The sequence below is a fragment of the Dendrobates tinctorius genome, unplaced genomic scaffold (genome assembly GCF_039654945.1).
Source record: "Dendrobates tinctorius isolate UK_male_01 unplaced genomic scaffold, ASM3965494v1 ptg000028l, whole genome shotgun sequence".
In the NCBI taxonomy this organism is placed as follows: Eukaryota; Metazoa; Chordata; class Amphibia; order Anura; family Dendrobatidae; genus Dendrobates; species Dendrobates tinctorius.
In genome coordinates, this window is record NW_027361696.1 from 85899179 (window position 1) to 85971267 (window position 72089).

The window sequence follows — 72089 nt, forward strand, 5'->3', positions numbered from 1 at the left end:
GGAGTTCCTGGCAGCTCAGGGGAGCTCTGGTGTAATAGCTTTAGGCGGAAGCTGAATTCAGGTGACGAGCTTCAGGGGTGAAGCTGAACTTTGGTGTCGTACTCTGTTGCTGGGAGCAATAGTAACAGAGCTAAGCTAAGTGGTGTTTTTCCCTGTTTGTTACTTTCCTTGTGTATTATTGCAGTGGTGGTGGGATTAGTTTCTGCACCGTCCAATTCACTAGAAAGGGATAGGTGCAGGGCGAGCTAGGGATTTGAGGTATCCAGCTCATCGGCAGGTGCGGAACCTGCCTAGGGTTCGTCAGGAGTGTAGGGACACTGATTCAGGGGAGTGCAGAAGGTCTCCACATCCCCGTTCCCTATTGCAGGGCCCTCCATTGTAACAGTTTCCCCGGTGTTTCCCTTAACTCTGTTTAAATTCGCCCTGCTGGAGGCGGTGTATCCAGGTTCACGGGTGTTATAGAAATTCGCCCTGCCAGAGGCGGTGTATCCAGTCACACGTGACATTACAGTCTTATTGATTTAAGCTCTCCTTGTAGTTAATTCTGCGGTGCATGAGGAATGAATGGGGGTTTTCCCTCTTAGTTGCCCATACTTAAGATGGTAGTCATGCCGGCTGCTGTGCACACTTGACATCTGACAGGAAGTGACCAGTGTGCATGTCTCCTATGGCCGGACTGCCGTTAGTGACGTGTGCGGGTAAATGATGTCATCGGTGAATTCCCTGTGACCCGCACAGCCACAGGTGGCCAGAAGTGATGTAACAACACATGGTGTCACCTGTGCACACATTTATTGGAAAGTCTATTTAAGACCAGCTGGGACATACCATTAAACATGGCCCCCTGAATAAGCCAACACGAAACGTGCGTTGGGGCTGCTATCGTAGTGTCTCTCTGGGGAACTCTGTGCAACGGCATTATTTGACCTATGGATATGTATGGCATGTGGTGCATTTTTATCACATAATGTATTGACTTCTATTGGCAGGTGTTACATTGCTAAATCTGAATCTATAAATGCCCACGTTATTATTAGAACTAGCATTTTTGAGCGTATTCGAATACATATAACTTATGATTGCTCCTCCCCACCCCTCGATATGTTATAGACAGAGACATTATTCTGTTTTCCCATCCCTCTCTATGCTGCATGTCTTGAAACAATTTTTTAACATCATGTTAATGTACCTTTATATTTAATAAAATTATTATGTTTACATGAAGTTATTAGACCGTACTCCATGTTTTTTTGTATTCAAATGTATGGAGCAATACATGGAGCTCATAATTGTGTATGAAGCACTATGTGATGCCCATAATACTGTATGGAGCAATATATGGGGCTCACTACTCTGTATGGAGCACTAAGAGGTGCCCATAATACTGTATGGAGGACTGAATGGGGCTCATTATTCTAAATGGAGCACTATGTGGCAACCATAATATTGTATAGAGCAATATATGGGGCTCATTATTCTGTAACTGCCACTATGTGATGTCATTAATAATGCATAGAGCAAAATATGAGGCACATTATTCTGTATGGAGCACTATGTGGTGCCGATAATACTGTATGAAGCAATATTTGGGGCTTATTTTTCTGCATTTAGCACTATGTGGTGCCTATAAAACTGTATGGAGCAAAATATGGGGCTAATTATTCTGTATCTACCACTATGTGGTGTCCATAATACTGTATGGAGCACTATGTGGTACCGATAATACTGCATGGCGCACTATGTGGTGCCCATAATACTGTATGGAGCAATATATAGGGCTTCTAATTGTGTATGAAGCACTATGTGGTGCTGATAATACTGTATGGAGCAATAAATGGGAGACATTATTCTATATCTAGCACTAAGAGATGCCCATAAAACTGTATGAAGCAATATGTGGGGCTCATTTTTCTGTATGGAGCACTATGTGGTGACCATAATACTCTATGGAGCAATATATGGGGCTTATTTTGTGCATCTAGCACTTTGTGGTGACCATAATACTGTATGGAGCAATGTATGGGTCTTATTCTGTATATCGCACTATATGGTGCCCATACTGTATAGAGCCAAATATGGGGTTCATTTTTCTGCAAGGAGCACTTTGTGGTTCCCATAATACTGTATGGAGCACTATGTGGTGCCCATAATACTGTATGGAGCAATATATGGGGCTCATTATCCTGTATGGAGCAGTATGTGGTGGCCATAATACTGTATGGCGCAATATATGGGGCTTGTTATTCTGTATGGAACACTGTGCGGAGCAAATAATGCTGTATGGAGCAATACATGGGGCTCATAATTGTGTACGGAGTACTGTGTGGTTCCCATAATCCTGTATGGAGCATTATATGGGGCTCATTATACTGTATGGAGCAATATATGGGGCTCATTATACTGTATGGAGCACTATGTGGTGCCCATAATACTGTATGGAGCAATACATGGGGCTCATTATTCTATATGGAGGACTATGTGGTGACCATAATAATGTATGGAGCAATATATGGGGGTCAATATTCTGTATCTGGCACTATGTGGTACCCATAATACTGTATAGAGCAAAATATTGGGCTCATTATTTTATATGGAGCTCTATGTGGTGCCTATAATACTGCATGGAGGAATATATGTGGCTCGTTATTCGGTATCTAGCACTGTGTTGCCCCTAAGACTGTATGGAGCACTATGTGGTACCTAAAATACTGTATGGAGCAATATTTGGGCTCATTTTTCTGTATCTAGCACTATGTGGTGGCTATAATACTGTATGGAGCAAAATATGGGGCTAATTATTCTGTATCTAGTACTATGTGGTACCCATAATACTGTATGGAGGACTTTTATGACTGGTTTCTGAGCTATTGTAGAATTTACAATAGATATCACTCATGTAATGTAAGAAGTGACATCTTTGGTATTGTACTATACCTATATTTCTCTGCTGTAATCTGTTCATCATGAGTCGTAATATCTGTTAAAGTGGCCCACTGAGACTCTTTCACTCAGGGGCCCACGAAATCTTGGCGCCGGCAATGATTTCAAGGGTGCAAATACTGTGAATGTGACACAAATGCACAAAGATGCATTAATAACGGGGTCATTTTCATTTATGGGGGTTTTAATTGTTTTGTTTGTGCTATGTATAAATAAAGCGACATTATAAAGAGGAAGATTTTGGTGACCCCAGAGATGAGAACTAATAAGGTATAAAGTGCAGCAGTGACCCGTCCTTCCCTAGGGTTGTGGTGGGATTACTGTATATCACATGTGATCGGTTATTGGTAACGGTACAACCTGTACTATATATAACACTGATGTCTTTATTATACACTGCCCTAATATCACCATATTCCTGTCTTCATACATAGTGTATATTCTATATCAGGGCACATATAACAACCTTCAGCCTTAGTACACATGTAATAATACTAGCCACTGTGGCTACATAACATCACCATCTACAGCCGGCCACACGCTCATTACGTGGTATAAATGGCAGAACAGCACCAACCCAAGTGCCTCATACCAGTGCCAGTCAGGACCTCTGTATAAGTGACTGTGCCATCACGTGTCCCCCGCACACAGTGACCACTCACACAGTACAACAGCGCTATAACATCTCCATTCACACTGTACATATAACTGCCAAAGACACCTGTCCGGTCTGGTGTATGGCTGATTTGGTAAAGTATATTATCCCCTCTCCCATTCTCTATTGGGCACCATGACTGGCACTGATATGGGACAATCTTACAGATAATGGTAAGAGGCAAGAATTGGTAGAAAGTGTTTGTTATACAGGGAATATAAAAGCTCGGGAAGAGTTTACAGCTCAGTGCATTCTGTACATGGGACACAGTAGTGCCGGCTGGGTGGCACTGGGGGTGAAAGGTGAGCACCACTTTTATAGAATAGACACTTGGGAGAATTGATAAAAAGAAACGTGACATGGAGAAAATACGTGATAAAAACAGAAAAACAAATAAAAATACTAACTTTACAATACAAAAAAATGTAAGTTATAAAATGGAACGATGATGAAACACAAAGAGGGATTAATAATGTAATAAAAACCACTAGAAGCCGCCATGAAGCTCTGTGCTGTTCCTCTGGACTCTAAACTGTCACCCATGAAGCCCAGATCACAGTGTATAGGGCAGAGCAGGGCCAGGAGCCACTGCCTGGCAGGTGCCACCTGAGGGTTCCGTCAGCTCTGGTCACCTGCACACGACCATCTGCCGTTTACTTTCAACTGTCGGCTGAAGTGATTGGACTGAGGTCTACAGACGGGAAGATATTACTGAGCATGGCGACTACTGGACGCAGAGAAGGGAGCGAGGCGAAGAGAGAAGAGGACAACGTGACCGGAATCAAGAAGATCGTGAAGAAGAGGAGACGAGTCAACAACGGATTGGAGGAGCCAACACCTGGATCATCCAGACCCTATGCCAGGCTTAACATCAGCCACTTCAACATCCACCAGGTCTTGGGTAGGGGTGCCTTTGGCAAAGTAAGGTCTGCATAATTTTTTTATTTATTCGAAACCTGAAATTTGTATTATATCCCCATGTATTGCTCTCTGTTATCAGCCATGTCTTGCTTTGCTATTGCTCATTGTACTGTTCTGTGAGATGACACATAAAACACCACCATAGTTAGGTCTAGTGCTGCAATAATATGGTGCTGTTCGATACTGGAGGGTTCATCTCAGGGGTCACAGCTTTAGGGGGCAGGGGACATTGGTTTTTTCCATGTCATTGTCACAGTGTTTTTATTAAATCTATATCGACAAGGACATTTGGACCACGCTAATGCCAATTTAAAGATTGACAGTCGGTGCTGATAGTACTCTATGTATAGGGTAGGGAAGTTAAATGCAGAACTCCTCCCCCTCCCTCATACCTCTTACATAGAATATTATCAGCACCAACTGTCATCTCCTCTTAGTAATGTAGCAATCTGTCTTCATCAAATGCAGATTTTACCCAGAAACAGAGAATTTTTAAAATTGAAAATCAGTTCTGTCAGAGAAAGAAGCAGATTTCTCTAGTAAGATTTATTTTAAAAAATTGCTTATTTTCGTGTGTATTATCAGATAAAAGTGATGAATATTCATGAACACCTCTCCATAGCCCATTGATGGAGCAGGCAGTGCATTGTGCTGATAGATAGATCTGCTCCTCTCCATGGTCCTGATCACCAGCAGACGGAGCGCCCACTCAGTTTTCTCATGTACCTTGTGCATTATAAAATCCAGGTCATTCCACCCCCTGCAGACACCTTCTAAGCAATATACATTTGTATTTTTCAGGTGGTCCTGGCTTCAGTCCCCGGCCGTAACATCAATGTGGCCGTCAAAATGATCACCAACAAAGAGGACAATGAGGACACCATCATGAGAGAGTGGCGGATACTCCCGGCTGCCAGAGACTGCCCATTCCTATGTCACCTCTATGCCGCACACCAGTCTCAGCACAGGGCATATTTCATCACGGAGTATCTCTCCGGTGGCAGCCTGGAGGATTTGATCAGGATGTGCGGCTGCCTGAACATCAGCAATGTGAGGTGAGAAATCGGAGAATGGACCTAAAACAGAAATAAGAAGATGGAAAAAACCTGAGGTCATGGAGCAGCTAGGGGAGCACTTGCAGAGCATATATTTAGGGTGCTGGATGCAGGAGGGGGGTGCTATGGTATCTGGGGATTTCTAGAGAAGGGTTTGATGACATTCATACTACTCTGTTCTCTCCATCAGATTCTACACCGCAGAGATGGTATGTGGCCTCCAGTTCCTCCACGGACACATCATCCACCGGTAAGCAGAGCTTTCCTCCTCTTTGTCCCCTTTACATGCTAGAGATATGGCCCACGACTTCCCTGGTGTCCTGCCGCCTATTCTAGCTGGTCTTGTAGTGACCCATCTTTCATCTCTTGACAGATTTCCTATTTTGTTTTCTTCTTTCATTGCAGAGACATAAAGCCAGATAACAATCATGCTGGATGCAAATGGTCACATCCGTATTATCGACCTTGAGCTCGCCCAAGACTGCGTTTCTTCCTACAAAAACCTCTCTGGAGTGACGGGCACTTTCCATTACATGGCCCCTGAGGTGCATCGTAGAAAGCGATACGGCGCAGCAGTGGACTGGTGGAGCCTGGGGATTGTGGTGTCCAGGATGGCAGCAGGACGATCCCCATTTTACAACGGCCCCGTCAAGCAAATGGCTTTCAAAGCCATCATCAAAGAGAAGCCAAAATTTCCATCTTGGCTTGATACTGACGTAAAACATCTCAAGAAGCTGCTGCGCAAAGACCCTCAGACACGCCTGGGTGTGAGCGGGAACATTCGAGAGCATCCATTCTTTACCACCATCGGCTGGGAGGATCTGGAGGAGAAGAGAGCAGAGCCTCCATTTACACCACTCAGGCCAGTTCTGGAAAACCACCATCTGCAGTGGCCAGAGCATATAGTCCTTCACCCCGTGGCCAGATTTATGTATGTGTCACCTAGCTGGGCCCGGTAAGTATCTCTGGGGATAACACTCATCAGGTGCTGTTCTCACATTGTGATAATCATCATCCACATTGCCTTTTTTCACTTTTTCTGCCAAAGACATTATGTTTGTTTTTCTTAGGTGGACTATGAAAGAATCCACGACCATCTGGTGAGTGACCGCTGTACACACAGGACACCTATTATATCAGTACATTGTATCTGATGTTATATAGCGGTTGGTTCATTATAAAGACCATTCCCCTAATGTAACAGAAGATCCGGTAGATAGAAGATTTTATGTCTTCCTCTTATGTCTTGCAGGATCAGCCCGTGCCAACTGCCCAGAACTTCATGCCTCCTGCCCCATACCTCACGTCTCTGCTGCTGTATGACACCTCGGCTGCCCTTCAACATCATCTCTCTCCATACCATCTTCATGCCGGACCACTGCCATTGCTGCCCCAGACCCTTGACCTTAACTCCTCCAAACCTGGGCTGGTATCTAACATCCCTCCAGCCCAAAGATCTCCTACCCCAGGAGCGGCCTGTGCTAAGTTTCCATCTGGTGAGTTCAGGAACAATAGTCGCATCTTTCATTCCTGGGGCTGCGTAGCTACAGAATGTAAGGAGCGGCCATTTTCCCTGAACTCACCTTAGCACAGGCCTGGTAAGTATCCCACCCATCACACAACACCCACACTACATCATCAGTACAGGCACACTTATAGCACACAGTACATTTCAGCACATATAGTACATAGATCGGCTTTTGATCCTGGGATTTAATCTGATCGCCATATTTGGGGTCGGGAAGGAATTTTTCCCTTAATATGAGGACAATTGGCCCACTCCTCATAGAGGGTTTTCGCCTTCCTCTGGATCTACACGGCCTTAAATAGGTTTAGTATCATAGATTAATAAGTAGAATCACACACTAGTAGCAAAAGAAAAAGTTATAATAAAATAAAAATACCTTATTTTAAAATAAAATTTAGATCCAATGAATATAATCAATCATTAGACTAAGTAAATAAAAATATATTGTTTTACTTGACAGCTACATTACACAGGTCAGGTACATTGCACAGGTTAGGTGCATAACAAACTTTAGGTATCAGCCTTTGATCTTGGGATTCATTCTGATCGCCATATTTGGGGTCAGAAGGAATTTTCCCCCTGACATGAGGACAATTGGCTTATTCCTCACGGGGGGGTTTTCGCCTTCCTCTGGATCAACACGGCCCATAACTACATTTAGTGCGATAGGTTAATAAGTAAGTACCCACTTTCAGAGCATAAAAAGGAACAAAATAAAAAAAAAATTAAATTAAAATATTTAGTTTACTTTTTTTTTAGTTAAGCAAATATAAACATAAATTAGTCTAAACACATAAAAGTTTTTTTCATTTGCATTTATACTTTATTACATTGGTGTCATATATACATGCACTAAATCAGATAAAAAATAATTATATACTATTTTTTTACTTTAATCTCATCTGTTCAGTATCAGCCCTTGATCCTGGGATTCAATCTGACCGCCATACTTTATTTGGGGTAAGGAAGGAATTTTTTGCCCCGATATGAGGATAATTGGCCGATTCCTCACAGGGGGATTTCCCCTTCCTCTGGACCAACATAGCCCATAAATAGGTTTAGTCTGATGGATGAATAATTTACACATATACATGATATATAATAACCCCATCTATAAATAAAATATTCTTTTGACCCCTATATCTGTGTTGTCTTTACTCCATTGCTCGTCCATGTAGTCATTATTATACTGCCCCCTATGTCTTGTGAGCGCATACAGCAGTGTCCCCCACACTCCAGTCCTCATGGCCCCAACACATCATGGTGTCAGGATTTCCATCTTCTCACAGGAGAACCTGCGGCAGCTTCCGAGGGCTCGATAATAATTCCATCCCTGATGCAAAACGAAGGGAATCCTGACACCAAGATGTGTTGGGGCCGTGAGGAATGGAGTTTGGGGATCACTGTCACACATGAGATATAGCTGGATGACCCCCGATATCGTTATATCCTATGGTGATAAATCAGCTAATTGCTCTGATTCCTGGGAGTGTCGGGTCCGGAGCAGCAGACGCTGGGGCCTTTCTCCATTTCTGGTAATAAATGCGAACACTGAGCCGCTCCGTCCTCTGTTACCTGAGAATTTCCTACATGAACAGAGAAGAATAGGCTTCCTAAAAAAAAGACAATTGTCATACAATAGAGGAGAGGGTTTGTTACAGTGTGTCAATGTAGCTGGGAACTATTCAGCTCACAGAGCATTGCCTGGACTGGATACAGTGGAGGATGATGGATCAGCTACACCGCTGCCTCCTGCAGTCAGGACCCCCATATCATGGACGCCCCATGATCAGATCCTCCAGAGAACATTTATGAAGAAGGCGAATCCCCTGTAGAGAGGCGTCCACAGTGAGATGTGATAGGAGAAGTTATTGTGTCATTTCCTAGTGATTTGTATCTGGGAATACAAAATGGCAACCAATATGGCCACCATTACTGCTCTTACAGGGAGCGTCACTGAACTGAAGGAAAAAAAAACGCATAAATTGAAAAGTCAACATATAGAGAACAGTCTATTCTTCCTGGCTTGCTGAAAATAGATGTCTGGTTAATGAAGATATAATGCTGTCTTTCACATTGCTCAATCTTAATTAGCCAGACAAGACAGGAATCCTACCATGTCTCCACTTATCTGGGACAGTCCACAGCATGTATTTTAGCACAGTCATGAATGTAAGAGGTGTCACCTTAATGACAAAACTTTGCATCATCCAGTTTCCTCAGGGCTTATTTCATGTCTTCCTTGCTAATAAACTCCACAAGTAATTAAAGAGAAATGACGCATAGCCATTGTGTCCACACATGGCGTCCACTGCATTCCATAGTTCCTGAATTAAATCTCATTCAATCCGTCAAAGTTGGCACAGCTCATGTAGTTGTAGTTTCTTGTTGAGGTTATCCATCCACTCTGGTCCTCTTCTCAAGGCAGAGTTGGTGGGGTTGGACATAGCATCCGAAACCTGCTGTGCATGGCTCATGAATGGTCTGTGTATAAAGGCACTGATCGTTCCGTAATATTAGTGTTGTGGTTTTTATTAACAGTCAGTAATGTAGTACTTGGTCACAATGTGGTGGTAATTTGTGGCCTGGTCACTGTGTATCGGTATTTTGCACGCATTTGGTCTGTGGCTGCTGAAGCCAGAAATTAGGGGCACGAGAGAGTTGAGGTAACAGATGGACAGGTTGTTCTTTTCAATTTGAGCAGGTTCCTTTAGTACTAGTCTTAAGAATGAGTAAAAAATAAAAAAAATAAAAAATCCCTAAAATACTACACGCATTAAGAAGTGACTAAAAGTGACTGAAAACTGTACATGACAGGAGGTAATGAGAGTATAATTGAAGGCACAGGTGACGTAAGAAGCGTAAAGAGCCTTTACATTTAATTACAGTGTTACTTGTATTTTGTGGCTGATAAGGGCATGGCTAGCAAAATGGGTGCAGCATTCCCATAGGTGTGGTTTCCCAACAAACCAGGAAAAGGTTAAAAAATTGAATCCCATCCCGGTGAAGTCATATGTACAGATCTGACTTCTCCGGTCTACATCCACTTCTATGGATTACACCCGACCGGCATAAGGTGACATGCGGAGCATGAGCTGTATATACTGTACACATCCATATACTGTAGGCTGTAGTGAGGCACCCCAGGGGTAATGAGGGGATGTATAAAGTGTCTCATGCCCCGCTTATATAGAACACACCCTATCCTACAGTGTCCTGAGGGGAAGGGGCTCAGCTGCAAACACAGGCAGCTGCTGCTCATATTTGTGCTATCCAAACAGATACAGCTAAATACTGTAAAGGAGCAGGATCCTTTCCCCACTGCTCCACCACTTACTCTACTAAACCACAGCTCCCCCCCAACATTAAGAATTATCTCCAAGGAGAACAAGGAACCCTGATCTCTCCATCATCCAGTCTAAGATTACATCAAGAGACAGAAGGATTTGCACAAGCAACATCCACAGAAGACCTGTGGGTAGTAGAGATGGGCGAACCCAAACAATCAAGTGACGTGTCCATATCGAACACCTACTGTTCCGTCACGGACACAGCACCAGGAAGTCCGTGTTACTGTTTGGGTTCGGCTGCCCGAACACTGGGTGTTTGTCACGCTGTCATGTGCATGACAACGCAAACCCTGCTTCTGACCGGCGGTAAAGTCATCACCGGTCAGACAGCTGCATGTCCCTATCTGTCAAATGACAGCATGAGCCCACAGCTGTGATGAGAGGTAAAAAGTTTACCTCTGGACACTGGCACAGGCTGATGGGACTACTGCTCCAATCAGCCTATGCCTGCTGCCGCTAATAACAGCAAGAGCTGGGGCGGCTGATGTGACTATTCATCAGCCGGCACCTGCATTCTAAATAAATTAAAAAAAAAAAAAACGGCATGGGTTGCTCTGTATTTTGGATAACCAGCCAGGTAAAACATACAGCTGGGGGCTGCAATTTTTAGGCTGGGGTCATTATCCATGGCACCATTACCAGCCTGAAAATACCATCCCCCAGCTGCTGGTTTAGCAAGGCTGGTTGTCAAGAATGGGGGGGAATTGGGGAGACCCCACCCCGTTTTAAATTTAATTAAAAACCAGCGTGGGGACCCCTCTATTCTTGATAACTGGTCTTGCTAATGCTGACAGCTGAGGGTTGCCTCCCCCAGCTGTCAGTTTTTCCTGGCTATCAAAAATACACGGGTTCCCACGCTGTTATTTTATTTATTTAGAGCGCAGGCTGATGAATACTCTACTCCCATTATCTGCCGCCTGCTCTCATTATTATTAGCGGAAGCAGGCATAGTCTGATGGAAGCAGTAGTCCCATCAGCCTGCGCTAGTGACTGGAGGTAACCTTTATGCCTCCGATCACAGCTGTGGGCTTCACGCTGTCATTTGACAGTGTGGGAACTGCAGCTGTCCGATTTTACCACGGATCAGAAGCAGTGCCTGCCGTGCTGTCATGCACATGACTAGTCGTTCAAAGATGTTTGGCGCAACCTCCTGTCGAGTTCCTTCAAACCCTTCACCCCGTAAGCCTGGTTTCACCTTCGTGACCAGGCCAAATTTTACAATTCTGACCAGTGTCACTTTAAGAGGTAATAACTCTGGGATGCTAGTTAGTGGTAAATTTAGGTCAATATCTTCAAAAATGAGCAAAAATATTATTAATTTGGTGAAAATATAGCAATTTTTTATGTCCATAAATCAAAGAAAAATGTCACAAAATAGTTAATAAATAGCATTTCCCACATGCCTGCTTTACATCTGCGTCATTTAAAAAAAAAAAAAAAAAAAAAAAAAATTGTTAGGAAGTTAAGGGTTAAAAGTTTATCAGCAATTTTTTACTTTTCCAACAAAATTTACATGATTTTTTTTTTTTTTTTTTTAGGGACCACATCACACTTGAAGTGACTGTAAGAAGCCTATACTGCAGAAAACACCCAAACATCACACAGCTCTGATATCTACACCCCTCAAGGTGCTCAAACCCGCATTTAAGTTTATTAACCCTTAAGGTGCTTCACAGGCACTTAAGCAATGTGGAAGATCAAAATGAAAATTTTACTTTTTCCCCACAAAAACATGGCTTTAGCACCAGTTTTTTTTTTTTTTTTTCAAAAGGGTAACAGGAGAAACTGGACATTTTGTTGTGTAATTTCTCCTGGGTATGATGATACTCCATATGTGGTGGAAAACTAGTGTTTGGGCGCAGAGCAGGGAATGGAAGGAGCGCCATTAATCTTTCGGAGCACAAAATTGGCAAGAATGCGATCCATGTCACATTTGCAGAGCCCCTGATGTGCTGAATCAGTGGAAACGCCCAGTAAGTGACCACATTTTGTAAGCTACACCTTTAGAGGAATTTATCTAGAGATATAGTTTGTATTTTTAAGCTCTAAGGCCCCGTCTCACTAAGCAATCTCGGTAGCGAGATCGCTGCTGAGTCACTACTTTAGTGACGTAACAGCGATCTCACCAGCGAGATTGCTGTGTGTGACAGCGATCAGCCCCCCTGCCGGTATCGCTGATCGCTGCAAGAAATCTCTGGACATTTCTTTGGTCGCTGGTCTCCCGCTGGCCAGCACGCATCGCTGTGTGTGACAGCAGGAGACCAGCGATCAGGTGTAAAAAATAAAAAAAATAAAAAATATAGTTTTTCTCACCTTCCGACGTCCCGTTCAGCCATCCCGCCTCTCTCCACGCTCCGGTCCCAGTGATCCTTTGCACGAATGACCGCGAGACTTTGTTATCCCGCGAGACCGTGACATCTCGCGGTCATTCGTGCAAAGGATCACTGGGACCGGAGCATGGAGAGAGGTGGGATGGCTGAACGGGACGTCGGAAGGTGAGAATAACTATATTTTTTATTTTTATTCTATTTTCTACAGCGATAGCCAGCGATGCCGGGCGCTCGGCATCGCTGTGCTGATCGCTGGTGAAGCTGTCTGTGTGACAGCTCACCAGCGATCACATAGCGACTTACTAGCGATCCTGACACCTTGATATCGGTGTCGGGATCGCTGGTAAGTCGCTTAGTGAGACGGGGCCTTTAGGCGATTCACAGAATTGTGTAACATTAGACTGAGTAAATGAAAGGTAACATTTATTCCACTTAAATGTTGCTTTGGCTTTAACTTTTTAATTTTCAAAAGGACCAAGTAGAAACCAAAAAAGTACAATTTGTTGCGCAAATACACCCAGAGTACACCAACACCTCATATGTGGTTGAAAACTACGTTTTAGGCACAGTGCAGAGCTCAGAAGGGAAGCAGCGCCATATTATACTAGAGATTTTGCTGGTGCCATGTCACATTGGCAGAGCCCCTGAGATATCAAAGCAGCAGAACCCCCCATAATTTACCCTATTGTACAAACTACACCTCAATAAATTCATCTAGGGATGCAGTGACCATATTGACACCATGGGTGTCACTGAACTTTATACCATTTTTAACCCCTTAATGAACGGAACTTTTTTCAGTTTTGCGTTTTTCGCTCCCCTCCTTCCCAGAGCCATAACTTTATTCTTCCGTCAATATGGCCATGTGAGGGCTAATTTTTTGCGGGTCGAGTTGTATTTTTGAATGATACCATTGGTTTTACCATGTCAGGTAACAGAAAAAAAAATTCCAAGCGCGGTGAAATTGCAAAAAAGTGCAATCCCACACTTGGTTTTGGTTTCGCTTTTTTGCTAGGTTCACTAAATGCTAGAACTGACCTGTCACTATGATTCTCCAGGTCATTACAAGTTCATAGACACCAAACATGTCTATATTCTTTTTTAAATAAGTGGTGAAAAAAAAATTCCAAAATTGGCTAAAAAAAAATTGCTCCATTTTCCTATTTTTCGTGATCCTGGGATGGGTGAGGGCTTATTTTTTGCAAACTGTCGTTTCTAATGATACCATTTTGGTGCAGATGCGATCTTTTGATCGCCTGTTATTGCATTTTAATGCAGTGTCACGGCGACCAAACAAACGTAATTCTGGTGTTTTGACTTTCTCACTACGCCATTTAACGATCAGGTTAATCCTCCTTATTGATAGATCGGGCGATTCTGAATGCGGCGATACTATGTCTATGTTTGATTTTTTTCATCGTTTTATTTTGAATGGGGCGAATGGGGGGGGGTGATTTGAACTTGTTTTTTTTTTTAAATTTTGGCATGCTTCAGTAGCCTGCATGGGAGACTAGAAGCTGTCTCAACCTGATCAGCTCTGCTACATAGAGGCGATGATCAGATCACCTCTATGTAGAAGATTTACTGCATTGCTATGAGTGCCGTCCACAGGGTGGCGCTCATAGCAATCCGGCATCAACAACCACTGCCGACGAACAGATGGCCCCCGACCACATGACGGGGGGGGGGGGGGGGGTGTCACCGGTGAGCGCATTTCTGGCCGGATGCGCTTGTTAAATGCCGCTGTCAGAGTTTGACAGCGGCATTTAACTAGTTAATAGCTGCGGGCTGATCGCCATTCTGCCCACGGCTATTGCGGGCACATATCAGCTGTTCAAAACAGCTGACATGTCCTGGCTTTGAAGCGGGCTCACAGCCGGAGCCCACATCAAAGCAGGGGTGCTGAGATCAGAAGTACTATTCCGTCCAAAGGCAGAAAAGGGTTAAACAAAAAAAATGTTGCTTTAGCCCCAGATTTTACATTTTCACATGCTGAAAAGGCACCAAAATTTGTTAATCAATTTCTACTGAATGTGGCAATGTATGTGTCTGTACAGTACTGCTTAGCCATCTGGAGAGACCTGGGAGGGATGGAGCTCTATTTGCCTCCTGGTGAGCAGACTTTTCAAGAATAGTTTGCAGAATCCATACAGGGCCCCAAAGTGTAAGAGGAAAAGAATTCCCCCTCAAATGACCCCATTTTAAAAATTACACCCCTCTGCGAATATATCTACAGGTGGAGTCACGATTTTGTCTACATGGGTGTTATCCAGAAACAAGCAGCAGTGCATCTTGCCAAGTGAAAATTGCAAATCTGACATTGTAGCGCCCATTATGTTGTAGTGATCAGAACATTATGCCCAGCTCATGCTTCTAAAGACAAGCACTTGTCAATTAAAACGGAATCTGTCAGGTCATTTTTGAGCGACGGTAGACTTGTGAATATTATATACACACACACACTAAGGTTTTCAGTGCTTTCTTCTACATAGAATCATGTTCAAAGAAATCGGCAATGAAGCTTGTCAGACTGAAGAATGCTAGTTCGTAGAAAAGAGACATAAAGCAATATATTTTAAGGTCATATCTGATCCAAAAGACTTTATGAAAACACACGGTGTTTGTAAGCATCCAGCAATACAAGGTAGAAGACCGAAGGCAAAAGCCTTCTTTATAAATGTTGGGCATGTGGCCAAATCCCCAACTAGTTATAAGAATTATATAAAGACCACACCTATTTGTCAACTTTCAGTAAACCCACAGACGAGCGATCTGTTGTACCTGACCGTCGTGTCTTTTGCACCATTGATTGCTTTACAAGTTGCCAAGTTGTCCATGGTGATGGGTGGTGAACGGCCTCACACGCTGATGGTACGAAACACATTGAAACCAGACAAAGCTGTGCTGATGATGACCCCAGGGCACTGTGGATGCCAGTGTAACTCCTTAATGTCCTTTTCTCCTTGGTGAACAAACAGCAGTTGTGGTGGGATGGCTTGTAGAGTAGTATCTTCTGTGTCACCCTCTTGATCCTGATCTCTCTCCACTGCAAGATCCCACTGAGTTATCTGATCATCAGCACCAGCAGCGGCAAACACCCCACTGTCTGTAGGATGCCACTCAACAGAGGTGATCGGGGCCGTGTGCTGTTTAAACCGGGCCACACTGACTCCTTTCTGTGGGTAAAAAAAGAAAAACACCAGCTTGAGTCCAAAAAAATCTGGTAATATTTTTGTTCCATAAATTGAGCTATAACTTTTTTATTTTTCTGTCAATATGGCCATGTGAGGGCTTGTATTTTGCGGGACGAGTTGTACTTTTGAAAGACACCATTGGTTTTAACATGTCGTGTACTAGAAGATGGGAAAAAAATTCCAAGTGCGGTGAAACTGCAAAAAAAGTGCAATCCCACACTTGTTTTATGTTTGGCTTTTTTCCAGGTTCACTAAATGCCAAAACTGACCTGCCATTATGATTCTCCAGGTCAATACGAGTTCATAGACACCAAACATGTCTAGGTTCTTTTTCATCTAAGTGGTGAAAAAAAAATTTCTGTGAAAAAAAAAAAAAAATTGCGCCATTTTCCGATACCCGTAACGTCTCCATTTTTCGTGATCTCGGGTCGGGTGTGGGCTTATTTTTTGAGCGCCGAGCTGACGTTTTTAATGATACTATTTCGGTGCAGAAACGACCTTTTAGTCGCCCATTATTGCATTTTAATTCATTGTCGCGGCGACCAAAAAAAGTTTTGATTTTTATTGCTACGCCGTTTAGCAATCAGGCTAATCTTTTTTTATTAATAGATCGGGCAATCTTGAATATGGCGATACCAAATGTGTATGTTTGATTTTTTATTGTTTTAGTTTGAATAGAGCAAAAGGCGTGGGGGGGGGGTGATTTGAACTTTTGTAGTTAATGTTTTTAAACACTTTTTTTAAATTTTGGCATACTTCAATAGTCTCCATGGGAGGCTAGAAGCTGCCATAGCTCTATCAGCTCTGCTACGTAGAGGCAATGCTCAGTTTGCCTCTATGTAGTAGAATTGCAGACTTGGTATGAGCGCCGACCACCAGGTGACGCTCACAGCAATCCGGCATCAATAACCATATAGGTCTCAAGGAGACCTCTGTGGTTGTCATGCCGACACACCGATGGCCCGCGATTACGTGACACAGGTCACCGATATACGCATTTCTGGCGCGATTGCCGGAAATGCCATTTAAATGCCGTTTGACAGCGGCATTTAAGGGGTTAATAGCTGCGCAGTTCCACCCGCGGCTACAGCGAGCACATGTCAGCTGTTCAAAACTGCTGATATGTCCCGGCTTTGATGTGGGCTCATCGCCGGAACTCACATCAAAGGCAGAGATACTGACATTGGCGTACTATTACACACGATGTCACGATGTCAGTAAGGGGTTAAGTAAGGTGCATATGCCACTGTCACTGCCCTGAAGTTCGCTAGATCAGGCCACTTGCAGTCCCTCCATGCTTTCCCCATGCTGCAGAGGTAATGTTATCTCTGCTGGCAGCCTCAGAGCACAGTCTAGAGCAGTGGTCCCCAACCTTTCTGACCTTGAGTGCCACATTCAGCTTAGAGAGAGGGTCGCGAGCCACATTCAGCACAGAGAGGGGCGTGAGCCAGATCCAGCTCCCACCCACCTCAAAGTAGTGTCAACCAAAGCAGCCACCATTACAGGTATGATAAAGCTTTTCCACAAAAATCACTCCAAAGCAGTACATTGAGATCCAGGCGTTCCCACAATACCCCCATTCAGTATTCTCCCATCAAGCACTCCCAACCCACTGTCACATCCAGCTTTGAGCACCTCCTCTAAGAGGTAGTACTATCCTCCAGCGTACCATACCCAAAATATCTCTAAACTCCTAAGACCAGTATATGTGCATCCAGATCTTCACTTCTGTGCAGGGCTACTCACGTAAATCACTATTTTGTGATGTACTCTACATACCTGTTTGCTAGACCTGGACCTATTGCACCAAGCTGGCAGACAGTCGAAAGCCACAATTCATGGAACCACGAGCCACATGTGGATCCCAAGCTACAAGGTTGGGGACCCCAGGTCTAGAGCAACAGCACATCCAAACAAAAGCTCAAAACTTTCAAATCTTCACAAGAGAACCAACTCCAGCTACAAAAAAGCTTTTGCAGGGGAAATGTGTGCTTCTGCTCACAAATGATAGCTGAATAAGACCCAGTACACACTACGACGTGTGCAATTTGAAAATATATTGCATCTTGAAAAACTCCCAGCATATACTTTAATTCTTTTTCCCTTTCAGCAAAGTGGACCCAAACACTTGCAGGCATGAAAAATTAAAGAGGATTTTAATCCCCTCTCCACCACTGTCCCGGTCTCTGTTTTGGCTGCAGTGGCGACATCACGTCAACATCACGCATCACCAATGTGCCGATGGTAGATCACACGCGCACCAGTGATTGGCTACAACATGAAGTATGTGACATCACAGCTGCAGCAGAAAGTCAGAGACCAGGTTGTCGGCGGATGCTCTGGCCTGGCATGTATAGGAGATTCTCCTATAACAGTGTGAACGTACCCTTACTGAATGTCAGCAACGAGTATACAGCATTCACATTCACTTATTATACATGTACAATATGTACGATGTAATAAGCCAAACACCTACTGCCAGACACTGACCTGAAACTGGCGCAAGTCCCAAATCTTGAGGATACCATCATCTCCTCCACTGGCGATAAAAGGCTCATGTTGGTTCCAGCTGATCACGTTGACGTCACTCTCGTGGGCCGGGCTGGCGGTCAGCATGCACGCCTTGTTAGGAGCTGCTCTGATGTCCCAAATACGAATTGAAGCATCGACCGAGCAAGAGGCAAAAACCTGTTAAGTACATGATTAGGAACCGAAAATATTCACCTGGGGATGTCCATCATTTTAGATATCTTAAATATATAAATCAAGAAAAAGGTTAATTATTCTGGCAGGAAAACAAAATGAGACTTCTCACACAACAGAGAACGCGCTGCTATATGGGTATTTCAAGGAATAGCTCAATGTTAACGTAGTTGTCTGCTACTTACAAAAGCCTTCAAAATGTGCTTGTGATGAATATAGAAACACAAGACCTCACCTACCGACCCCCACCACTCTTCCATACTTTTACCAGTGTTGCCTGGTGGTCACTTCATTTTTTTTTTTCCCATTGGAGTGTTCGGTGATTGGCTAGGAGACCATGTTTTCTGGCCAAGATGCTGACTGACCACAGCGGTCTCCTGACTTCACTTTTTCCTTTTATTAGAGAAGGTCAGGAGACCGGGAAAGCACCCTAGCAGCAGTACGGAGAAGCGGCAAGAACTTATAGGCTTCCTTTTTTTGTTCAGCAATGGCATGGATTCATTTTAGATTATTTATAAGTCGCGGAGAACCCCTTTAAATCCTGACAAAACCAATGAGATGTCTCAATGTGAGGTTAACCATCAGAGCTTGGTGTGTCCTTTCATATCAAAAGTCTTGCTGACCTGAGACATTGACTGATATATTGCACCATTTACTGCCCAGATTACTGCTCTTTGTGCTACCACAGTTGAGCGTTCATAAAACATTGCTTTTTTTATACACATTTTTGAGAAATAAGATGCAATAATCGGAATACAATTACAATACTAAATACCTATAGTTATAAGATCGTACTAACAAGTCAGACAGAGCAGTAAGTGTGGATTTCTATTTACCGTGGCTTCAGTTGGTGACCACTGCAGATCCTCCACAGACTTCGTGTGGCCAGTGAAAGGCCTTTGGTCAACATGCCACGACCCTCCTTCTTTAGGATTCCACAAATGAATGTTCTTGTTACAATCACCAGTAATCAATCGGCCTGGAGAAAAAAAAAAAAGCACAAAAAGTGTGAAAATAGCAAAACTCCTAGAGTTAACGTTTGGTTACTGTAATGGATACGTTCGGTCAGGGCTCATTTCTATCTACGTCCATCTCTTACCTGCTACCTTTGGAGACCAGTCCATGGCAAATCCTTCAGTCATATGACCAGAGAAAGAAAAGACGGGCTTGATCTTTGCTTGCTCTTCTTTTAGGAAAGCCGCCAACATCTGTGAGTCAGACACTGCCGCCAGTTGCTTTTGGAGATCATAGATTTCAACTTGACCTTTTTCTGACCAAACAGCAGCAACCGGTGTATCCATAAGCATAGAGACCTGAGAACATATGAGAAGTGCTGGCGTCATAACCAGATCCAAGTTCTATCCTGTAGTGCGACTTGCCTGAGTGATGCCACAGTGGGAATATTATGAGCTCTTCTAAAAATAATCTTTCATGTAAGAAACGGGGGAAAAATAGGTATTAGACCTACCGGTAATGATGTTTCCAGGAGTCCATCCTGACAGCACCATGGAGGACGTCCTCCTCCTCCTTACAGGGAAAAGAAAGCACACGAGAGGTTAAAAGGTCATGTCCCACCCCCTCTCCCTCAGTGATTTAACAAGTACCACAAGGTGGATGATGCTAGTAACAGTTTAATGAAACAATTATATTACAGCATATGACATAACATAATACATTGTCGTATAACACAACCGGGAGGGAACTACCCGTGCCGTCAGGATGGACTCCTGGAAACATCATTACCAGTAGGTCTAATACCTATTTTCCAGGACGTCCACCTGACAGCACCATGGAGAGTACCAAAGCACCTCCTCAGGGTGGGATTACCGCCTGGAGAACCTTTCTCCCAAATGCGGTCTGTTGACCAGCTAACACATCACGCTTGTAGTGCTTGCAGAATGTATTAAGACTGGCCCAGGTTGCTGCTCTACAGATTTGCTCAACCGACGCCCCCGCCCGTTCGGCCCATGAGGCCGATACCGCCCTCGTAGAGTGGGCTTTTATGGAATTTGGCGGGTTGGCGCCTTCAGCTTGGTAGGCGTCCGACATTACTGAGGTAATCCAGCGCGCGATGGACGCCTTAGAGGCCCTCTTCCCCTTATTTCTACCCCCAAAAAGGATGAACAGGTTCGGGTCGATGCGCCAGCTATTGGTGGCCTCTAGGTAGTCTATAACTGCGCGCCTCACATCCAGCGAGTGAAGACGCTGCTCCTTTTTATTACGGGGATTATCACAGAAAGATGGTAACACTACCTCTTGGTTTAGATTTTTTGGAGAGGCTACCTTTGGGGTAAATGCCGGGTCTAACCTTAAGATTATACGGTCCTCTCTTATCTGGAGATATGGGTCCTTAGTGGACAGGGCCTGGATCTCCCCTATTCTTTTGGCCGTGGTAATGGCTACTAGGAAGGCTGTTTTACGAGTGAGAGCAGAGATGTTTATTTTCTCACCGCGAGCGTAGGGGTCTGCACAGAGAAACCGAAGTACCAGGCCCAGGTCCCAAGGCGGGGTGAGCTGCCTAATCGTGGGGCGCAGGCGCTGTGTGGCTCTTATAAATCTTATTACCCAGGGATGTGAAGCTAACTGGTAATCGAAGAAGGCGCTCAAGGCTGAAACCTGGACCTTTAGAGTGCTGGGCTTAAGGCCTTTATTAAAACCTGCCTGCAAAAAGCTTAGTATGTTAGGGAGGTCAGGGGCGCCTGCCACAAGATCGGACCTGCCACCCTCCAGACAGAATCTTTTCCATATTTTTCGATAGATTGCGGATGTCACCGGTTTCCTACTGGCCTGTAAGGTGGATATGACCTGATCCGACAGTCCCTTTGCCTTCAGGATGTCCCTCTCAGGATCCAAGCCAACAGGTATAGTCTTGCTGGGTCCGGGTGGTGGATCGGGCCCTGGTGGATGATGTCCTTCCACGGGGGTAGCGCGACTGGATTTTCTACTGCCATGGCTCCTAGAAGGGGAAACCAGCTTCTCAGCCAATATGGCACGATCAACATCACTCTTGCGTGGTCCTCGCGTATCTTCCTGAGCACTGCCGGTATGAGAGCCAGTGGTGGGAACGCATAAGAGAGGGATTCTCCCCAAGTCTGACTCAGGGCGTCTACGTCAACGTAGCCGACGTTGATCACCCAGTCAAGGAACTCCATTACGGTAGTTGCTCGGATCCTGTCTCGAATGAGCGCTTCTTTGGATCTTGCCACCAGTAGGAAGTCGTCCAGGTATGGAATGATCACAATACCCTGATCTCTTAGGTAGGCCACCACCTCTACCACCAATTTTGTAAAGATTCTGGGAGCTGAGGCCAACCCGAATGGAAGACACTGGAACTGAAAGTGGCAGGTCCGGGCTTGTAAACTGACCGCGAACCTTAGTAGGCTCTGGGATGAGGGATGGATGGGGACCTGGTAGTATGCCTTTTTTAGGTCTAGGGTGCACATAACGGCGTCCCTGTCTATTAGGGGGATTGCGGATCGGATCGATTCCATCCGGAATCTCTTGTATCTGACCCAGGCATTTAGTGGTTTCAGGTTTATGATGGTACGGGCCTCGCCGGATGGTTTTGTGATCGAAAACAGGGAAGAGTAGTGCCCTCTTCCTCTTTCCGTCGGGGGAACTGGTATTATGACCTTTGAGTTTACCATGTCCTGAAGATCCGTCCACATGGCGGAGTCCTCCAGGACGACAGTGGGGGCAATATATCTGTCGGGGGGAGGTGAATAGAGCTCTATACTGTAGCCTTCCGCGATGGTTCTGAGGACCCACCCATTGTGGGTGACTCGGGACCAGTTTGCTGCGAAGTGGCGAAGTCTCCCCCCAACACCTATGGCGTCATTGCCTCCTCGATCAAGATGTTGATGTGAATGAGGGACCCCTGTTCCTCCCGCCTTGGCTGAAGGAGCCCTTATAGGAGCTTCTATTGGACTTTGCCCGACCCCTGAATTCCGTCTGTCTCCTGAAGGAGCCGCCTCTCCGAAAGGACTGGGGTCGCCTAGGTTTTTCCTCTGGGAACCCTTTATTTTTATCGGACACTAGCTCTAGAATATTATCTAGGGCTGGACCAAATACCCTCAGGCCCGAGAAGGGCATGGCGCATAGCTTTGTTTTAGAAGCGTTATCCCCCGACCAGGATTTAAGCCAGACTGCTCTCCGGGCCGCATTAGAGAGGGAGCCGTTTCTGGCTGCAAACCTTACTGATTCAGCCGACGTATCCGACAGGAACACCGTGGCTGATTTCATGAGAGTAAGTGATGCTAGGATCTCTGATCTAGGGGTCTTGTTGGTTAGGTGTTCCTCCAACTGCCCCATCCACAAAAACATAGACCTGGCCACTGAGGTGGCTGCTATGTTGGCCCTAAATCAGAGCCGCCGACGTCTCCCATGTTCTCTTTAACAAGACGTCCGCCTTCCTATCCATCGGGTCTCAAAGACCTGATGAGTCCTCGAATGGGAAGGCCGTCTTTTTGATAACCTTGGCGACTGGGACATCTATTTTAGGGACTTCCTCCCATGCCCGTGTTTCCTCGGGATCAAAAGGCAGTCTATTTTTAAAGTCTCGGGAGAGTATCAACCGACGCTCTGCCTCTTTCCACTCCTCCTGGACCATTGTTTTGATGTGTTCACTTACGGGGAACACTACCTGTTTCCGGGCCACTAGTCCTCCAAACATTAAGTCCTGTCTGGACTGTGGTTTAGGGACTTCCTCTATCTGCATAGTATTTCTGACTGCCTGGACCAACTCGTCCGTGTCCTCCAGTTTGAACAGGTACTTCCTGCTCTGATCCGGTCTATCCCCCAGGATCTCGCCTTCTTCCTTCTGGTCTGAATCCCGGAAGTCGGACTCCTCGCTAGGGCTTGCTTCCGACACTGGGTCTGCTTCCCACCTTAGACGCTTGCGACTTGGCCCTGGGCTGGGGGACTGGCGCCGTGTGAGGCCGGCTGTAGAGGCCTGAACTTCCTCCCTTATCAGCATTCTCATTTCAGAAAGGAAGGATGGCTGTTCCTCGCCTATGACCCTTGAGGTACAGGGTCCGCATAGGGTCTTGCTATAGGTGTCTGGCAGCTTTACCCTGCATACGGGGCATCGGACCGATCTGGAGGTGGCTTTTGCCGGGTCCTTCACCCCCGAGGGGGATTCTGCCGGGATTCCCTTCTCCTAATAATACAGATGGGGCACCTACTCAGATCTGGGCTGTGAGGATGGGTGGGGGAGGGTGGTCTGCGCTATGCGCACTTACCCCTCCACCTGCTGGAGCGTTGCCTTCCATTCTGGCACGATTCTGCAGGGCGCTGTGGATCTCAGGAGCGCGCGCCCGGGATTCAAAGCCGGCGTCTGACGTCACCGGATGTGACGCACGACCTCTCCGCGATAGGCCGCCTCCTCCACTTCTCCCCCGGAGGCTGCTCAGCCCGCCGCTTGCAGGGAACCGCCCCCCGCCTGCTATGGCGGTCTGTTGGAGCCTTCCAGCGCTGCCTCGCCGCCGTTGGAGCCATCCTGCGTGTGCTCGGCCCGCCGCCTGCGGGGGCCCGACCTCCGCCTGTCGTGGCGCTGCTGCGCCCATCCTTCTGCCGGTGCCCGCTCGGCCAGCCGCCTGCGGGGAGCCGACCCTGTTATGGCGGTAAGTCCTGGAGCCGAGAGCCTCCCACAGGGAGGAACGGTTCCCTCCAGGAGCGTTGTCCTGCTCCTGGCCTTTGGAGCAGAGGGACTCCCACATCGGAGAGTTTCGGCCCCGGGACCTCTTGACAGGGGAAGGCTTGGACTGGCCGCACGATCCCCTGAGCTCCTCCGGTAAGTCTCTCGTGGGTCCCTCCTTGCAGGGACAGGAAAAACACTGAGGGAGAGGGGGTGGGACATGACCTTTTAACCTCTCATGTGCTTTCCTGTCCCTGTAAGGAGGAGGAGGACGTCCTCCATGGTGCTGTCAGGTGGACGTCCTGGAAAATAAAAATCTGCACAATACAAAGAATTCATCACAATCTTTCAATTTGGGAAACGTCCAGTAGACTATTCCAGAAATCTAAAACCTGGAATAAAATCGAAATTATTAAATACCTTGTGGTAAGCAAATAGTTTGTGGAAACATAGGGCACTTAGTTCACACTACTTTGATCAAAAGGAGTAAAACCAACCCACCGCAACAAGGTGCACCTAATCAGGATGATCCCATCTCTAGTATTAAACCTTAATAGTCGGGGAAGAGCACACAACGAAGGCCTGACTATATTGCTTTCCTGGGCAAGTGCAAAACAGACTAAATGTACAGCCCAAAAACCAAAGCAAAGCCAAAGAAATGAACCGGAACACGCTGGTATAAGCGCAATGTGTGGGTGCACTTTCACACTATGGCCATTTACAAACATAACATAGGATAAAAAACAAAATAAGCTTTCCATGGGCAGGTGCAAAACAGTCAGGCCTGGGTTCTGCTCTGCCCCATCTATTGAGCCGGTCTGGCACATAGAGAGGTTTAATACTAACGATAGAAACCATCCTCATTGGGTACACCTTGTCACGGTGGGATGGCTTTTACACTTTTGATTTATATCAAAATAGTGTCATCTAAGTCCCCCATATTATTCACGTTTTATTACTATTTGCTTACTGCAGGGTATTAGCGCATTTGCTTTTACAGGTTACGTTAAAGTTGTTCACTATTTGGAAAACTGCTTCTCATACCCATCTCCCTTGACCTCCATAAAAAAATAAAGCTAACACACTCCTCTCCTGTGCCGGCGCCGTTACCGCGGTGTCGGCACTCGGTCTCCTGCGATTTTGTTGTGGCGTCACTGTCCCATGTCGAATTGAGTAGGAAGAGGAAGTCCGAGATCAGATGCAGCCTGGACTTCCTGTTCAATTTGTCAGAAGGCAGGGGCAGTGACGCCAGCGCTGATTGGGCGCGAGCATCACGCGTCACAACACCGCACGAGAGTCCCGAGGAGAGCAAGTGCCGACACAGCAGGAACGGCGCCATCACGGGAGGTTAGTAAAGGCTTTATTCTTTTATGGGAGCCAAACATTTTGATCAATGAGGGGTTGTCCTCTTAGTGGCCAATCCCTTTAATTGGGAGTGTGAACATGCACCTACACAATGCACTTTTGGTTTTATTCCACAAATCCAGTGGCAGTTTCACAACTAGTGTAATGGAGAATTTAGTGCTTTTTTGTTTATTCTCTTTAGCTGTAGATTTGGTCTCTTTTGTTTGTTATGCTTTAAATAAAACTCCCGCACTTTTCTAACCTTCCTGCTTGCTCAATAACCTGGTTTTGACAGTCATGTGTCGATTACATGCTTTTATTTACCACAGTTCCTCCACGAAAAGCAATAAAAAAATATATAGGTTTTTCTTTTTTTATCTGCAGAATTTTCTCATGCCATTCAACTCTATGGGGAAAATCTGCAAATAAAAACACATTTACTGCAAGAGAAAATGACATGTTGAAATTGGATTTATGGACGTTCTATACAGTTTGCGGGAGCTGTAATATGCTGCATTTCAGCACAAAAAATATGGAGAGGGAAAACAGCACCAAATCTTCGTCGTAGGAACTTAGCCTGAAGAAGTGAAAATCTTACCGGCTGTAAAAAGGTAATAGGGATGTCCCATTCAGAGAAGCCCTTTTTTCCCACCACTTGACATTTCTTAAAGGGAATCGGTCACCTGAATCTGGCGGGCTATTTAAATTACTTCAGTCCGGTCCGACGGGCGGTGTGTTTTCTATCCATTCCTCCTCCCCATCCTTGGCCGCCGTCCGCAATATTTTCTGGAATTGGAGTAGGTGTCCGAAATAGTCCGCGCGTGCGCAATGCAATCTTGCCTCGCGCACAAGCAGTATGCTTTGCCCAACTGCAGGCAAAGCCTAAAAGCATTACTGCGCATGCGCCGGTTAACTATATCCCGAAACACAGTGAAATACTTCCGGGACAGTTAACCGGCGCATGCACAGTAATACTTTTAGGATTTGCCCGCAGTTGGGCAAAGCATACACGAGGCAAGATTGCATTGCGCACGCGCGGACTATGGCGGACATCTACTTCAATTCCAGAAAATATTGCGGACGGCGGCCAAGGATGGGGAGGAGGAATGGATAGGAAACACCGCCCATCGGACCGGACTGAAGTAATTTAAATAGCCCGCCAAATTCAGGTGACAGATTCCCTTTAAAGGGATTATCTAGGATTAGAGAAGCATAGCCTTTTATCTAGTATTGCAGCTCGGTTCCAATGAACTGAATGAAGCGGAGTTACAATAATATACACGGCTTGTGGACAGGATAGACGCGGTGACTGGAAGCAAAGAGCCTGTTTTTCTAATTCTGAACCACCCCTTTAAAGTAGGCTCATGATGAAAAAATATAAATAAATGAATGTGAAAAGAAATTAATTTACCCGAATTCTGTTAATCCCTCCATAGTGTGGAACCATAGCCAACTCTAACTGCGGCTTCCGTTCTTCTTCCTCCTCTTCATCTTCACTTTCGCTGCCTTCAGAATCGGACTCGCTCTTCTCTTTGCTGGTCGGGTGCAGGTTGTGCATCTTCATCACTAGTAACCTAAATAACACAGAAGAGCGCCGGAGTAAATTACTACTTTAGAGCAATCCCTCTAGTTATCATGGCTTCATGGCCTCTACACATGTCCAATTGTCAGGTCATCCCACTGATATCGATGAGATCTCTTGGACTGAAGAATTCTATAATGTTTCACACACACAATTGAATACTTTACCCCTGCCCTAAAAGTGAGGGCCCCTAGCTGCCAAAGTACTGACGCAATGAGGACTGCAGTCCTCTGCGCTCACAGAAACCATCGTGATTTATACAGTCTTCCCCATCTGTTCACAGCAATGCAGAAACTGAATGATAACCGCGAGCATCCACAGATACAGGCTGGAGAGTCTCTAGTAGATGTGGTTTTGGGGGAGAATTTTTCATATAGAGGCAATGGTTATAAATGCTACTCATTTTCTCATCAGGTGAGGAGGGCCAGTGAGGTCACGCCCGATACCTGCCGGAATGCATGAACAATCAATAGGTATCCATATACTCCCTGTCACTAGTCCTGTTCACGGTCCTATACAGGAGGTGAACAGCCCTGGAATTCCTCTTTTAACAAGGTCGGACCTGCACGTTAGACATTTCTAGGATTTCCTATTCCCATGTCATAAATGTCGCAAATGAGACAACCCCTTTCAAAGGTGAATTAAAGGCTATATATCAAGATCAAGTGTGGTCTTTTATCACATGGATAAATTCCACTTCTCTCATACCCCAAGATCAGACAATAGAGCTGGTGGAGGCGTTGGTCTGCTCCTATCACCAAAATGTACATTTCAGGTTATCCCTCAAGTACCCTTACTTGTCTTCCCTTCTTTTGAGGTCCATGCCGTCAGACTCTACACCCCCTTCTCCATGCGAGTGGCGGTGGTGTATCGTCCTCCCGGCCCCTCCCATCAGTTCCTGGATCATTTTGCCACTTGGCTTCCACATTTTCTCTCCTGTGACATCCCTACCCTCATCATGGGAGATTTCAACATCCCCATTGCTCTTCCCCTCTCCCCATCTGCTACTCACCTTTTATCTCTAACCTCCTCATTTGGCCTTTCGCAGCTTACTAATTCTCCAACGCATGAAGACGGAAACTCCCTCGACTTGGTCTTCTCTCGGCTTTGTGCAGTGGATGATTTTGCAAACTCCCCTCTCCCGCTCTCTGACCACAATCTTCTTTCATTCTCTATAAAGAACTGCCAGGCTGCTCAGGTCACCCCCACTGTCCAGACTTATAGAAACATACAGGCCATTAACACCCAGAAACTTCTGAATAACTTGCAGTCTTCATTGGCCCCTATCTCCTCCCTCTCATGTCCTGATTCTGCATTGAAGCATTACAATGAAACACTTCAAACTGCCCTGGATGAATTTGCACCCCCTATAAATAGAACACCACAACGCAGACGGCGACAACCCTGGCACACGGTGCAAACACGTTTCCTACAGCGGTGCTCCAGGTGCGCCGAACGTCTGTGGAGAAAATCCAATCTACACGAAGATTTCATCCATTTTAAGTTTATGCTTAGAACATACAACACTGCCCTTCACCTCTCAAAACAAACCTATTTCAACACCCTCATCACCTCACTGTCCAATAACCCGAAACGTCTCTTTGACACTTTTCATTCCCTACTCAATCCAAGAGTACAGGCCCCAACCACGGAGCTCCGAGCTGACGATCTGGCCACTTACTTCAAAGAAAAAATTGACCAGATCCGACAGGAAATTATCTCCAAATCCCCTCAAACCATGCACTGTCCTCCCTCCCCCACTGCATCTAACTCACTCTCTGATTTTGAACCAGTCACAGAAGAAGAAGTAAGCAGGCTCCTTGCATCTTCTCGCCCAACTACTTGCACCAGTGACCCATTTCCGTCACATTTCCTCCAGTCCCTTTCCCCTGCTGTCACCCCTCACCTAACTAAAATATTTAACCTCTCTCTCTCTTCTGGTATTTTTCCCTCCTCATTTAAGCATGCCATCATACATCCACTACTTAAAAAACCATCCCTCGACCAAAACTGTGCCGCTAACTATAGACCTGTCTCTAATCTTCCCTTCATCTCTAAACTCCTGGAACGCCTGGTCCACTCCCGTCTTATCCGCTATCTCTCAGAAAACTCTCTTCTCGACCCTCTCCAATCCGGTTTCCGCTCTTTACACTCCACTGAAACTGCCCTCACTAAAGTCTCTAATGATCTGCTAACAGCTAAAACAAATGGTCATTACTCCATGCTAATTCTCTTGGATCTCTCTGCAGCATTCGACACTGTGGATCATCAGCTCCTCCTCACTATGCTCCATTCCATTGGCCTCAAGGACACCGTTCTCTCCTCGTTCTCCTCCTATCTCTCCGACCGCTCCTTTACTGTTTCTTTTGCCGGTTCCTCCTCCTCTCACCTTCCCCTTACTGTTGGGGTTCCTCAAGGATCGGTTCTAGGCCCCCTCCTCTTCTCCTTGTACACTGCCCCTATTGGTCAAACAATCAGTAGATTTGGTTTCCATTACCATCTCTATGCTGATGACACCCAATTATACGCTTCTTCTCCTGACATCACGCCAGCCTTTCTAGAAAACACTGGCGATTGTCTAAACGCTGTGTCTAATATCATGTCCTCACTATATCTGAAACTGAACCTGTCAAAGACTGAACTCCTTGTGTTTCCTCCCGCTACTAATGTACCTACACCCGACATTGCCATTTCCGTCTGTGGTTCCACAATTACTCCCCAGCAACATGCCCGCTGTCTTGGGGTCATACTTGATTCCGAGCTTTCCTTTGCCCCCCACATTCGATCACTGGCTCGCTCTTGTCATCTGCACCTCAAAAACATTTCTAGAATTCGACCTTTTCTTACTTTTGACTCTGCAAAAACTCTTACTGTTTCTCTTATTCATTCTCGTCTCGACTATTGTAACTCTCTTCTAATCGGTCTCCCTCTTACAAAACTCTCCCCTTTCCAATCTGTCTTGAATGCTGCAGCCAGGATCATATTCCTCACCAATCGTTACACCGATGCCTCTACCTTGTGCCAGTCATTACACTGGCTACCCATCCACTCCAGAATTCAGTATAAACTTATTACCCTCACCCACAAAGCCCTCCATGGCTCAGCACCACCCTACATCTCCTCCCTTGTTTCAGTATACCACCCTACCCGCGCCCTCCGTTCTGCTGATGACCTGAGGTTAGTATCCTCAATAGTCAGAACCTCCCACTCCCGTCTCCAAGACTTTACACGTGCCGCGCCAATTCTTTGGAATGCACTTCCCAGGTCAATACGATTAGTCCCCAATCCCCACAATTTTAAGCGTGTCCTGAAAACGCATTTATTCAGACTGGCCTATCGCCTCAACACATTAACCTAACCTATCCCTGTGTGGCAGAGCCAAAAGTTTTACCATAACCAGGTTCCCAGCATCATGTTCCCACATGCTTTATGCATCCATTAGCCCTTTGTGTCTGTACTGTTACACACTTAACATTATGGCTGGTCCATACAATCAGAGCAACTGTTACCACCCACCTTTCGTGTCTACCTCTTTCCTCATAGACTGTAAGCTTGCGAGCAGGGCCCTCATTCCTCTTGGTATTTGTTATAATCTACTGTATGTGATTATTGTTATGCTGTAATGTCTATTGTCTGTACAAATCCCCTCTGAAATGTAAAGTGCTGCGGAATATGTCGGCGCTATAAAAATAAAATTTATTATTATTATTATTCCAGTTCTCTAGGGGTCTGATCATTGTCATCTCTCCAATCTCGAGAACGAGGCTCCATTCAGACAGGTCCCTGCTTAGGAATTGGAAACCTGAGAATACTATAAGGCAAATAAAGAAGCTAGCCCAAAGGAAAAGAGTAAGGCTCTATTCACACTGGCAATGGTTTTCTCTGGGTCACGATGGAGATCTCGCTGACATACGAGATGGTCAGGCATCAATGTAGTTCCATGAAAAAACAGTGCAGATAAGGGTCATCCACCTTTGGGGACTGTCTTTTCTTACCTAGATTCCCATACTCAGAGCTAAAACGAATTTTTGCAATTCAGATTCATTTAAAGTCTTGCGCCATTTGGCTTTTACAGTCTCAAAGAAGTTAAATCAGCTGAGAGGAGCTCAGAAAGAGACAGATAAATGAGTTACAGAACTGTCAGATCAGTGAGCGCCAGCAAGTCAGTACAACACAGATGTTACAGAAGGTGCACACACTTTAAAGCCCCCTGCAGTGATTTCCTATTGCAGCGTTGGAGGGGTGCTACTGATCTAAGATATCATAGTCACCCGCCTTCCTAGTGTCCTTCCGCGCAGGGCTGTGGAGTCTCAAGCTGTCATACAGATGTCAACACGAGAAGCTCGAGGGTGGGGTGGTGGTTTTGGGCGAACCCAACCAGTAAAAAGGCTTCCTAGTGAAGTCCATGTTTGGGGTCCGTGCCTGAACAGTAGGTGTAGGGGCCCCCAACTTCCCAGCCCAGCTCTGATGCCGATTGGCTCAGCACAGCAGTCCTACCTGTTGGCTTGGGCGCTGTCAGCCTGAGTCCCAGCACAGAGGAGCAGAGACATCGGGTAATCTGCGCGATCGGCCCCCAGACTGTCCGGGATGACATCGAAGCTCAGACATGGCGACCCTGGAGGACAAGACACAGCATGAAGCGGAGCACAGGCAATGTCACCAGCGCCCCCAGCAGGCCGACCCCCACCTGTCTGCGCCTGGTGGTACAGCACATAGGCGTCCTGCTCCATCACCAGCTCCTCTCCCTCGGGCAGGGGCTCCACTCCCGGCAGGTACACTCTCTGAGGACCGTCGTCTTTCTTCTCCTCCCCCTCGTTTTCCTCCATTATCTCGTCATCATTATCGTCCTCTTCTTCCTCACTCTCCGTCCCCTCCATATCTTCATCCTCTTCCTCAGCGTCTCTCCACGTGGGATCTCCCTTGTCGGCCATGTTGGTTGGGTACGCGTCACTTCCGGTGGCTTCAGCTACGTACTTTCTTCAGACGCTTTTTTTTTTAAACAAACTTTATCGACAACAACGATAACGCACAAACGCAGTGTCTTCGCTTTTGTTTTAGAAAACGGGCACATTAGTAAGAGTGACCCCAGTAACTAATGTGACCATTCCTCTGGTTACAGCGGTATAACTGTGCCTATTGCCCCAAATAAGCTAAATACACTCTATAGCTTTCTGTTATCAGCCACCACAGGCGCAGGAATGGCTGGCTATAGTGATTTCCTGTGAATAAATGACATAAAGCCCAGAAAAGTCCTTGCCCCCTGATCACTACGCTCTCATCAGTTATAAAGACCCCTGAATAATATTTAACTCCTGTGCCTGGAAGGCAATTCATAATTAATAGTTAATAAATGTTAATTTTATAGGACGTAGTATAAATAATAATTCTGGTTATGTAGCTGTAGTGTTCGGCTTAGTCACAAGGGCGGCGCTGTTCATGCTAGATGGTTCTTGTCAAAAAGTGTGTGTGCACACAACGCCTATTATAGGCGAATCTGCTCCGAAACAGCGTGATAGTGGATGTGGCTGAGGGAGAACTGCATACAGTGCCATAGAGCCCAGGAGACCAGAAAGAGGGACGTAATGCGCATCAGCAAATATTGGCCACACCCCAATCCCCGTCCATTTATCATTTCTCCCCTGACAGGAGGAGTTGTCAGAGGGGCGCTGGCAGTGAGGGACATTCAGCAGACGCCTGAGGCTATGTGCACACGTTGCGGATTCTTCCGCGTAGAAACGCAGGTAAAACCGCAGGTAAAGTGACCTGCGGTTTTCCTGCGGTATGGTCTGCGGTTTTGCCCTGCGGTTTCACACCTCTACTATGGTAAAGGTATGAAACCGCTGCAGAATCTGCACAAACAATTGACATGCTGCGGTTTGTAAACCGCAGCAAATCCGCACCGTCAGCACAGCGTTTTTGAAACCCCATAGGGTTTCATTGTACTGTACTTGGTCTGCGGAACTGCTGCGTTTCCACAGGGCCAAAACCGCTGCGGAAACGCAGCAGAATCCGCACCGTGTGCACACACCCTCAGACTGCAGGGTGTAGACCAAATCCAGGACTGTCCGCTGCACCCTGGACAGTTGGGACAAGAGCTGAGCAGATGGATTCCCGGGTCTGTGGTCCAGGTCATTGGTACCTGACGGCTGGACGGGAGGCCGTGAATCTCTGACCTCCCGGGTCCCCAGCGCAGCTTTTTATTAGTCCGTGCAGCGCGATGTCATCTGTGCGTCCTGCTCCTCTCTAGTTGGGACCTGGGGATTATTGTTTGTTCCTTCATTCACAGTCGGAGCCGCCAGAACTTCCTCATCTTTATGTAGCGTCACTATGCGACATCCGGCTTCTGGTGTCTGTACGGCCGTGTTCACACTCTGCAGCTATATGGTGTTTTCTGCAGGATCCGCCCCACACTACACAATAACAATCTTCTCCCCCTTATTTGCTGCGTCTTTGGTGCAGATGTGAAGCCGCGTTTCTAATCTGCTTATTATTTGACTCTGCACTTAATGAACTATCTGCAGTTTTTACATGTGTTTTATTTAGACACTTAAAGCACCTAGAGAAATAAAGCCCAAAAACCGCACAGTTCAGCAATGTTTCTAGACCACAGCGGCACAGTTTGGGTGAAACCACAACCACTTTGCTTGGACAGTTAAACACAGCAGAATTTTTGTGCAGAAAAAAACGCAGCATTTATACTACATGTGAACATGGTCTAAATGTCTAAGCAAAGTGGACGTGATTCCATGAAGTCTCTGTGTCTGTGCATTTCTGGTGCTTTTTTTTTTTTCTCTAAATGCTTATATGTGAAGCCTGAAAAAAAACACAAGAAAAAAAAATGTTTAATTTTTAAGTGCTGATTCCAAGCTTTTCTATAGTATTAAAAAAACATTAAAAATGCAGATTCACATCCGCACCAAAAACGCATCAAATGTGGGGGAACACGCAATAATTAGAGAAGATAGTTATTGCGTCGTGTGGTGCGGACACCTGTACAAAACGTGCAGAAAAAACGCAGTAGAAAAAAAATCTGATTTTATGCCATGTGTGAACACGGCTTCAGCATTACATTTTTATTCCATTTTTATTCCATTTTTTTTATTGGGTTTAATAGAGAAAAAATATCAATCATGGCCTTTTTAATGCCATTTACTCGTAAGTAATCGCTGTGTTGTGCGGATCGTTATGATTACAGGGACACCAAATGTGGCCATGTTATTTGTTGATTTGCGATGTTTAGCATTTTTTTTTTTAAAAAGCGTAGTAAAAATTGCATTTATCTTATTGTTTTTCATTACTTTTAGTAGTATTATAGGAACAAAAAAAATCTGACTTTTTGTTCACCTGTAGAATACAAATACATAGAAATGCAGTGCTGTATACAATGTATCTCTATGTACCATGTATAATCGGCTTCTGGGTTGACTACCTGCAATACAGCTCATGATTACCAAATTCTCCTCCATCACTGTGGGCTGCAGATCATTACTAGAGCTTCTACCTGCAAACATAAGAATTCAAGTCTTGGGGAGAGCAGATGACAAGAAGTGAATAGTTTAATTTAATTTATGCACTGAGCATGGAGATGTGACCCGAACTGATAAGGAGGGACCATGGAGTGATGAAGACATCCGAGAGGTAAGCATACAAAGCTCTGACGTGTCGGGATTGAGCCCTCAAATCGGGACGGTCTCGCTGAATCAAGGAAACTTGGGAGCTATGTATTTGCCAAAAAGGGTGTGTGCCACAACATGTTTTTCAGTCAAGTCCACTCCGAAACGTCCTAAAGAAGTGCGCAGAAAACACTAAAACAGTGAACATATGCAACTCTATGTAAAACAACTCCCAGTTCATATGGTCAGGCTTTTGATCTTCTTTTAACCTCTTCAAGTTTCCAAAAACGACACATGGTGAAAAGAACTGATATGTGACCGTTCTTCAGGTGTATTCTGAATTTATACTAAATATCAATGCGAAGGTTCAGAAGAAGTCTGGGTGTCTTTCTGAGCATTTTTGGAGCATTTATGCTACATAATCTGCTATTGACTTCCTGCAATGTTTTCATTTTCTTCAAAAAAGGAAAATGGCAATAATAAAAGATAACACAAAACTGCTAAAAAAAAGCCCCGAAGAAACAGGAAAATGGCAATAATAAAAGACAACACATAACCGCTAAAAAAATCCTCCAAAAAACTGGAAGATTGCAATAATAAAAGACAACACAAAACCGCTAAAAAACCCTCCAAAAAATTGGAAAATGGCAGTAATAAAAGACAACACAAAACCGATAAAAAAACCTCCCAAAATACTGGAAAATGGCAGTAATAAAAGATAACACTAAAACCACTAAAAAAAACTCCAAAAACTGGAAAATGACAGTGATAAAAGACAACACAAAACTGCTAAAAAACCTCCCAAAATACTGGAAAATGGCAGTAATAAAAGACAACACTAAAACCACTAAAAAAACCTCCAAAAACTGGAAAATGACAGTGATAAAAGACAACACAAAACTGCTAAAAAACTTCCCAAAATACTGGAAAATAGCAGTAATAAAAGACAACACAAAACCGCTAAAAAACTTCTAAAAAGTGGAAAATGGCAGTAATGAAAGACAACACAAAACCGCTAAAAAACCTCCCAAAAAACTGGAAAATGGCTGTAATAAAAGACAACACAAAACCACTAAAATAAACCCTCCAAAAAACTGGAAAATGGCAGTAATAAAAAACAACGCAAAACCGCTAAAAAACCCTCCAAAAAGCTGGAAAATGGCAGTAGTAAAAGGCAACACAAAACCGCTAAAAAAATGCCAGAGGTCAAATACGTAAAATAAATACTTATAAAATGATCAAAAAAAGCAGGAGAAAAAAAAGATGCATAGAGCAAAAAAAAACAATGTGTCTTCCTCTTGGAAAACTCAATGGTTTTGCCCGCTCGTGATAGACATTGTGTGCACATACAATTGTAAATTCTTCACCGGTACAATGGGGGAGTACGACATGCAAGATTTTTTTTGCTGCGGATTCCGCACAAAGAATTGACATGCTGCGGATTCAAATCTGCTGCGTTTCTGCATGGATTTTTCCGCAGCATGTGCACAGCGTGTTTTATTTTACATTGAATATAATGGTACTGTACAACGTAGGAGAATCCGCAACATATGCACACACCCTTAGGGTCCAAACACCACACCATGAGTATGCGCACACTGAGGAGTTTTTTCTGTAGTTTTTTTTTTCATCCGTTCCTCACCAAAATCCTCCTCAAAACCCCTTTCCAAACTCTTTAATTTATCGCTATGGGACATCCACTTTGACATTCATATGAAAAAGGAAGAGCACTTCACTTCTTTGAAGAGGATCCTGTAGGAAAACTCTCCAGACTAGGTACTGTGAGCCATGTTATTGCAAATCCATGGGTGCGTAAAATACGTGTTACGTACGGGTTACCATCCGTGTCATTCTTTTTCCATCAATCCATTACCATTATAAAGATAAGAAACTGTATTTGACCTTTTATTATGATTGAATTATTTATGTAAAAAGTAGATGCCTTACGTATTTAAAAAAGTTTGCGTGAACTCAGACTTAAAAAGAATCTGTCACTAGCCATAAATAAGTATTTCCTTCCCAGCCACTGTTCTCCTAAATATGGCATTATTACTTTGTTCTGGCGACTCCCCGTTCTTGAGATATGGTCCCCTCCTCTCTGTTTATAAATGTAGTCTTTTTGTCTGGCTGATCATGGTCTTCAATAAGGACGAGTGCAGATGACTGTGTTTTCGATCCGAGTGCAGTCCGAGAAAACCTTGGATCACACTTCCGGACCAATGCTAATCTATAGGGCTGCGCACATGTCCACTTTTTTCCAAGGACAGTCCGGTACAGAGAAAAAAAAAATCACTGCATGGCTGAGTTTGATCCAATATTCGGAATGGCCACGCCAGTCGATGAGTCAGTGGAAACCATAGGCTACTCCAGGGCTGTGCAGCTTATCTACATCACCACAACCAAGTGCCTTGATCAGCAAGTCTCTCCACTTAGGCCTGTTTCACACTTCCGTTTCATGCCATCAGTCAAAATCCACCAATTTTTGGAAAAAAACCCGGATCCGCCAAGAAAGGGGCGGATCCGTTTTTTTCCCCTTAGACTTACATTAGTGGCGGATCTTGACTGATGTTCGTCCGTCCCACCCGTTTTTTTTTACTGATCCGCCAAGATTTTAGCGTCTCCCAGGCAGATGGGACGGACACTGCAACGTTGTTTCTTTGATGGTCTGCTAATTTGCAGTGCGCATGGCCGGAAGCTTTACTCCGGGAAGCATTTTAACTATGCAATGCCGTGTCGGGGAGCGGCGAAAATTCTCTCTCTCTCTCTCCTTCCGGACTGCAATCACTTTAAATTTCTGCGACATTTAATCTTAGCCAGATCCGACAATTTTGGCGTCCGCTGACATTCGTATGTGACATACCGGAGGCGGATCCGCACTTTTCATTTTTTGGCAGATATCAGCTGTCCGCCAACAATGGAGGTGTGAAACAGGCCTTACTCAGCGGTACCGCTTCCTATCACCATGGATGCCCTGGATCTACCACTTGGGACCCCCCCTAGTCCCACACTCTCAGTCCTCTTTAGGTCCATTACCTTCAACACTAGCAAGGTCTCAGGTTTCTCGTGACTCGGCATCTTATCTGATAACACCTTGTAGAAGGTCTCTCAGTCTCGTCAGTAACTCTCTCCTTAAGATCTCGCTATTCATTAATTCAGTCTCTTCTAGCTGTAGATCACCTCTTGGCAGCACTGCACACTTGTTACTCTCCAACTCCTCATAACTAACTCTATCCAGGAAGTACAGTCCTGTCCCTATCACTAAGCCCTCCCCCTGTGGGCTAGTGCCAACACTTAACTACTTCTGACCCTGCTGCCTGTTGCTGGGCAGAACTTCCTTACACTACACACTATGCACTCTATTATTTATCTTACACTATATATTCCGTATAACGCTGCTACACCCTGTGCATATTATACTAACAATACTCAACACATTCTATAGAGAATCCGTACTGCACACTACTCACATTATGCGTTACATTTGCATTACCTACACATTATATATCACAATACACACTAAAAATCACAGGACATAGTTTTCCCTTCACATGACACAATATATGTAAAAGACGCATAACAATCATTCACGAAACGTGATTGGTGTCTTCAGGGGCAGCACAGTCCACACCCTTACATTTTCCCGACGTAATCTATGAATCATTTGACTTGCGTTGTTAAAGTGGTTATGCAGCTTAACAAGAAATAAATTCCTGTCACTCGGTTGCAGTTTATTGCAAACTGTTTTTTAATCATCCTCCCTGGATCCAGCTCTGCGTCTCCGCCACCGGTCTCTCTTACTGTCTACAGAGCTGACATCACATCGACAGCACTGCAGCCAATCAGTGAGCTCAGCAGCTCTGAGTGGCTCCTGCTGTCAAATCGGACAGAGCTGCTGAGCTCACTGATTGGCTGCAGTGCTGTTGATGTGACATCAGTCCTACAGACAAGAGAAGCAGAGGCAGAGACTTAACATTGGACTTCGGGAGGGTGAACAAAGCACAGGGCTTTTTTTTAAACGTCCCTTTGAAAGGATACAAAATTGGAAACACTTTTCCATCATCGCTTTGCCCCCTTCCTTCCAGCCAGACTCTCTCCACACCTTACTCCCTGTCCTACTTTTTTTTGTGTTTTCAGCGTCCTCGGGAGATTTGCTGATTTTAGGAGTCTGGGACATTTCCTCCATTTTTTATAGAGGCCCCCAGGATGATCTGGGAGAGCTGACAATTGTAATTTTTGGGTGGCACCTCTTTCATTCAGCATCCATACCCATGGCAAATATTCAGTAGCCCGCAGGGCTATATTTCAAGTCGGGGTGTCCTTATAGTACAATCTTTAATGTGTATATTCATTTTTATAGATTTTATGTAAATTTTATCTTTCTTCACAGCTCACACTAGAAGTTTAGGGTGACATTAGTGGAAAAAACCATTGTAGGAAGGGCTCTAAAAGACACCATGGAACGGATGATACATTTTATACACACAGAATAGTTAGAATGATACATTGTAACAGCGGAGAATTAGTCGTCAAGGAGATGATTCATGATGACATGAAGGAAGAAATCCCATCCACACACATCTCCCTGTTCTCTGGTAATTTTCGGAGATTGGCGCCAAAGCTGATCCTAATTAGCTCATTGCAGATAGACATATATCCTGCACATTAACCTACGATGCAACCGTGCGGCCATTTCTCAAATAACTTCGGCACACATTTCAGTCACCAGGAAAATCAATGTCATGGTGAATTCCCTTAGTTATTTCCATGCATTAGGCATTATTTGTATACCGGGAGGATCTCTTTGATGACTCTGCTCTGGCTCTTATTCTGCATAAGGTACATACCAATTTGTCCATAATAGCAGCTATTGATCGAGGCTGGACGTAATCACACACCTATGCCCTGGCTCCGGAGTATTTGTACCCCATGTAAAGCCAATTAATACGTCCACACAGTTGCACACTTGCGTTATGTTCACACCATTTTTTTACGTTTCTTTGTTTTTAAGTATTTTTGCTGATTTTTTTTTTTAACAAAAATATTTGAAAACAAAAAATGGAACAAAAAAAGGTGTGAGCTTAGCGTAAGTGTGCAGCCGTGTGGAATTTTTTAACGATTTTAGAGCTGGTCTGCTCCAAAGAACACCTGAAAAGGAGCTCAGCAAACACTTCTTAAGACTCCACTTATTCATTTCTATTGGAAAACAACTTGATGGTCATATGTTCTGCACATTTTTTAACCGCTTCACTTTTCCAAATAGCAAGCGGCTGAAAGAAGTGTCCTGACTGTTCTTCAGGCATTTTTCATTTCTGAAGACTCTTAAAGGGAATCTGTCACCCCTTTTTTGAGATATCATATAATGATAATTGTGTGTCACATAAGGATTCTCTTAGTACTTCTGCTTCCCCTGACCCCGCACCTTTCATGCATAAATACCTTGTTTATATCGGTTCAGATGTATGTAAACTGCCGCTGTCCGGTCCGCGGGGCGGGGCTTATTCAACTGCTCCCCCCCCTCCCTGTCTTGCGCTATGCATTTCTTCTTGTGTAGAGCAAGACAGGGAAGGGGGGAGCGGGTGAATAAGCCCCGCCCATCGGACCCGAATACCGTATAATAGAAGTCAAAGAGAGCTTACAAAAAGAGGCCCGTAAGATGCCCATGCGTCGTTTCGAGTGTCTTGTAAGGGTTTACATCTCAAAAAACACTAATCTTTTATTCGATGCTTAATGGATTTCAAAAACATCAGAAAATTTAAGTTCATAGAAACACCTAAAAGGAAGAGTTAAATAAACCTCGCAGAGTAAATGGCGGCAATAAAAGTGTTTTCTGCATAAAAATAACGCGCAGTTTTTGCCTAAAAAATAATCACGTGTGCAGATGCTTCAAGTGCAAATATTACAAAATAATATCTTACAATCAGAGGTGTACTCAGAGGGGTGGTCCAACAGGTCCAGACTCTCCTTCCTCCCCAAGGCCAGTATCTGGTTCTCCCTTCCTTGGATTAAACCTTATACATAACATTAAAGGGGCTCTATTGGCACAGAATGGTTGTGAGCAGCCCTGTATTTAGCACCTGGTTAGCATGTTTATTATTCATTTGTATAGCATGCTATATGTATATCATGTGAGTTAACACAGGGTGTTTCTATTTTTGGGGCTGCATGACTAGCTGATGAGACTTTTAGTATTTATCATGGGCATAAGCATTTTTTGCACATAAGATGTATTGTAAGTCTAACTACTTTCGTGTTGTTATTTATGACATAATGACATAATGTCATGAATATGTGCATATTCATTACTTTAATGAGCGGTACCATGTGACTGCTGAACACAGGAAGAGCTGCGGCGTGCCGGAGATCATCTGAGAAGCAGGGGCTGCAGAGACCGTGCCAGGAGGGGGTGAGTATGATCTGACAGCCGCGCTCCCCCTCCGATCCCCGGGACAATGACTCGAGTATAAGCCGAGAGGGGCACTTTCAGCCTTAAAAAAAAAAAAGGGCTGAAAACTCTCGGCTTATACTCAAGTATATATGGTACTTTGAAAAGCCATCGGGGACTATGTGTCTTGGATGACTAGTCTGAGGCTGGTCTAAGGCGGTTGTCCCTGTCCAGCTCTCCTAGACTGATAGGTCTCCCAATATGTGTGTATAGCCAGAGACTTGTTAGTCATGTGGAGTGGGTCAGGAGAAGCTGCCGGGGACCTGCGTCACACTAGTCAACCAAGACGCAAAGCCTCCTGATGGCTTTTGAGAAGTAATGCTTCAGCGCTACAGAGCACAACATACACGTCTGCAGCAACGAGCCGATGTCTGATTCATGCTTCTCTATGCTTCAGGCAGTGAGAATCAGCTGTCAGGTTCCCTTTACATACTGTACACATTGGCTTCATATTGGCCTAGGAAAGAGAAGTTATTGTCCCTGTGGGACTGGGGTGGTGGTTTGGAGAATGGTCCTTTACAGATTTATTGGTGAATACAAAAGGGATTCATTTGTGAGTTGCACAGTTGTCCACATGATATACCTCAAATTGTACCTCCAATTTTGGGGATACAAAGACTAGTTTCATGACACACCAGTACCAAAAATACAGTATAATTCTACTCACATTGAGTGTCTGCAAGTCACATACCAGAAAAACTGACCGATTTTCTACAGTGATTTCTATCGAGTTTCATCACAGTTTGGCACGAGTTTCATCAGTTTTTCTCACTTGTGACTGAAAAAAAAAAAAGTTTTTCTATCTTTATCTACGGGCACAGTCAGACGGCCATATAAATCGGCCCGAGAACGGACCTCAACGCACAGAGTGGCCGGCGGCTCTCCTGACCCGAACGTTAAAGCTGCACAGAAATATAGGAAGCGGTCACGCTCGAGTCGGGAGAGCCACGGCTAGTCCGAGGATTGTGATCCAATCTCGGTCTGATTTATACTGCCCTCTGACTGTACCCTAGCGGTTAAAATCGGAACGCACTTTGAAGTAATCCGAGTGTAATCCAGTTTTTTTCACTGACCCATAGACTTGCGTTTCTGATTTTGATCTAACACTTGTATCAATATCAGACTTGTCTCAGTGATTTAGTGCGGACTGCTGAGAGAGCAAAAAATCATGGACATATGAATCACCCTATTCACTAGTATAGGTACGAGCGCTATCTATGAAAAACCTGGATAGTATTCCTACAAAACAAACTGACATGTGAATGAGGCTTAGGGTACCGTTACACCTAGCGATGCACCAGCGATCCCGACTAGCGATATGACGCGGTCAGGATCGCTGGTGCATCGCTTGGTGGTTGCTAGTGAGCTGCCACTCATGCAGATCTCACCAGCGATATCGCTGGGGACGAGGGTCGCTACTTACCTGTCAGACGCGGCGATCCTGCGTCCTCCCGCCCGGCTCCACGCGTCGCTCGTCGGCACCACAGGAAGCGCCGCAGGAAGTGGCCGACGAGGAATGGTCCAGCAGCTTCTCGCGCGATCAGCGATAACCAGCGGGGGAGCCGGTCGGAGGTAAGTATCACATGCAGCGATATCGCTAGTAATATCGCTGCAACGTCACAAAATCGGTGACTTTACAGCGATATTGCTAGCGATATCGCAGTGTGTAACGTGAGCTTTAGTCTGCATTATTGCCATGCAGTGTCCCCATGAGGAGGTAGTAAAGAAGTAAAGTCAAGAACAATGTGTTAAAGTCCAAGACCATGTGCATGAGGCACAATATTCACAAAATATTCACACCTTCCATTGGATTGTATATTTATATAGTAATGCACACAGTCACGTGATATGTAATAATGCACACAGTCCTGTGATATGGAATAATGGATATAGTCTTGTGATTATGCAATAATGGCCATAGTCATGTGATATGTAATAATGCACATAGTCATGTGATATGGAATAATGCCTTCTGGCTCTGCTATAACTCCATGCTTGAGTCAGCAGCAAGTAGATGCTTCTGGGACTAAGTCCTATCTTTTGGGTACTGAGCATGCCCGTGGGACGACCTCTCATTGGAGGTCGGAGGTCACATGCGCCGGTCCCGTTCCTGCTCGGCTGGGTCCACTACTGGGAAGGTCCCCGAAGGACGCCGCTATAAAAGAGTCACATGGCCGCTCAGCCATGCGCTAGTATAGAGTCTTGTGGCTTATGGTGTGTATGATGACGGATGCTTGTTACCGTGAATGACTCATTATTAAACCCCTACCCTTGGTTGTGACTGTTGTTAGGGTCTAGTGGTTAGAGTCAGCGCCTGTCAGTGGCTAGGCTATATGCCACAGTGCATCTAGTCCCCTGCACTTGCTAGCGTCTGACTGTGCCTCCCTGCTTAGGGCACTATCGTACTAAGCCAGGTAGTAGTAGCCGCCAGTGCAGTGCCGTGCGCAACTCTAGCGCTTTACTCCCCACTCTGGGTGGTTAGTGGCATCCGCCAGAGAGGTGCAGTGCACACTGGTGCATTATCTCTCGTTTGGTCTCTTGCTGGCTCCGCTGCAGCGGCGCCGAACGCTAGTGGACTAGAGGAACTCTAAGCCCGCTCATCCGGCCAAGCTCTGTGAGTTTAACAGGCTTCGGTACTTACATTGTGCGGTTCTGTGAATCAACAGAACTCGCTCCCGTACACACCGGGTGACACTAACCCGCGTGTGTTTCTTTATTATTTACCGTATAGTCACCGCCATTACAGAGCAGCAGGTTTCCATCTCTGCACGGTTGACCCCGGGTTGCGAACGCATGTCATAACACCTTTTATTATTTGGTGCGTTCCGCCAGCCCTTAACACCGGGAGCGCGCGCGACCTCAGCGTCATACCTGGAGATCTGCTAGCCGAGTGCCAGGAAGCAGGAGCAGGAGAGGGACCAGGGGTTGAGGTTGAACAGCGGAGAACAGACTTGGAGCGAGGACCCCATGGAGGTTCGGGTGTTACACATCTGATATGTAATAATACACAGTCATGTGATATGAAATAATGCACACACTCATGTGATGTGGAATAATGCACATAGTCATGTGATATGGAATAAGGCACACAGTCATGTGATATGGAATAAGGCACATAGTCATGTGATATGGAATAATGCACATAGTCATGTTATATGGAATAATGCACACAGTCATGTGATATGGAATAATGCACACAGTCATGTAATTTTTTTTAACATTTTGGTGACAATAAAGTAATATTGAAATGCTACTTTAATCGAAGGGTTAATAACATATACCGTAAGGTGAACAGTGAGGGCACAGAGCCTCAGGGTTAATGCGGTATGTATTATCATGTCCCCTTCAAGTGATCGATGCGCCCCCATCAATTCAGCGCTGATTAGGTTGTAGGTATATTAGGAAGCATGTAAATATTCATAAGCCCTGTATTAATTTATGGCTAGATCTGTTAGTACGCTGCACAGTAACAAATGTCACCTTTGTAATAAATAACTTTTTTTCTGTAAAGATCTAACTTTCTTCTTATCTCTCTATGTTACCATTCATCACTTAGAGTTTTACATAACCTCTGGTGGTTGGGAATATATGTTTTGTTCTGAACCTGATGTCCTTGAAGATTACACTTGCGTTACATTGACTATGTGTCCCTCATTTATGCAGAAGAGAAAGGTTATTCTTTTGTTAGAGAGCAATAATCCTTAAAATACAAAACACCTGGAAATACAACGCCCTTGAGTTGTCCTTTTGTTTGAAGTTTTCTAATACTCTACTCAAGCATATAAATTAGGAAGCCGTTGTCCGGTTTCAAAGAAGAAATATCCCAGAGGCTTTATATGCTGTAGAATAACACAATTAGCATTCCTTACTGAAGCCATTGCCACTCCGGCGCCGCCTCGCCGCTACTCCTCTGAGTCTTTATTGAAATGGCTGCAGTGGTCATATCATGTGTCCCACCAATTACCACTCTCTGTATTGTCATGAGTGGTGAGACCAGTGATTGGCTGCAGTGGTCATGTGCTGTAGACCGCATTGTTATGATGAGTCACCGAAGGAGGAAAAAACAAAATACCAGCTAAGTCCAGAAAAACCAGAGAGGTTGGCAGCTATCGGATTGCAGACCCCTGAACCTATCCACAACAACTAGCAGTAGCCATTGGGGGTTCCTACGGTGCCCTAGACCCCTCGATCACAGCCGGAGAACTATATAGCCTAAAGACAGAAAGGGGAAAAACTAAACTGCCCCAGAGCAGACCCCAAAGCAATAGGCAGCCCCAACATATAATGACGGTGAAGCAAGATGAAAACACTAACACAGATAGAAAGATAGGTTGAGCAAATGATGGGGCCCAAGCTAACTACATAGGACAGGATAGGAAAGCTGCTGTCTGCCATCCGCAAAAAACCCTATCAAAATGAGCCAACCGACTGATAGGAAAAACAGGCCCTGAAGTCGCTAGGCTTCAAAAGACTATATCAGCACTCAGGTATATTCTGAAGACAGAGCAAAATATCAACAGATCAGAGACAAAAATGGAATTCAGCTCACCGCCGGCCGGGGATGGCAGAACTCCCAAAAAACAAGGCAAAACAAAAACAAAACTGAAGAGTACAAAGCAGAGCAGAAAAACTTAGCTTTGAGATGCAGGAATCAGACTGGTCTCCAAGAATCCAGTAGGAAAATCACCAGCCAGGAAGAAGGGCATCGGCAGCCTTATATCCAGTCCTCAATTCCAGCCACCCAGTCATCAACTAGCTGCCCAGGTGTTTGGTAATCAGTCTCACTACCTTCCTTCACTAGAGGAGGGAGTTCATCAGACCTCAATGGTGAAGGGAAAAATGTACTCACAACAGTGCCTCCCCCTTGAGGAGGGGTCACCGAACCCTCATCCATGCCACCAGGGCGATCCGGGTGAGCCCGATGAAAGGCACGCACCAATCTTTCAGCATGAATATCAGAGGCAGAGACCCAGGAATTATCCTCCTGACCATAACCCTTCCACTTAACCAAATACTGGAGTTTCCGTCTAGCCAGACGGGAATCCAGTATCTTCTCTACCTCATATTCAATGTTACCTTCAACCAATACAGGGTCAGGAGGTGCCACCACAGGAACTACTGGTTCAACAAACCTCTTCAACAAGGACTTATGAAACACATTATGAATTTTAAATGTGACAGGAAGAGCCAACCGAAAAGAGACCGGATTAATAATCTCCAAAATCTTGTAAGGTCCAATAAATCTAGGCTTAAACTTAGGAGAAGCCACCTTCATAGAGATATTTTTTGATGACAACCAAACCATATCACCCACCTTAAACTGGGGACCAACGGTCCTACGCCGGTTGGAAAACCGCTGGGCCTTTTCCTGGGAGAGAGACAACTTATCGACTACTTGGTCCCAGATCTGGTGCATTCTCTCCACCACAGTGTCAACACCTGGGCAGGCAGAAGGCTCCACCTGCCCTGAAGAAAATCGAGGGTGAAAACCAAAGTTACAAAAAAAAGTGACATCAAAGTGGCAGAACTAGCTCTATTATTTAAAGCAAATTCGGCCAAGGGCAAAAATGAAACCCAATCATCCTGATCGGCAGAAATAAAACATCTCAAATACGACTCCAAAGTCTGGTTTGTTCTCTCCGTCTGCCCATTGGTCTGAGGGTGAAACGCAGAGGAGAAGGACAACTGAATTCCCAGCTTGGAACAGAAAGTCCTCCAAAATATAGACACAAACTGAGCTCCTCTGTCAGATACAATGTTCTCAGGAATCCCGTGCAAGCGAACCACCTGTTGCAAAAACAAGGGCACCAACTCAGAGGAAGATGGCAACTTAGGGAGTGGTACAAGATGGGCCATCTTAGAGAATCTATCACAAATCACCCAAATAACAGTCATTCTCTGAGAGACAGGCATATCAGAGATAAAATCCATTGAAATATGGGTCCATGGCCTCCTGGGCACCGGCAAAGGCATCAACAAGCCACTAGAGCGAGAACAAGGTTTAGACCGGGAGCAAGTCCCACAGGACTGCACAAAATTCCTGACATCACGAGACAAGGCGGGCCACCAAAAAGATCGACTCACCAGATCTCTAGTACCAAAAATACCTGGATGACCAGCCAATGCAGAGCAATGAACTTCAGACATCACTCTCTTCCTCCACTGGTCAGGAACATACAACTTTCCACTGGGACAACGCTCAGGTTTGTCCTCCTGAAACTCTTCCAGAGCACGTCTCAAATCGGGCGAGATGGCAGAAAGAACTTCCCCCTCGCCTAAGATGGTAGCAGGCTTAGTCACAACAGGAGAATCAGCAAGGAAACTCCTAAAGAGGTCGTCTGCCTTGACATTCTTAGTGCCCGGAAGAAAAGAGACCACAAAATCAAAACGTGTGAAAAACAAGGCCCACCTAGCCTGTCTAGGATTCAAGCGCTTGGCCGACTCCAGGTAAATCAAATTCTTGTGGTCAGTAAGGACCACGACTTGGTGTTTGGCTCCCTCCAACCAATGTCTCCACTCCTCAAATGCCCATTTCATGGCCAACAGTTCCCGATTCCTCACATCATAGTTACGTTCGGATGGGGAGAACTTTCGGGAAAAGAAAGCACAAGGATTCATTTTAGATGTCACCGGATCTTTTTGGGACAACACCGCTCCTGCACCAATCTCAGAAGCGTCCACCTCCACCAGAAACGGGAGTGAGACATCAGGTTGCCGCAAAACCGGAGCAGAAGTGAATCTTCGCTTCAGCTCCTGAAAGGAAAAAACAGCCTCCGGAGACCAATTCAGCACATCAGCACCCTTCCTAGTCAAATTCGTCAATGGCTTGGCAATACCAGAAAAATTAGCTATAAATTTCTGATAAAAATTAGCAAAACCCAAAAACTTCTGGAGGGCCTTCAAAGAAGTGGGCTGAACCCAATCATAAATGGCCTGTACCTTGGCTGGGTCCATTTCAATAGTTGACGGAGACAAAATAAATCCCAAAAATGAAATCCTCTGTACCCCAAAAAGGCATTTCGATCCCTTGACATACAGGGAATTCTCCCTCAAAATCCGGAACACAGTCCGAACATGTTCCACATGAGAGTCCCAATTCTTGGAGAAGATCAAAATATCATCCAGATAGATAATAAAAAATTTATCCAAAAAGTCTTGGAATATATCGTTCATGAAGCACTGGAAGACAGAAGGGGCATTAGTGAGCCCAAAAGGCATCACCAGGTACTCAAAATGTCCCTCCGGAGTATTAAATGCCGTCTTCCATTCATCCCCATGCTTAATGCGAATAAGATTATACGCCCCCTTGAGGTCAAGCTTGGTAAACCAGCAAGCACCTTTAACTCTGGAGAATAGATCAGAAATCAGGGGTAACGGATACTGATATTTAACAGTAAGTTTGTTGAGGGCACGATAGTCAATACAAGGCCTTAATGAACCATCCCTTTTTAGCCACGAAAAAAAAAAACAGCACCTAAGGGTGAAGAAGATGGTCTAATATGACCCTTCTCCAATGCCTCCTTAATATAGGATCGCATAGCCTTGTGCTCGGGTACAGATAAATTGAAAAGCCGACCCTTGGGGAATTTACACCCCGGGTTCAGCTCAATAGCACAGTCATAACTCCTATGAGGAGGCAAAGACGCAGACTCATTCTCACTAAATACATCATAAAAGTCAGCCAAATAGTCAGGAACATCATGTAACTGGGGAGAGGTGGAGAAAACAGGAGCATCACTAAGGGCACACCGACAACCCCAACTCACCACAGACAAAGATTTCCAATCCAGAACTGGATTATGGATTTGCAACCAGGGAAACCCCAGAACAATGGTATCATGCAAATTATGCAACACCAAAAATCTGCAATTTTCTTGATGGTCTGGGGCGACCCGCATTACCACCTGGGTCCAAAACTGAGGTTTATTCTTCGCCAAAGGAGTAGCATCAATACCCCTCAAAGGGATAGGCGTCCGCAGAGGTGTCATAGGAAATCCACAACGTTTAGCAAAATCCAAGTCCATCAGGTTCAGAGCTGCTCCTGAATCCACAAAAGCCTTGGCAGAAAATGTGGACAGAGAGCAACTCCTGACGTTGCGCCCTAGACAAAACTCTATCACATTGCATAGGTTCAGACATTTGTTCAACAGGTGGCAACATCTCTCGTGTAGTTTTGCGTTCACGTAAACGCCGATCCACCTGAATGGCTAATGACATAGAATCATCAAGACCAGAGGGAACAGGAAATCCCACCATAGTATCTTTTACAGTTTCTGACAAACCCTTCCGAAAAAGGGCTGCCAAGGCACCATCATTCCAGGTAGTAAGGACCGCCCACTTTCGGAATTTTTGACAGTATAACTCTGCCGAATCCCGACCCTGGCTTAATGCCAACAGGGTCTTTTCAGCCTGATCAATAGCATTAGGTTCATCATACAACAACCCCAAGGCTTGAAAAAATGCGTTCACATTATTCAGAATAGGATCATCAGGTTTCAAAGAAAACGCCCAATCCTGGGGATCGCCGCGCAGCAAAGAGATGACAATTTTAACCTGCTGCGCGGAGTTCCCCGACGAGTTAGGCTTCAAGGCAAAAATTAATTTACAATTATTCTTGAAATTCAAGAATTTAGACCGATCCCCCGAAAATACATCAGGAGAAGGAATCTTTGGTTCAGCAGCATGTGAATGAGCAAGATAGGCGGAAATTCCCCACACTTCAGCAGCGAGCTGCTCCACACGATCAGACAATTGCTTCATCTCCATTGAGAGAAAAATTCCCCCTATGGCCTCAGAGATATAGAGGAAAAAATATGCACAAAAAAAAAAAAAATTCTGACACTTTTTTTTTTTTTTTCAATTCTCTCCTGCTATTGAGTACCCTAGGATCTGCGGTATGGCTGGTGATTCTGTTATGATGAGTCACCGAAGGAGGAAAAAACAAAATACCAGCTAAGTCCAGAAAAGCCAGAGAGGTTGGCAGCTATCGGATTGCAGACCTCTGAACCTATCCACAACAACTAGCAGTAGCCGTGGGGGGTTCCTACGGTGCCCTAGACCCCTCGATCACAGCCGGAGAACTATATAGCCTAAAGACAGAAAGGGGAAAAACTAAACTGCCCCAGAGCAGACCCCAAAGCAATAGGCAGCCCCCAACATATGACGGTGAAGCAAGATGAAAACTGTTGTGAGTTCATTTTCCCCTTCACTACTGAGGCCCGAGGAACTCCCTCTTCTGGTAAAGAAAGGTAGTGAGCCTGATTATCAGACACCTGAGTCTAATGATGATGACTGGCTGAGTGGAGTTATTGACTGGATATAAGGCTGCCGACTCCCTTCTGCCCTGCGGGTGATTTCTCTGTGGGATCCTTGGAGACCAGTCTGAATTCCTGCTCCTCTAAAGCTCTAAAGCTACTTGCAAGTGGCCACCTTAAATACCTTTTCTCATGATTTGATACACCTGGCTATGACGTTCAAAGCTCAATGAGGTAACAAAACCAATTTAGTGCTTCAGGAAGTCAGTAAAAAGTAGTTAGGAGGGTTCAAATCAAGAAAATGATAAGGGTGCCCATACTTTTGCACCGGTCAAATTTTGCTTAAATGCAGATTGCACATTTTCTGTTGGTACAATAAACCTCATTTGAATCCAGAAATATAACTGAGTCCATCAGTTATTAGATATATGAAACTGAAATAGCTGCTGCAAAAACCAAAATTGTTATAAAGAAAAAAGGTTAACATTAATAGGGGTGCCCAAACTTTTACATATGACTGTAAGACCATTTTTTTATTAAATAAAATAGTACTTTTCATAGAGAAGGGCACACTGGTAGATCAAAATATAATCAGATGAGAGATGCTCCTGCTAATTAAGGAGTAGTTTTACTGATCAAATTACAAGTAACATCATTTGAATAAGGCATAAAAAATGGACATGCATAAACGGCGTGCAAAATAGGACTCCGGTCACACAGCCGTCAATTCTCTCATGCATGCCAGATCAGCATGAGAAAAAAAGGGCTGGTTAGCACTGCACCATAGTATAGCACTGGTCGATAAAGCATCAGCGCACGGCCGTGTTAGGCTACTTTCACACTAGCGTTTGATGGAGCTGCGGAGGGATGCTCACGGCTGCCGTGAAGCTCCCCCACGGCTGCACCTATTCCGGTCAGCTCCGCCTATGGGCACATGACGCTGCATGCGACCTGCGTACCCTATCTTTAGCATTGGGTACGCAGGCCGAGCGCAGGTATGCGTTTGCCGGTGCATGGGTCCTTTTGACGGTGCACCGAGCGCACCAAAATGCAACACAGTGCATTTGACGCAGGTCGGCGCACTGTCAAAAGGACGCATGCGCCGGCAAATGCATACCTGCGCATGGCCTGCGTACCCAATGCTGAAGATAGGGTACGCAGGTCACATGCAACGTCACGCGCCCATAGGTGGAGTTGACCGGAGGAGGTGCAGCCATGGGTGGAGTTTCACGACGGCCGTGCACATCCCTCCGCAGCTCCAGGAAACGCTAGTGTGAAAGTAGCCTTATATGGTTGTGTGAGTGAGTCCTAAAGCATACACTCAACATATAACTTTTATAAGCAAAGAAAAAAGTTAGCATCAAAACAATGACACTCACTGAATCCCTCTGATATTAAAGCCAGAATTGAGTCCTTCTTTTCCTCACTCAAGACATTTCTTTTTAACTCCTTTGGCATGGTTAAAAGATATTTTTTCATTCCTATTACTTTTGGGATATTACTAGCACTTGTTGCCGTCCACCTTGCCCTATTGGAAGAGGATTGTGAACATCACAGCAGGGTTTTTTATACTCTCCTTCGCTAAATAAGATTTGACTCAGGTGATCACCTAATCAGAAGCACATTAAGTAGAATGAGGTGTACTCTGGTTGGAATTCAACTGACACTGGAATCGAATGGCTATCTGACATGTAGAGAAGCTGAATTTTTTAAAATTGTGCAGTTGTCTCTTAATTTTTGCCTGAGTTGTGTGTTTGTGTGTGTGTGTGTGTGTGTGTGTATATGTATGTATGTGTATGTATATAATAAATATATAGTAGATTTGTATATGATCAGTGTAGATCGACACTGAATGTTAAGACCCCTTTGGTCGATTCCGCCACTGCAGAACAAGAAGGAGTGATGGTAAGCAAAGTGCATTCACAACGGTAAACGTACAGAATGTCAGCGCACACAACCAATGGACAGATGTGATCAGTACAGTCGGGTCAGTACAATACAGAACGGGAACTTATTCCTTATGTTGTTGGAAACATCAGCAAAATACCTTCCTTAAATTTGTGGCTTCGTGTCTAGAGAATCTATCCTACAGGTAGGGGAGTATAGACAATCCAATAATGCACAGAAAAGGTAGCTCTCCGGTATTGATGCTCTTTGTAAAATTTATTTAGGTTACAACAAGAAGGGTGATATAGGGTCTGTCTACTATATACACAAACAACACTGCGTAGACACCATCACATGTTTCTCAACACAGTGATTCTAGAGCAATGCCCCCATCCCTTATGGGAAATATGTAAAAACATACACAAGCCGCGGAGACACCACCACATGTTTCTCAACGCAAGCAATGACTAGCCAGGTCTTTCCCCGGGAAGGAACAACCACGGGAAGGGCAGTCTCCAATGAAGAAAACCACCTATGCCAAAACATGGTATCCATCCACAGACAGCTGTTTCGGGGTATTGCCCCTCATCAGTGTGGAGTAGGAAACTGGCCAGTAGGAGCAATGCCTAGTAGAAGACTGTGAAAAAAGAGGATGAATGAACTCATGGAGATCAACATCCAACACTGCGGAGACACCATCACATGTTTCTCAACACAGTGATTTTAGAGCAATGCCCCCATCCCTTATGGGAAATATGTAAAAACATACACAAGCCGCGGAGACACCATCACATGTTTCTCAACTCAAGCAATGACTAGCTAGGTCTTTCCCCGGGAAGGAACAACCACGGGAAGGGCAGTCTCCAATGAAGGAAACCACCTATGCCAAAACATGGTATCCATCCACAGACAGCTGTTTCGGGGTATTGCCCCTCATCAGTGCGGAGTAGGAAACTGGCCAGTAGGAGCAATACCTAGTAGAAGACTGTGAAAAAAGAGGATGAATGAACTCATGGAGATCAACATCCAACACTGCGGAGACACCATCACATGTTTCTCAACGCAGTGATTCTAGAGCAATGCCCCCATCCCTTATGGGAAATATGTAAAAACATACACAAGCCGCGGAGACACCACCACATGTTTCTCAACGCAAGCAATGACTAGCCAGGTCTTTCCCCGGGAAGGAACAACCACGGGAAGGGCAGTCTCCAATGAAGAAAACCACCTATGCCAAAACATGGTATCCATCCACAGACAGCTGTTTCGGGGTATTGCCCCTCATCAGTGTGGAGTAGGAAACTGGCCAGTAGGAGCAATGCCTAGTAGAAGACTGTGAAAAAAGAGGATGAATGAACTCATGGAGATCAACATCCAACACTGCGGAGACACCATCACATGTTTCTCAACACAGTGATTTTAGAGCAATGCCCCCATCCCTTATGGGAAATATGTAAAAACATACACAAGCCGCGGAGACACCATCACATCTTTCTCAACGCAAGCAATGACTAGCCAGGTCTTTCCCCGGGAAGGAACAACCACGGGAAGGGCAGTCTCCAATGAAGGAAACCACCTATGCCAAAACATGGTATCCATCCACAGACAGCTGTTTCGGGGTATTGCCCCTCATCAGTGCGGAGTAGGAAACTGGCCAGTAGGAGCAATACCTAGTAGAAGACTGTGAAAAAAGAGGATGAATGAACTCATGGAGATCAACATCCAACACTGCGGAGACACCATCACATGTTTCTCAACGCAGTGATTCTAGAGCAATGCCCCCATCCCTTAGGCTACTTTCACACATCAGTTTTTTGCCGTCAGGCAGGTTCCGGCTATTTTTAGAAAAAACGGATCCGGCATAAATTTTGGAGAACTGTAGAAACGGATCCGTTTTTCTGCCGGATCCATCTAGCAGGTTATATCTGTTTCCTGGGGGCTGGCCAATTGGATCTGAGCATGCGCAGACTTAAAAAAACGGATCCGGTGGCTGAATCCGTCTTTTTCTGGATCCGGCGCATTGCGGCGCCCATAGACTTTCATTGTGGAAAAAAGCCGGAAGTGTCGGATCCGGCGCTTCCGGCTTTTTCGCCGGAGACAAAAAACGTTACAGTAGCCGTTTTTTCCAGACGCCGGAATGAGACAAGTAGCCGGATCCGGCAAAAAACGGATGAAACGCAATGCCATCCGGCGCGATCCGGCGCTAATGCAAGTCAATGGGGAAAAACTGGATCCGGCATTGCATTTCGCCGGATCCGGTTTTACAAAAAAAAGCCGGATCGCGACTGACGGCGAAAAACTCATGTGTGAAAGAGGCCTTATGGGAAATATGTAAAAACACACGCAAGCCGCGGAGACACCATCACATGTTTCTCAACGCAAGCAATGACTAGTCAGATCTTTCCCCGGGAAGGAACAACCACGGGAAGGGCAGTCTCCAATGAAGGAAGCCACCTATGCCAAAACATGGTATCCATCCACAGACAGCTGTTTCGGGGTATTGCCCCTCATCAGTGTGGAGTAGGAAACTGGCCAGTAGGAGCAATGCCTAGTAGAAGACTGTGAAAAAAGAGGATGAATGAACTCATGGAGATCAACATCCAACACTGCGGAGACACCATCACATGTTTCTCAACGCAGTGATTCTGGTGTCTCCGCAGTGTTGGATGTTGATCTCCATGATTTCATTCATCCTCTTTTTTCACAGTCTTCTACTAGGCATTGCTCCTACTGGCCAGTTTCCTACTCCACACTGATGAGGGGCAATACCCCGAAACAGCTGTCTGTGGATGGATACCATGTTTTGGCATAGGTGGTTTCCTTCATTGGAGACTGCCCTTCCCGTGGTTGTTCCTTCCCGGGGAAAGACCTGGCTAGTCATTGCTTGCGTCGAGAAACATGTGATGGTGTCTCCTCGGCTTGGGTATGTTTTTACTATATACACAAAACATTGCATATGTATGTGATGCAAATTTTCTTGGCAAGATAATCAAATTAAATGTCACAAAATGTATCAATATCAGAGTGCCATCTCTTTTTTTTGCATTATTGTGCCTTATTGATCAGGCCCAAAGCAATTGGGGGAGGATTCTTTATAAATCCAAAGTCAAGAGACAATTGGAGGGTGACAAAGGTTTTTGGTGCTACTGCTCCTTTAAGAAAAGAAATGCAAATGTCAAGAGAGATGTGAGTTGAAGCACCTAGGGCAGCTCGCAAGAAAATGCGACACTTTGGTGGATGGAAGGTGAATGTAACATTGCATTCTCTCAGGTCAAACTTTAGTGGCCTCATACCTCAGGCTATGGTGACTTTATACAGAACCACAGCAGTTGACTTCACACTGCATTACAGAACTTATCAAGCTTTAATGTCAACTCTCAGTTTGCATTTAGAACTTTCAGCTTTCAAATAAAAAGTCTTTAGCAGTAGCCTTTAAAAAAAAGTTCCTTCTGTGAGTAGACTGTCACAGTCTACCTTTGCTGTTAGCCTATCACTGTCCATTTCTGCAGATAGACCATCCAGGTACTGACCATTGTTAGACTAATACTTGCCACAGTTAGACTACCACCATCTACTTCTGTGAGTAGACCATCCCAGTCCATTTCTGCAGTTAGATTGTCACTGTCCACTTCTGCAGGTAGAATATCACTGTCCACTTCTGTGTATAGAATATCACTGTCTACTTCTACTGTTCTATACCGGCGTCTATGATGCCGGTATAGTTCAATGCAGTGGCGGCGGGGGGAGCTGGCGGCAGGCGGGCCCCCCTGCTTCACGGGCCCCATAGCAGCTGTGTGATGTGCCACTAGCTGGGGGCCCCTGGGGGAGCGGGGGCCCTAGGCAGCTGCCTGGTCTGCCGGGCCTGGCTGCCAATGACTTTGGCTACCCAGGACTAGATGTTGAGGATTTCAATGAGGGAGATCACCAGTCAAAAATAAACTTTTCATTGAACGATAACTTGGTGGAGATTATGTACTAGAAATCGCAGGTACTTTGCTTAATGAACATTTTATGCAACAAACTAAGCATTTACATATGCAGTCACATTTCCTTTCTTTTAACTCGCTTGTTTTTTGACTCTACAAGTTCACCTGCCCTCACCACAACCCAGCAAAGTACAGTACAACTGTCCAGTCCAGTAACTGAGAGTCCTATTCTCAACCTGCGGTTCCACGTCCTCTTCCCTCTTGACGGATCTAGTTTGCCAATATGGTCAGTACTTAGCTTCTTAGCTTGCTTATGCCTTGGAACTCCAGCCCAGGGCACTCTCTTCTCACGCTCTCTGTTCCATCATGGCCCATTACCTCTCTGAGTTATAAACTTGGGGCCTGGCCGACCCATCTCCAGTGCATCACTCTGGCCTTTGGTCACTTTTCTCTTTCCTTCTCTTTCTCTACTCAAGATCACACTATCCACTGCCTGGGTCTCCACTCACATTAGGAACACCCACGTCATGCGGCTTTGCTCAAAAGTCATAACATAGGTCCTCTTGACTTTATTGCATGCTAGGAAACTGTGTCCCTTCACCTTAGCTCCTCCCGCTCTGGGCTAGTCCTAAATAATAACCTAACCTAGCTCTCCATACTGTCTGGCAAACTACAAACTAATAACTTCTCACAATACACATCATACACCATAACAAGACTCGTATCTTCAAGGGGGAACATGGGTAGTATGTCCATCTCCTTACATTTTGTAGCATAGATTGTACAAAGTAAAAAAACCCTTTAAAAATAAATATTGAGTTCTGACTGATTAGTATGGACAACAAGCAAAGTTTTATTAAAGGGATTTTTTTTTGTTTAAATGCATGTATTTTTGGCTTAGAATCATTTTTAGAATTGGGCTTCATTAAACATATTGCACCGTTTTCTTCCTGTAACCTCGATGCTGCACTGTCTATTGCTGACTGCAGAATGAGTTAACTAAGAATCTGTCTTTGACCTCATTCTGATGACTCTTTTATCAGTCTTTTTTTTTTTTTTTTTTTTTTTTTTTTAGCTTCTTTCAGCTGATTTATGACCACAGACAATGTTCAGGAAAACATGGAGCACGAAAAAGCCAAAATGTGCAACATTTTTAATGAATCCCAATTGCGAAAATGGTTTTTAGCTCCAAATACATGCGTTTAAGTTTAAAAAAAAAAATAGTCCCCAAAGGTTTTAACAGTGCAACACAACGTAAAAGTCTATCATTTATTGCCAATAATTATCCAAATGTATATATTAATTAATATAAGCAGAATTTAAAATCTAATATCCTTGGTTAAGCACTAGCACGTTTTTCGTCTACAGTGAAGCCTCAATGACGTGACCTCCAGCAGAAGGTTTATTCGAATTTTTTCTCAGCAGGATGAACTTTATGATACAATAATGAAGTATAATGATTTTTTTTCTAAATTGCTCCTGTTCATTTTTAATCATCTGCGTTTCATTGTTCTATCACAATATGCCATCCTATTACCTTTCAGTGCTATGCAGCGGAATAATATGGTCATGATCATCGTTTATGGCTGTAGTTCAATCCTAAATGAAGTATCAATACAGTTGTGTTTCTTCACAATGAAAAACAGATTATGATTGGAATTTCATTTGCATAAACCTTTCCGGGCCGCACGTCATTTTTATTGTATGGTGTTTTGGGAGTTTTCTGCCAAGACTCTAGAATGGATGAAGAGGGCACCAGAGAAGCACAAAACCTTACTTCGGTGACATTTCCGCACTCATTGATTATAATGAAGCTGGCAAGCTGTCGACAGTTTGTTGGTGGTCACAGCTGGCATCGCATAAGCATGCTGCAATTCATTAAAAAATGGACTCCTGTAACTCATAAGCATCTAAATGTGAGACGTGAAGTTGGCGCGCCCCAATGTCACTGCAACCATTTCTATCCCATCCAAAGCATTTCCTTGGCATTTTGGTGGGCGCTTTATGCAGAATAGAATCAGGTCTATTGTAGATGGATTTATCAAGTCGTTCTGATACAGAGCTCTAAAGTGGCTCCATTTGATTTGCTCTGAATATTTTGAGTTTTGCCTATTTTTTCAAATTTTTCTTTTATCTGAACGCATGTAAGTCCTACTCATGGCTAAAAGTGTACTCTTCGAAAATTCTAATGCAAATGCAACAAGCAATATGCCCATTATCTATTGTGTTCTCGTTTTATTGCCACTTTTAAACCTAAAGTTACATAACCATAGAAGGCAACGGAGAACAGAAGCATAAAGCTGGGTTGTAAATGTATTATTTATTTCTTTGCTTTAATGCCTGCAAACCATTTTGCTTTTCTCATTTTACAAGCTGGAAGTAAAATTTTTTAGTAACATAAATTTTACGATTTGGTTACCCCTCCTCTGTAAGGTCAAGTCCAAGTGTTGTCCTTGAAAAAATGGATTGCACATGGACAGCGCTAAGGCTGGTTTCACATTAGTGCTTTTATGCGCAGGGCATCGTGCGCGCCCATGCGTCATGCGTACCTATGTTTAACATGGCGTGCGCATGGTCTTGAGTTTGCACGCGTTCGTATGCGTTTTCATGCTCATGCGTTTTTTCAAGGTGTGCGCCTAGGCGCGCCAGACGCAACCTGTTGCATTTTTGGGTCCGCCGAAAGGCGTCAAAAAACCGCATGTGCACGCTTGCGCACGGAATGTGACAAAACAACGCAATGCAGTCTATGGGAACGCAGGCGTGCGCATGGACATGCGTTCGTCTGCGTTTTCGTGCGCATGCGTTTTTGGAGCAAACATGTGTAGACACTGGTTTTAACCCCTAGAGAACGAATGCGCATAAAAAACACAAACGCATGCAAAAACGCATGATGCGTTTTTTGCATGCGTTTCTATTGCGCACGATGCGTTGCGCAAAAAAACGCTAATGTGAAATTAGCCTTAGACCAACGATGGGAGGGGGTCGTATGATAATGAAGAAAGAGGCAGAGATTTCTTCCCGGAACCCTATGCCCCAAAGCCTGGAAGAAATCATTAGCGTACAGAAATAAAATACGATTTCTCAACAACAAGACCACAGATATGAAACATACAGGTAGGACTAGTGTAACATTTCTATCACCTCTATGCCCATATTGATAGGTCATATACATCCCGGGGTGGGGGGGGACAGATTCCCGTTACCGCTCTGTATTTTTAACTGATTTACTGTAGTTAGCCAAGAAAATTTTTGACTTTAAGCATAAAATCTGTTCTGCCGCTTTGATAACACATTATAAAGGTCAAATCCCTTGTTTCCTCTTTACAGGCGGTTTTCTTGAAAAATAAGACCTTGCAAAATCATAGGACTGTAATGGCAAATTCATGTAGTAACCTTTCTTCAACAACTATTGAGATACATGCAAGATAAGAAACAAGAGGCAGATTATATTTTCTAAACAGTGCTTATCAAATGTCAAAACAAAATACTTGAACGGCGGACCTTTTTGAGAGTAGCCTTCCATCGCTTGGCGCTTGTTACTTACTAGCAATAAGTACTGTAAGTATATTTGTTCATATATGTATCAGACTGATGGTGAGCAAGTATAATATTCCTGCCAACTGACCTGTTCAAAAATTCAGTTTAGGTTGGAAATGGCAAATACTAAATTATAGAAGGTAGCCTGTACTATTATATGCCATTTGAGACCTCCAGCTGGGCGTTCACATTAGCTAAAGGCAAGGGAAAAGCTCAGAACTTCAGACTTCTTAAAACTTAAGAATTGCCTCTGATCCCATTGTTATAGAGAAAACAAGCAAATGGTTCTTCTGCCAAAATTTTGAGACGTCCTTGACCAGATCCTGGTAGGATATCTGCAAAATAAACGGAGCCTAGAGATGCATAATATCTAGCGCAGTTTGACTCAAACTTCTAACATGTTGTCACAGGTGTTGCAACAGCATCAGACATAGGTTGGAGACTAGTGCCTTATAGTCTGCCTATTGAGTATGCTGCACATTAGCATACCTGTAACCTGAATCGTGCGGCCCAAATTATGGACTAAATGAATCAGAGCCTGGCTGCACGTTTACAGCCAGGTTTATTTTTCATTGAAATGCCCAGGTGTTTCAGAACAAATACAGAGGTTTGCAAAAGTATTCACCCAACCCCCCCTCCATTGGCATATTTCATGATCTGCTACCTCACAACCTGGAATTTCACAGTTTTTTTTTGAGAGTTTGCGTCACTTCATGTGAAAAACATGCCTACAACTGTGATTTGGCTTACTTTATTTGGTGAAGCGAGCAACAAATGGGACAAAATAACTGAAATCTTCATTGTGCATAACTATTTACCCCCCTAAAGTCAGTACTTTGAAGAGCCTCCTTTTGCAACAATTACCTCTGCAATTCACTGTGTATAAGTCTCTATGAGCTTCCCACATCTTGCCACTGGGATTTTTTGTCCATTCATCAAGACAAAACTCCTCCTTCAAGTTAGATGGTTTCCTCTGGTGAACAGCAATTTTCCAGCCTGACCACAGATTATCTATTGAATAAAGGTCTGGCCTTTGACTAGGCCACTTCAAAACATTTACATGTTACACCTTAAGCCATTCAAGTGTTACTTTAGCAGGATGCTTTGGGTCATTGTCTTGTTGGAAGATCAACCTCCGTCCTAGTCTCAAATCACTGACATACTGAAACAGTTTTTGCCCAAGAATATCTCAATATTTCGCACCATACATCTTCCCCTAAACTCAGACCATTTTCCCTGTCCTTCCCACAGCATGATGCTGCCACCATCATGTTTCACTGTGGGGATGCTGCTCTTGGGGTGATGAGCTGTGTTGGTTTGGCGCCAGACATAGCATTTACCTTGGTGGCCAAAAAGTTCAATTTTCATCTCATCTGACCACAGCACCTTCCTCCATACATTTGGGGAGTCTCCCACATGTCTTCTGGCAAACCCAAAACGAGAATCACAATTTTTTTTACGTAAGTAAAGGCTTTTTTCTTCTCACTCTTTCATAAAGGCCACTAGTGAGCGGTTTATTATGGTCGTATGGTCAGATACTCTAGTCTCTGCTTGGGAACTCTGCAGCTGATTCATGGTTACCTTTGATATCTGTGCTGTCCATTACCCAACCCTGACTTGTACTTCTCAACAACTTTGTCCCTGGCTTGTTTGGAGATTTCCTTGGTGTTCTTGATGTTGTTTCATTAGTGGTGGCTCTACCTTAATGGTGTTGCAGCCTCTGTGGCGTTTCAGAAAAGCGGTGTATGTACTGACAGAACCTGTACACTTCAAGATCCATCTCGAAACCCTAGCTGGAGACAAGATTAGTCCGGTATCACCCAATGAAAAGAAATAAACTACAAAAGGGTTCATCAGTGACAAATATCAGGAGGACATTTACTGCAGTTTTTCTGTTAGCTAAATCAGATTGTTTTCCTTTAGTTAAATCAAACTCCAGATTTTGGGGAAAACTGTGATAATGAATCTGTTTAGCTCGTTATGTAACATCATCTTCAGTTGTTATTTCATCATTATCTGTTGATGGGTAAACATATTGAAACTATATATATCTGCTCAGAAATTCGTCTTTGTCACTTAGGAGGGAAAATGATCAAAGTGCAGAATGAGGCAAGGTAAGTATAAAGGGAATTATGGAGACATCTGTGAGGTTACTTATAGATGCACAGCTTGAATATCTGCTTTACACTGACACTAATTATGGTGTTTGCAAAACAATGTTTCTGTTTAGAAATGTTGAATACAAATATAAGTGTGAAATGCTGAGTCATTTTACTGTCTTTTCATGTCCATGGAGAAAGTGAGTAATACAGTGCTGTGCAAATTATTTGGGACAAAGCACTTTTGTTAAGTAAAATCGTAAGTTGGTTACCAGTCAGTGATTCAAACCAGTTTTAACTGCTTTGAACAGGCACTCACTGTATCTTGCTTTTTTACTTTTGCTTTACAGTCAGTTTCCTTAAGGTTAAATGCATATGGTGTGTGTTTGGTGCGTATTTTCTGGGCATACATTCATGCAGAAAATCTGCAGAGAAACGGTCACGTCGCCGTTGGACTCGGTGGCTGGTACTCCAGCCTCGGCCGCTGGCTGGCGCCGGACTCCAGTCGTGTTGCCGTTGGACTCGGTGGCTGGTGCTCCGGCCTCGGCAGCTGGGAGGCGCCGGACTACCTCGACTGGTGGTGCCGGTGATAGGAGGGCTATATCCTCATATGGTTCCGCTCCTTTGATGCATGCCTCTGTCGCTGGGTATCGCCGTGTTTCTCCTGTGGGTGATGGTAGTGACAGAGAAGGGGTCTCTGTGCAGGCATCTGGTGGGCGCAAGCTTCGCTCTTCTGTCAAGGTGAAGTGGTTGGTGCCAGTCATGCATCTCCATCTATCCTGGTTCTGGGGCGGTCCAGATTAGGTCATCAGGCTGTGAGCCTATGAGAGATAGCCGTGTCCTTCAAATACTTTGGAGCCTGTCCTGCAGGCCGTCAGATATAGTCTTGGTTTCCCCAGTGAACTAGTGTGTATTGCTATTTTGACTCTGACCTCAGCCTGGATTTTTGACCCTTCTACTGCCTGCCGATTTGGTACCTCTGCTGCTCGCCTGATTTTGACCTTGACTCCTGACTACGCTTACCCTTCAACAGCCTGCCGATTTTGTTCCTCTGCTGCTTACCAAGTTTTGACTTGGACTCCTGACTACGCTTTCGGTTCCGTTTTTTAGTCTCTTCCTAGAGACTAAAGTCTCTTCTCATAGGCAGCTACCCCTTGGGCTCTTCTGTAATTCCAGATCCGTGTATGGGGGTAAAGGGTCTCGGGGTTTCTCGGGGTGCTGTCTTACTTGCAGCTCAAGACTCGCAACAGACGGACGTTACAGAAACACTGTTTTTTTGTCAAACATACGTCTTGAAATTTTGTCCAAAAAAAATCAAAGTTGGTATCATCTGACATAACATGTGTATTACATTATAAACTGCATATATACGATTATAGAGTGTTAGTCTCATTGTCTTGATTACTTACTTCATCTCATGCTCATCTACAAGTGAAAATTGAAAGTTCAGCCCCGATCACTAGGCTTTTCCCATTGTTACGGATATACCAGCAGACTTGAGAACTTGATGTTTCTTCTTATCATTTGTTTTGTAATGACGCAGAGCCCCTGAAACACTGATTGCACAGGAGTAATAAGCAACCCGTGGCTCTGACTGCAGTAATGACAGCACGGGCCCCAGGCAGTGAGATACAGAGCTTGGAGAAGAAAACAGAACTAGTTCCACTTCCACTAGATGTTCTGTCAGCAACAGTCAGACTCCACAGCAGTGCTAGTGTGCACTGCAGGAGCTGCGGGTAGGAAAGTGGTGGGGGTGTGGCTGTAGAAGAGAGCATCCCACTGTGAATTCATGAAGTGCGGCCCACTGGGATTCTGGCTGGTTGGGCAGATGGCCAGTCCGGGATTAATGTGTATATAGTATATAACTTAGAAATGCATATATAAAATGTACTATATACTGTGAAGCTGTATAAATACGGTATAGACTATACAGGTGTGTGTATAGTATATAGCGTGGAGCTGTATTTATAATATGCTGATGAGCAAAAAGGTGTTTTATTAAACTGATAGGACTTGATTTGGAAAGGCACACATCTGTCTATATAAGATCTCACAGCTGACATTGAATGTCAGACCAAATAAGGATCATGAGGTTAAAGGAACTGGCCAAGGAGGTCAGAGATAGAATTGTGCAAGGCACAGATATGGCCAAGGTTACAAAAGAATTTCTGCAGTACTCAATGTTCCTAAGAGCACAGTGGCCTCCATAATTCTTAAATGGAAAAAGTTTGGGACCACCAGAAGTCTTCCTAGACCTGTCCATCCAGCCAAACTGAGCAATTGTGGAAGAACAGCCTTGGTGAGAGAGGTAAAGAAGAACCCCGAGATCACCGTGGCTGAGTTCCGCAGATCCAGTAGGGAGATGGGAGAAAGTTCCACAAAGTCAACTATCACTGCAGCCCTCCACCAGTCAGACCTTTATGGCAGAGTGGCCCGACAGAAGCCTCTCCTCAGTGCAAGATATATGAAAGCCCGCATTGAGTTTGCTAAAAAAACACAAGAAGGACTTCCAGATTATGAGGAATAAGATTCTCTGGTCAGATGAGACAAAGATAGACCTTTTTGGTGATAATTCTAAGTGGTATGTGTGGAGAAAACCGGGCACTGCTCATCTCCTGCCCAATACAATCCCAACAGTGAAACATGGTGGTGGCAGCATCATGCTTTGGGGGTGTTTTTCAGCTGCAGGGACTGGATGACTGGTTGCCCTTGAAGGAAACATGAATGTGGCCAATTACAGAGATATCGTGGATGAAAACCTCTTCCAGAGTGCTCTGGACCTCAGACTTGGCCAAAGGTTCACCTTCCAACAAGACAATGACCCTAATCACACAGCTACAATAACAAAGGAGTGGCTTCAGAACAACTCTGACCATTCTTGACTGGCCCAGCCAAAACTCTGACCTAAACCCAATTGAGCATCTCTGGAGAGACCTGAAAATGGCTGTCCACCAACATTCACCTTCCAACCTGACGGAACTGGAGAGGATTTGCAAGGAAGAATAGCAGAGGATCCCCAAATCCAGGTGTGAAAATCATGTTGCATCATTCCCAAAAAGGCTCATGGCTGAACTAGCTCAAAAGGTTGCTTCTACTCAATACTGAGGAAAGGGTCTGAATACTTATGCCCATGTGATATTTCAGTTGTTCTTTTTAATAAATTTGCTAAAATTTCTACATTTCTGTTTTTTTTTAAGTCAAGATGGGGTGCAGAGTGTTCATTAATGAGAAAAAAAATGATTTTTTTTGAATTTACCAAATGAATGCAATGAAACAGAGTGAAAAATTTAAAGGAGTCTGAATTCTTTCCGTACCCACTGTGCATTATTTGCAGGTGGAGATTTTACCTTTGCTTATTCATGTAAATATATGCTTTTCTGCTGGGTCTGCTCCTCGTTTCAGCATTGCAATGAAACATGGTAATTTTTATGCAAATTACTGTGCACCGATGGTTATGAAAAAGATTTGACATTTTGGATCAAACATTTTACATTCTGATTCTGTGATGATGTCTCCTAGGGGCTTTAAATATTATTAAAATGAGGGTACTTTAAGATCCCTCCATAGTATCGGGACACTTCTACCATGAGGTGGGATGAGCTGTCTCACAGGAGACACTACATTACAGCTGCTCCCTTGCAGTGGCATAACTAGAGTCTGATGGGCCCCGATGCAAAATTTGAACCAGGGCTCTCTGTTGCATGTTAGTCAGATGTATGGGCCCTCGAAATGTCTCCTGGCCTGGCTCCTTTTTGTAATAATGCCCCTCCCTCCTGGGCCCCATGCTATAACATTTTCCCCCATCCTGGTATAATGTCCCCCATCTTGGTATAATGTCCCCATCTTGGTATAATGTCACCAATTCTGGTATAATGTCACCCACTCTGGTATAATGTCCCCTTATCCTGGTATAATGTCCCCATCCTGGTATAATGGCCCTCATCCTGTTATAATGTCCCCCATTCTGGTATAATGTCCCCCATCCTGGTATAATGTCACCCATTCTGGTATAATGTCCCCCATCATGGTATAATGTCTCCATCCTGGTATAATGTCCCCATACTGGTATAATGTCCTCCCATCCTGGTATTATGTCTCCATCCTGGTACAATGTCCCCCATACTGGTATATCTTTGCCCATGATGATATAATGTACCCATTGTGGTATAATGTCCCCCCATCCTGGTATAATGTCCCGCATCTTGTATAATGTCCCCATCCTAGTATAATGGCCCCCATCCTGGTATAATATCACCCATTCTGGTATAATGTCCCCCCATCCTGGAATAATGTATCCATCCTGGTAAAATGTCCCCTTGTCATGATCCAGTGTGGGATCTGGCGGTATTAATTGCACTGGGTGAACTTTTTTTACTTTGGAAAGTTCCCAGGTGTCTTGACTGTCCCCGGTGGTGGTTAGCAGTATTGCACTTTAGGTTTTTGTGCACTTAATTAGAGATCAGGTGTGACACCCTATAAAGGTGTGCTAGGGGGTGCAATCACTGCCTGTGATATTGTGAGTTTGTGTTCACTCTGAGTTTGGAGAGCCTGGATGAAGGATGGAGCTGGTGAGGAGTCCTGCGCAGCTTAGCCAGGGGGGATGTGTTTCAGCTATGGTGTCTGGACGAAGGGCTGGCATGGCGTGGTGGAGTCGCAGTGATGGTGTCAGCGGGAAGTGTCTGCATGGGCTGTTGGAGTGGCGACTATGGAGAGTGGCGCTCACCACGTGGGACTTGGCCGCTGAGCTGGACTCAAGCATGCTCGACTTCGTGTCAGCAGCTGAACACTTCCTTGGGACTCTGGTACTAAGCAGCTGCAACTGGTGTTGGACTCTGCTCCGAGGCTGCACTAAGGTGAAGGATCCTGTTATGGTGATGGATCCAGGTGGAGGAGAAGATGCACTCAGGTGGAGGGCTCTGTTGCTAGGAGCGCACGCAACAGAGCAAAGCTAAGTGGTGTTTCCCCTGTATTGTCTCTTTCCTCATGTGTGTTATTAGTGCAGTGGTGGGATTAGTTTCCGCACCGACCTATTCCCTAGTGAGGGTTTAGGGTCAGGGCGAGCTAGGGCGTTGAGGTACGCGTGCGGCGCCCGGTGCGAAACCGGCATAGGGAACGTTAGGAGTGCAGGGACACTGGCTCAGGGGAGCTCAGGAGGTCTCCAATTCCCTTTTCCCTATTGCAGGGCCCACCATTGTTAATGTTTCCCAGGTCCCACTTATTATTTAAATTCGCCATACTGGAGGCGGGGTTTCCAGAATGTTTATTAACGTGTAATACCTAAATTCGCCAGGTGGAGGCGGCGTATCCACCTGCACGTATTATTATTTAAATGCGCCCCACTGGAGGCGGTGTATCCAGGGTCACGTGTGTTATGGGTCCGCCTTGCGGTAACATCTGTGTCCTGACACACGTGATCATGACATTATCACAGGCCATACAGTTTTTTTTTTTCTGGTGAGCTTTGGCCATGTGGAGACCGCTGAGTAATTGCTGCCGGGCCTCACTGATGTGAGTGGGGAGCGGCAAGGTGTTTAGAGCCGCTGCAGCAGCAGTTATCACGGTCTGGGGCCTCTGCTCAGATAACCAGAGGGGAAAAAAAAAAATGGCGGCTTTGGCAAATTGCGGGTCTGGCAAAAGCCCCTAGAGTCGCTGCTGGGGAGCGGGACTTGCTCTCGCACGGGGAGGTACCCAGGCAGGTGGGAGGAATGGTGCCCCACGGAGCTGCCTGGTATTCCCCGAGGTGAAGGGGTACATCCCTGTGGTGAGCAGACTTGGTGTGTAGTCGCTGCTGGGGAGCGGGACTTGTTCATACAGGGGACACACCCAGGCAGGTGGGAGGAATGGTGCCCCACGGAGCTGCCTGGTATTCCCCGAGGTGAAGGGGTACGTCCCTGTAGGGAGCAGATTGGTGTATAGTCCGCAGGGCTCATGCCAAATCTTCAATGCCGCCCCTCCTGGTCGTGTGGAGGCAACCAGCGAGAGTATATTTCCTCCATTTCCCGGTCCCCTTCTCCCCCTGGTGTGTGCAGCAGGTGTGCTGCGGGGGAGTAGGGACAAATCTCAAACCTCGCCATTAAACCAACCCTAGGAGGCGCAGTCCTCATGGTGAAAGGGTTGGAGGGTGGTGTCCCTTGGTGAATAGTGGGGGTGTGAGTGTGGTGACACAGGGGGACGCCTCTGTTGTAAGGTCCTGAATGAGTTCACCAATTTTTTGACAAACTAATGTGTGTAATAAACGTTCAGGTCCGGACCTGTGTGTGAACAAGCGTGTATGTGTGCCACCAAATAACATCTTGTGGAAGTGTGTTGTGGAGCCTGATCAGCTCATAACAAACAAACATACACATACATAAACTCGTTCCCCAGGTCGGCACTGTGGAGATGAGTGGTGCCTCCAAAATGAACTTTATTGCCAATACCAGCGGTGCGTTTGTCATAAACCTGAAGTGTCAGGGAATGGTGGGGTGAACTCAGGGTCTGGGCGTCCCCGCTGTAGGTGTTTTCCTAATGAGGGGTGGTCTTGAGGGTCCAGAGGCCCCTCATTAAGGAGGGGGTACTGTCATGATCCAGTGTGGGATCTGGCGGTATTAATTGCACTGGGTGAACTTTTTTACTTTGGAAAGTTCCCAGGTGTCTTGACTGTCTCCGGTGGTGGTTCGCAGTATTGCACTTTAGGTTTTTGTGCACTTGATTAGGGATCAGGTGTGACACCCTATAAAGGTGTGCTAGGGGGTGCAATCACTGCCTGTGATATTGTGAGTTTGTGTTCACTCTGAGTTTGGAGAGCCTGGATGAAGGATGGAGCTGGTGAGGAGTCCTGCGCAGCTTAGCCAGGGGGGATGTGTTTCAGCTATGGTGTCTGGACGAAGGGCTGGCATGGCGTGGTGGAGTCGCAGTGATGGTGTCAGCGGGAAGTGTCTGCATGGGCTGGTGGAGTGGCGACTATGGAGAGTGGCGCTCACCATGTGGGACTTGGCCGCTGAGCTGGACTCAAGCATGCTCGACTTCGTGTCAGCAGCTGAACACTTCCTTGGGACTCTGGTACTAAGCAGCTGCAACTGGTGTTGGACTCTGCTCCGAGGCTGCACTAAGGTGAAGGATCCTGTTATGGTGATGGATCCAGGTGGAGGAGAAGATGCACTCAGGTGGAGGGCTCTGTTGCTAGGAGCGCACGCAACAGAGCAAAGCTAAGTGGTGTTCCCCCTGTGTTGTCTCTTTCCTCATGTGTGTTATTAGTGCAGTGGTGGGATTAGTTTCCGCACCGACCTATTCCCTAGTGAGGGTTTAGGGTCAGGGCGAGCTAGGGCGTTGAGGTACGCGTGCGGCGCCCGGTGCGAAACCGGCATAGGGAACGTTAGGAGTGCAGGGACACTGGCTCAGGGGAGCTCAGGAGGTCTCCAATTCCCTTTTCCCTATTGCAGGGCCCACCATTGTTAATGTTTCCCAGGTTCCCCCTTTATTATTTGATTATTGTATGTATAACGTGTAATACCTAAATTTGCCAGGTGGAGGCGGCGTATCCACCTGCACGTTTTTATTATTTAAATGCGCCCCACTGGAGGCGGTGTATCCAGGGTCACGTGTGTTATGGGTCCGCCTTGCGGCATCATCTGCGTCCTGACACACGTGACCATGACACCCCTATTCTGGTATAGTCATCAGAAACCGAGTCCTCCAGCAATGGGGGGTATGTCTAAAATGTCACATTTTTCAGAAAAACTAAAAATCTGTATAGTTGGACATACAAGTCACATAGAATCTAGAAATCTATTCCTTTTGATACTATTTTTTTTTTTTTCAAAAACAAGGTGTTAGCATGGGAGCAAAATTTTCCCCTTCGCTAACCAATGTTGTCATGGCTGTTTGGGAAGAACGATTTCTATTTAGCCTTTCTAATCCTTTTTGCAACCATATCAAATGGTATGGGCACTTTATAAACAATCTGGTACTTAAAGTATATGGGATGGCACACTAGAAGAAGCAGACACATTCATCCATTATATCAATCAAAATCAATTTAACTTAAAATTTAACATTTTTTTTCAATTCTACTAGTGTAAATTATTTCGATACTATATTACATGGTAATCCTAACTCATAAACTGTTACCATTTGTTGGACAGAGGCATGAGGATATCATGCATGTGTTGCGGCTGTCGAACTGCCACGAGACATGCAGCCACGGACACTAGAACATAGTATTCGAGCATGTCGGTTTATCGCTATTTGTTGTGTCGGCTCATTGGACATTTTGGAGTAATGACTGCGATCCAAGGGGTAACGTTTCTCCTTGCGGAGAGTGACATATTAAGCATGCCAAGATGAGGAGACTCTAAGCCGCAGTGCTCCTCTGGGAAATATGCAAATTGTCTCTTCAGAGAGTAAGAGGAATAGAACTCTAGTGCTACCTATAGGAAGCAGTGATACTAAAAGTCAGTCGACCCTTTAACAAGCCTTGTCACGTGACTTATGATAAAGGTCAAAACCAGAATCTCAATTTGCAGACACTATGTTTTGGGGTAATGGCTGTAACACTGGTTCAAAATCAGCGTAACATCACTGTGGGTGCTCCTGCATTAAAGAGTCAAACTTCCGTAAATCATGCCACCTGACACCATAATTTGGAGAGTAGGACCGGTGTGACATTCCTCCTGTGAAAGCCTATTCATAATTTTACTCATGTGTCCTCTAGACCAATCTCTGGAATCATTGTGTCCAAAACAAATTTGGAACTCATTGATGAAGAGAATAGACCTCCATGTCTGCCATCAAGAACATCTGGAAGTGACCAGTTGGCAAATGCATTCAGCGGGGCAGGATATTAATAACCTGTTAGAATCTGCTCAGTTTGTGACTATCCGCCATTTTTCTGTAGTGTTCTGGCTGCTGGTCTTTTTCCCCTGGTGCAGGGTTTGCCTTTGGTCAGGTGATTGTATCACCCTTTACTAACCTGCACCTGTCTCCCAGTCCTTGCTGGACAACAGTGTTAATCCACTTGAAGTCTGGCTTGGAGCTTTGCTTTGCTCTCTGTGTATTTAATTAGTGCAGTTCTGGGACCTCTGGTTCCACTAGCCTCAGTTTCTGCTTTCAGTTGGCTTCTGCAGCCTTCTTTGTGTTTTCTGTTAGGAGGTGACCCATTTTTGTACCCAGCCCTTATATCTTTCAGGGACCCCCTTCCCCCTAGCTATAGGTCTTCGCTTGAGATTAGCCTAGGATCGTCGGTGGGTCTATTCACAAGGAATGGGTCGCCCACTCCATCGTAGGGCACCAGCCTAGCCGCAGTGCAGGGTCAGTTTTCCCCCTCCTACCCTAGTCCTGTGCTGCAGAACAGTAACATAACCTCATCGACAGTGGTCGAGGTTGTAAGTGCGGGGATTTCTGCGTGTGGCGCTCATTCTCCAGACTGAATAACTCAAGGTGATTTGAAACCTTTGTTTCCATTTTTTCATCATTTTCAGAACATTATTATGTCTATCCATACTGTTGTTTTCATAAGTACATGACTTTTCCTTCTTGGTTTTGCAATTTCTATGTTGGGGTGTGCATATAAATGAGAACTTTCTTTTATAATAAAATAGCAGCATATAGTGAATTACTCTAGTAACAAAAATGATGCAGTCTGTGCATGTACCTTCAAAAAAAATATAGGTTGTATTGTGTTATGATGAATTCTTTTCTTCACAATCATCTTTGTATTCATGTGCAGATTGTGCTTTATTGTTTTGATGTCAAAATACGTATAGTTTGCTTTATTGTGTGATTTCATTGCATCTATATTCATTTATAATATTTTTTATCAATTTGTTTATAGACTGAGTTATATGATAATTTGATTGATACTGTGCTCTATTATTATAATGTAACATTAGTGGTTTTCTTTACTCCTATTCTTTGTTATATTGTTATGATTTTACAATTGTTTGTAATTATTTATTGTGATAATGTCACAATGGTGTTAGTCCTGATGATGTCTGATGTTGATAATAATGATCTTGTTACACCAGATTGTGCATTTATTAATGGTGAGTATTCTGTTCTTGCAATATCATAATAGTGTTTTGGTCTTTATTCCTGCACAGAATTCTAATGAGGTT

General features: G+C 44.9%; 1 protein-coding gene across 1 annotated transcript; it reads right to left on the minus strand.

The window, feature by feature from the left end:
• Positions 1-15350: 15350 nt before the first annotated feature.
• On the minus strand, positions 15351-32337 carry GRWD1 (glutamate rich WD repeat containing 1). The gene is made up of 7 exons (XM_073571148.1): positions 31925-32337; positions 31735-31852; positions 27067-27229; positions 19776-19989; positions 19513-19655; positions 18464-18661; positions 15351-15955 (listed from the first exon to the last, which is right to left on the minus strand). Exons 1-7 carry the CDS (start codon positions 32166-32168, stop codon positions 15638-15640), a joined length of 1398 nt encoding a protein of 465 aa, XP_073427249.1. The 5' UTR covers positions 32169-32337; the 3' UTR covers positions 15351-15637.
• Positions 32338-72089: the final 39752 nt, after the last annotated feature.

What these genes read in the sequence shown, in the direction of transcription:
- GRWD1 (XM_073571148.1), bottom strand. Translation starts at nt 32,168, where the DNA reads ATGGCCGACAAGGGAGATCCCACGTGGAGAGACGCTGAGGAAGAGGAT. An exon ending in CTGGTCTCCAAAGGTAGCAG is followed by an intron (nt 19,656 to 19,775) that starts GTAAGAGATGGA and finishes TTTTTTCTCCAG; the next exon opens with GCCGATTGATTACTGGTGAT. An exon ending in GGGACTTGCGCCAGTTTCAG is followed by an intron (nt 15,956 to 18,463) that starts GTCAGTGTCTGG and finishes TTTTACCCACAG; the next exon opens with AAAGGAGTCAGTGTGGCCCG.